This window comes from Corvus cornix, chromosome 1 (genome assembly GCF_000738735.6).
Source record: "Corvus cornix cornix isolate S_Up_H32 chromosome 1, ASM73873v5, whole genome shotgun sequence".
NCBI lineage: Eukaryota > Metazoa > Chordata > Aves > Passeriformes > Corvidae > Corvus > Corvus cornix.
Window position 1 is genome coordinate 19,683,146 of NC_046332.1, and position 72,089 is coordinate 19,755,234.

A 72,089-nucleotide genomic window follows, 5' to 3' on the forward strand; every position below is an offset into this window, starting at 1 on the left:
ACATGATGTTTAATTTTGTTTAGTTTATTTAGGCCTTGTTAGCCTATCTTAAAAATGCATCATTTTCTAAGCAAAATTGTCTATGTTCCCTTTCTTTCCTTGGCTTGTAGTAGTTTCTGATCTCAGTATGAATGCATCTATTGCTTAGGTCAGGACAAAAAGAACTACCAGAAAATAACCTCAATACAACCACTGATTTAGTCGTGACTGCTCCCATCAAAGTTTCATGCAACAGGCATCTGTTGGGATAAGTTCAGGAGGGGTACAGTGCTAAGCACACTGCTGACAGCATCATGACCTTAGTATTATTTTCTGAGATATTACACTACAGCTTTGATTCAACTGCTAGTTTTTGTTTGGTTTTTTTTGTTTGTTTGTTTTGTTTTCCCAAACAGTTTGCAAAACTCTTTCCCTTTTTTGGAAAAAAGCCCAGGTAATCAGATGTATAGGCAGCCTAGACCAAATACTAGATATGATTGAGAAGTACATAAAGTGAAAACTTCAACAGCCACACTCACTGGTCTCATTCTTGTCTATCACAGAATCATTATACAAATGCTGAAAAAAAGAAATCACAAATATGCTAGCTAGAAATAAGGGTAAAACAACAGGCCAAGAAAGATATTCTAGTTTTCATTGGTAAGGCACACCCATGGTTCTCCTGAGCAGATAGACCTGTTCCTAAACATTGTGTTGGAAAGCATGACGATTTCCATTAATATATTCAGATTAATGAGAGACAATAGAAAAGAAGATTTTCCAGTCAAGGAAGGACTCAGTGCTGTTTATTAGAATTTGTCTGTTTCTTGTTGCTAAGTTTTAAATTGACTACTTGCACTAGGGCATGAAGCATATTTTGTGGATATTTCTGCAGTGTGTATGACAACTTGCTATTCAGAAATTCTGGGTGTACAGGGGGATTTTTTCATTATAGAAAGACACATTAGAAAACTTCCTGAGCCACAGAACAGGACATTTTTTTCTACAACCGTATTATGGTCTCTAACTCCTACCTGAATAACTGTTCTAGTTTCTGCGATTTTTAAGCCTCGTTGTTCATTGCATTACTTTAGCACAAGTTGCCTTGACAAATGCAGAGTGGGAATTATTCTGAGAAGGTGTTAGCAGAACCATCCAAGTGTGGAAAATATATTAAATAAAAGCTTTATTGAAATAAATATACAAGATGAAAAGCTACAATAGTACCTACCTCACTGACAGGTTAATACCTCAGTGTTTAAAGGCAGAAAAACAAGAGTGGGCGAGAACAGCTGATGGGTTGCAAGATGCCATGCTTGAACTTTTCTGTGCACTGGACTTGCATAACTCCTGGTTCCAGGCTGTACAAAGTGATGCATTGCCCTCTGGAGAAAGTGATTACTTTTCACTTACAACCTTGGCAGCCTAGGAACTCAAGCCTCTTATCTTGGGCATATAATGTTTTGAGTCCTATAGCCTGCCAAGTTTACAGGGTTTAGCCCTACCATCAAGCCATACCCTGAATTTACTCTGCTTAATTTTGGTCCCCATCATTCCAGAAGCTTCCTACATCACTGCTTGTAAACGGGTCCATGCATTTGTCTCCACAGTGTTGGTACTGGGGAAAAAACATCTAACTTGTTTTGTGTGCAGCTTTTGTGCCAGTTTGTATCTTGACCTCCCCCTAAGAAATATAGGGAAGGAGGCTGGTCTGAACACCAGCAAGGAACTGTTCTGGAAATAAGCCTGAGAGTATTTCCTGAGATGTGTAAGGTTTACTGATGCCCTTACTCAATACTGGCAAGAATTGACCTAAGTACAACCTATGCTGTAAAAGGGTTATGTAATAACACTAACATTTTAACTCATTTTTCTTCTTTTTTTTCCTCATTTTAGGGGTGACAGTATTGTCATTCATAGCACTCAAAGGGCTCTGTAAGAGACTCAGGTTCAAACTCTTAGTCTAGTGAGTTATGGTGTACAGGCAGAGCTCTAAAAAGAAGTCTAAATACTCACCTCAAAACGGGCAGTACACCTGAAAGCAGTAAGGATGGAAGAACTGTGCAGAATAAGAATTTCAACCTGAGTTCCTGACACTGCAGAACCCAGCTTCAATTGAATATTTTCTTTTAAGGTATCTAAAAGTTTTATGGGCAGGCAAAGCAATTTCTTGCCCAGACTAGGTAAAAGCTGACGCAGCTCTCAGGCTTAGAACATCTACTTGCAGGGGAACAAAAGAAACTGGAGGACTCCTCCTACCAGCAATGACCTTGAAATGACCTCTGCAGACGTGCAGGTCGATATGGTTCTATATCACAGTCTCTAATGGATTCTGTTGCTTCAAACCAAGAGCTGTAAAGCCATTTATTATTTGGCTGAGAGCCTCAGTGTCTGATGCTCCCAAAATGGCAAGTGGCAAAATTTGCTGGTCTGCATGAAACATCTCAAAGACATCCAAATAAAACCCAAATTTGGTGAGAAAGGAACATAATTTGATGTAAATATTGGTATTAGTAGCAGCAATAGTATTAAAAAAAAAAGAAACAGCCAAAAAACCAAAAAGCCCAAATCCAAGCAAATTAAAAGACTAGACATGGGGAAAAAATACCAGACCTTATATTGCTAGAGATGGCATTGATTCTATAAAATTAATTAATTATTTGAACAGAGGAAAACTGAATATTAAGACATACAGACAGACTGTGAGGGGACTAAAAGAGAGAGACTGAGCTGGGTATTTCACCATTGAACTTCTTTCCCAATAATAACAGCAGAAAAAAATGTAGGTTTCCAGAGCACCAACCATATTGCTAATTAGCAGCATAATTTATTCTGCCTTTACTGATGGCTTATTCTGCTCTGGCTGACAGGAGAAGAAAACAGGAAGGGCATTTGGAAACCTTATGAAAAATAATCACAGTTTCAGGGCATTTGTACTTGAAAAATGTACAACTGCTGATGGATTAAAACACACACACACAACTTCTATAAACATTTGAAGAATAATAGATGGAAGCAAAATAGGTAATAAAAGAGTGAAAGCTTTTGTTTATAGACTTGACTGGTTGACTAGGGTATAATTATAGGACCTGCTTCCAATCCATCCTATGTAGAATAATTGGTGTGTACAGGAGAGAGATTTTCCCATAATAAATGGATCTCATGATGTAGCAGAATGATATCGGTGTGAATACACCAGAATGACAGCATAATTTAGCAGCAGTGGCACTGGAGGATGGACTTATTAGCTTCAGCATTTCTGAATGTTGTACTCGCAGGCACATCTTACTTTCACACAGAGGGTGCACAAGGTAAAAGGAGTGGCAGTCTTATAGATCAGAGGCTTTAAGAGAGTTAATTAGATTGCACTAATCTTTCAGCTGTACTGCTGCCAAGCTGTTCTAGGTGCTGCAGAAAGAAATGCATCCAGCAAAACTGTTCATGTTTGTTTGGAGAATATCCTTAAATTTGGGGAATGCCCTTGCTGCTCTCCCCCCAGAGCTGAGGCAATCAAGGCAGTTGAGAATAACAGAGAGAGCAAACACCCCTCATGTTGTTCTGCTCCACCACCTTGGGTGAGTGTGTCCCCTGTCTGTCAGCCTCAAGCTGGTGTTTGTGGAGCATGCTTGATGACTTTGGTATTCCAAACAGAATTAGAGCGGTACTGATATGCTCTGAATTAGTAGTAACTGAGCATTTACCTTTATATGTTGAGAATATTCTCATGGGCTGGCTTTGTGAAAAGCTTTCCCCACTGACCCCACCCACACTCCTACAAATCTCTCTTGGGGACTGAGGACCTGGAGGTGGTTCTTCCAGCTGAGGAGAGTGATGTATTGGCAGATCAGATTTCCAGTACTGCCATCACTACTATGCATTTTTTCTTCATGGAAACAGTGAGTAAGGCTGTTGAAAATTGAATCAGACTGTTAGATCTGTGCAGTCCAACTGTGAGCAGAACCGTAGACTAGGAGCTAGGACTCCTAGGTTGTACAGCATACTGCGTAGCCCTCTTGCCTTTTGGCTTCTTGCTGTATGACAGAGTCAATTTTGCCTCTTTTTCTTAGGTGTTGCAGCCCAAAAGAAGTAGGTTCCGTCATTATTACATTCACTGAGAAGTTAGCAGACACAACGACTAAAAGAAATCCGAAAGTTCACTGTTCTGCAGTGTGCAATAAATAGTACTACTATAACGACTACTGACAATTAGTTGCTGAGCTGAGAGTTGCAAAGACTTACTTCAGGATAATATATTGTCATCTATACCTATGAGCAGTGGAAACAAATAGCAGGAAAACTCCATTGAAAAATATATGCTGTACAGAAGAAAATGTGGGGAATTATTTATGTGACACACTAAAGACATAAAAATGCTCAGACACAATTTATTTATTTTTGTTAAATGTCTGTTAATTTCATTTTAGAGGTCTTCGTCCCCTACTTCCAACGCTAGGTTGACAAATCCTCTGATGGCTGGCAGAGATCAAAGCTATAACTTATATTTTATTTAAGTATTTCAAGATACTTGCTCCAATTTAAATTTATTAAGAATAATTAAGAGTGTATGTCAAAAGCTAGAGGACATAAAACACACCCCAGCTCAGTCAAAAGCCTTGCCAAAAGTTAAATAAAAACATTCTCTTCCACCAGCTTTCCAAGGAATAGGAGCCAAATCTATCTCTGGAGCAACTCCACTGAAGTCAATAGGGTGGCACAGGGAATACATTTGGCCAACAACACCTGGCATATGGCCTTCTAGGAAGCATTCTGATTTATTAACAGTTTGGCCACATTACTGTCTTCAGTCTCTCAAGTGCACCACTTCTATTCTGTAGGATACCTTTCTCCACTGTCCTATCCCACTCACAACAGCAGAAAACCAGCAAGGCATTATGGACCACAAAGCACTACAGAAGGCAAAGCAAGTAAGATTTTAGTCTGGCATTCTTCTCTTTTCCCTACATCCCACTGGTTTTATTTCCTTGTTCAAAAAAACCCCAAATTTATATTGACACGAGTGGTAGCTTCAGGCAAACTCTGGGCTCTGGTCTATAAGAAGGGCAGGTATGTGGGTTGTCATGTCACTTTGCAGCCCAATCTTTGCTGCACAGATGCCAGAACTGCTCATGGAACAGCCCCTGAACCACAGTGTGCCATATTAAGACAACACAGAATCGGTAATCATTTACTGCACCGACAAGTGACAATGATAGCTGAAGCAGCATACAGTGTAACAAAGGAGATTCCCAAGACAGCACTTCATTTTTTTAGCACAGTGCTTGCTGCCTTTTTAACCTTAAACATCACCTCCTCCCTGAAGGGAAACACCCAGATCTTTTCCTTTCATGTATTTGTCTCTTACTCTGGATAGTGCTCTGTGATCGGCCGCAGGGGGTACGTGCCACCACATGGCTTTGAGGAATGGCTGCAAACAAGGGTGCTCCACCTCATGCTCATGCACACATTGGCTGTAGGCAGCCAAGCCACAAAAGCTTTTGTAGCCATGAGCAGCAGGCAAGCCCAGTCTCAAGGAAAGTCTCAGTGCTACTCATAACATACTGGCTACCCACCAAAAGTCACTCTGAAGCTTACTATTTTTTTTAGAAACAGGTGAATTAGGAAAGTATTTTACAAACTCAGGTCAACAAAATGGGTCAGAAATAGATTTGCAGGTAGACTAAGGTGGATTTTATCTGGCTGATGCTTAAGCATATTATGGCCTACTTCTTAACTTTCCACAAGAAACAAATTCCTTACTTGAAGTTTCTCCTTTTCACTGTAGACTGTATTTCCAAAGTAGATAAACGTCCGTAACACGAGTAAACTCTTAGTTACATGAAAACTGTTTTTAGCTGTCTTTGAGTCACATGAATGTGGGTGAGAGAGAAAAGGACTTATGTTCTGAAAAGCCTCACCAAGAAATATTCTTGATTCAAAAGCCTACATATTAGCTTTTCACGAGAAAGAATAAATATCAAGTTCAATCTAATGAAAAGTAGGTAGACACCTAAAAATTAAAGATGAAGTAAGTTAAAACTGTAAAAAATAACATACTGAACTATTTTTGTATAGGTTATTCTCTTCCTTGCCTCAATATCTTCTGTACCAGATCTTGGAGTAATCTGCAACATTGGCAAACTTTGCCAGTGTTGTTTACAGTGAGGACGCCCACAGATTGCCTCTGAAAAACTGTGTATAGGGATGTTGTCACTGGTACCTGTTCTCATTTCTTTCTTCCCACACCACCTCTAATACCAGAAATAAACTGAAAAGAGTTATGGAAAAAAAAGAGAAACCTAAAGCAACACATAAATACAAGAGGAAATGCAAAAAGAGATAGCAGCTGTCTCTCCACTGCTTCAAAATCTATATAGTCATTTAGAACTATGCAACAAGATCTGAAAATCCAGCTGTGCTCTTTCAATTACACTGTCATCAATAATAAAAAATCTGCATTCAGGATTTATCTTGTAGTTTTGTTACCAATACATGAAACAGCAATGTACAGATTGTTTTGCCCTTCTATCAAGCATTCATAATATGCAAAATCTGAAGCACAGGCTCAAAGAAGAAATATTTTTCAAATAAAAACAGCCTTTTTAAACAACTTTTTTAAACTGAAAGTTGTTTGTTTTTTGTCCTTTTTGTGTTTCAGTTGTTTAGATAAGCTAAAAAGACAACAGGCTATAACAATCATTATAAGTACTACTGGTAAAGAAAGTCCATTGGTGTTGCTGTACCTACAAAAACAACCACAGCAGTGGGGGGCATGGTTACTGCTCATGAAAGCTTTTGATCAACTCTGGGGCAGATTTCCAAATACATATTATCAGAGCTCTGCAGAATAAATGCACAAACATCATGGCTCAGACAAAGGGCTAACAGGAATGCACCAGCAGGTGGGAATACAGAAGAGACCACTGCCTGTAAATATGCCAAAGTGCAGAGAGTGACTCAGGAAAGAAATGACCCTGTAGCATGATTCAGATAAAAGGGGCTGAATATAACAGAAGTTGCCTAGAAAAGAAACATCTACTAGAAGCTACAGAAAGAGGAGTTATTTGCACAGCCAAGTGAATAGGTTAAGCAAATACCAGTTGTGTCAAGTGCCATCAAGCAAAGACCCAAGAGAGGATGGCAGGGTCAACTTCTGCTGATAAAGGGCAGGAAGATGGGGACTGGGGCAAGTAACCACAGTGGGCATGAGTCAGCTACATTAACCTACCATTGGTGTATCTCCATGACCCAGAATCATAGGTTTCAACTGCAGGATGAGCATTGTAGGAAGGTGCAAACTCAGTGATAACCAGGGAGAGCTGATAATATTTATCCCCAGACCCTCTGTCAGGCCACTCCAGGGCACATCCTACTCCCTCAAATTGCATGCTGAGTAACAAAGGGGAGCCTCACTGTGATATGAGCTTGGGTGGTCCACAAGACTCCCATGCAATATTGCAGTTTCTCTCCAGCTTTGGTTTGAGGAAGCAATATCCTCCAGCTATAAATACCTTCTTCTCTTCACTGTTGAAGGAATTGCCTTAATAATGTACTAGCTTCTCTTGGTTATGAAAGTTCTTGTAGTGCTTTGTGACCATGCTTAGTCATTAACTACCAGGTCAGACAGATCCCACTTCAGTGAAGTACTTCTTGCCCCTCTAAGTTCCCTCTGCAGTTGCAGGAATATGCTGCAAATCTCGAGTTCCACCTGCAAGTTCCCTGCATGCAGTTGGCATGCTCTATGTTTGTATTCTTCCACTGGTGAGTAGAATGACATTTAAGAGTCAGTTATTATTAATAAAAACTGCTATTAGGCATCCCTTATCAAAGACAGTCACAGTAAATCACCTGATGATCATAAGGGCTTAAGAGAGATTTGCACGGAGAGACTCAATAGACTTGCAAAGAATTGAAGAGAAAGGGAAAAGCTGAAATAATCAAAATGATATTTGTTTGGAATAAAGTACCATTTCAATCACAGTGATTGAACAGTGGATTTCAAGGGAATTATCTTGTGCATGTTAGTCAGCCTTGTAATATTCCACTTAGCTTATATTATTTGATGTTATAACAGCATCCGGAAATTTTCAATTTACAAAGTTGTTGGGAAGCCCACATACTAGCTGAAATGCTAAATATAAATATATTATAAACCAATGAATGGAAATAAACTTTAAAATCCATTTAGTAGCTCTTTTTTGAGCACTATAAATATCCTGTCGTTCTCAGTTGGGGGTTTGAAAAACAGCTGATCCACAATTTACAGAATTTTACCTTCAATTTCTCACAAGGAAACTCCATTGCTTGCAAGAGACACAAATTCATTTAAAGTTTCTTTTCAAAATAAACCTGTCTGCCCATAGAAGTTAACAGGGTGGGAACCTTATAAACAGATAAAGGAGTTTACTGGAATTACAGATTATGTGTGCTTCAAGATTAAGTACAAAACTATCTCTGTTTAAGATAACACTAGATTTTTAAACAGAATATAGAGAAAATGGAGATGATGCCTTTAAAAATATCAGGGCTTTATCAGTCTTTGTCTTCTGTGAAAATTCAGGAAGTTGCCAGGGTCCTCCATGAAAGGGATATGCTAACCCTTGCTTTTTCTCTTGTGTTATTTCTGAGATACTTCAGAAATGCAGCTTCCTCAGTATAGCTTAATAACTAGAGAACAGCAAAGAAGTACAGAAAGTTCCGGATGATTTTGGCATTACAGATCATACAAGCAAGGCAGAATGCTCCCTGGGTAGTTTGTTTTTTTAGATTTAGAAATTCAACTTCTAGGCAAGTTTTAAAGATATAAGTAGTAAGTAAAATAAGCATTTTAAAAGAACATAAGTCTTACTACTGTTCTTGAAAACTACTAATCAAAGGGCAAAAAAGGTGCCGGATTTTCCTCCTCAGTGAGTTCCTCCTCATATCCTGCACTGTTTTCAGAACCATCTCCTCTTATGCCTACAGGTTCCCATCCCTGTTGGGTGTCTTACAAACACTTCAGGTTGCTTGTACGACACTATTTTGCCTGAATCCTCAGCACTGCAGGAATGCATGCAACTTCCTACTCTTCCTCCTCCCCAAATCCTGGGGATCCTTGAAAGCACAGAGTACTCAGCACTGCATTACCAATGATACATTCTTGTGAGAGAAAAATGTTTTCCTCTCCATCCCTGCTTTTTGTTCCTTAAGTCTTTAAATCTCTCTGTTCAGTGGAGCCTGCACTGTGGTACTGTAAGGCAGAGCCTGAGCCTCAGGCTGAACCATGAAGTCCAATATAACACTGGTCAGCATGGAAATTGAAGCTTTGGTGTTCCCCCCTCACCTGCACTGCTGGGTTGCTGCATCACCCAGGGCAAGCTCAGCTCTCTGCATGTATGAAATGATGCAGTCAACAACGCGTATCCATCTCACAGGGGTGCCGCACAGGCTGATTAATTAATGAGCACTTGTAAAGCATTTTGGGAAGCTTGCATGTAGCCTGATCTTTAAAACAAAATAGAGAGATGTGTTATTTTGCTTTCCAGACTATTTCAGTTTAAGTTTCATTTCCCTTCACTCTCACATGGAGCTGTACCTAAAATACGAGCACAGAGAAAGGGAAGAGTCAGTTCAGCAGCCCCTTCTACAGAATTCCTTATGACACATGGCTTCTCTCTGCTCAACAAGTAGGAGTATATTTTATAACTTCATCACACACTCACACTTTTTTTATTGTTTTCTGGTAGGTTTTTTTTAATATATTGAGAATTAATGAAGGTAAAAAAATAAACGAGTTATCAACTACTTACTTATAAATCTTACAGGCAAGGAAACGCTTTTAGAAACCTAGGCAAAATACACTGTTACAGATAAGAAAATTTAGGTGTATCTGCAAAGATGTAATTAAAAGAAAATGAAAAGGAAAGCCTCAAGAAACTTCAATCTCAATCCCTCTCACAGAATATCCTACTGAACAATCACTGCAACTCCCTCATGCACAGGTAAGAAAGGGGACCTTTGAGTAAGGTACATTGTCCATGAACTCTTCAAAGACAATCAGTAAAAGTTATTTAGCACAGATGTTGCTGTAATTGTGAGATACTGGGAAAATCAATGTTTCATGGCAAGCTCCCAACTCCACCCTGGCAATGCTCTTGAGTTAACATCACCAGGCTAGAATTTAAAACATGTAGAACAAAATTGGCTGAGATAAGTCCTTTAAAGTTGTTATCATCACTCAAAATATCCCATGTTATTTTGATCTCCAAGTCACCCAAAGATAAATAGATTGTGATTTATATCCATGTACTTCTAACCTTTGCTATCCACTGCAACTTTAGGGATGATGATCTTGTGAAATGCTGTGCCTATATATAACATTATTCTTCCTACTGGGTAGGAAATATCGTTTTGTTGTGTTCGTACACTACGTATCACAATTCATGTTTTTTCAATATGAGGAATTATCCTAAATGTTAAGAACCTCAGACAGCCATTATTAATGAAACACATAATCATAATGCTTCTGCAAAAGGCAAGTACAGAAGCAAACACGGAGAAATAAGTGTAAAGGTGTAAAATCTGCTAAAACATTGCCAGTGTAGCATTCTACTCATATCAGTTCTGGATAGAGGATGATGATGTTTGTAACAGGTGACATTGTTCATTCTTTGTTGTATTTAATCATAAATGAGACAACACCCTCAATGCAATTCAAGTGAATTTGTTTCACCTCTTACTCATACAGGGTCTCACTCTTGTTCTCTTAAACAATACACATGTAGAAGAGATATATGCAGGAAACAGAATTTTATAACCTTAGTGACATTCCTACACGGCGTAGAGGATTCTTACAAAAAATTCACAGATGTACACACCACACAAAGGGGAAAAATATAATTTGTAGGGATGATTGGCTGATCTGCACCCATCTGTATTCTCAACCCAGGATAAGAACTCCATCTGCTGCAGATGCTAGCTACAGGGGTTTGCAGTATCAGCTTTTGAGCTGGGGAGGCATCTAGAGTGCACCTAAAGGGCAGGCTGAGAGAGAGAGTTACAAGGGTAGTTGAGTTGCTCCGCAGGGCTTTAAGTGGCTCAGCCATCCAGCTGCAGAACTGTATGACATATTCCATCTGAATTAACAACACTTAAAACCTGCATAATCAGTGAAAGCACTGAGAGAAAACATCCTCTGCAAAGGTTCACTCTTTGGTGTTCACATTCAGAAAAATTCTGTTTATTATAGAGGGACTAGGATCCTGATCTCTCCGCTCCTTTATCCCCTCCTGTTCCCTGTATAGGAGGGTTAGTATGTGTGACCAGTCTCTCTGACCTTAATTCTGCTGAATCCCTCTCCTTTTTGTTCCCTGTGCCCAGTGAATTAAAGAGCATGCTGGCAAAAATGCTGGTGCTTTTGACCAGGATTTCTATCTTTCTTGAAAGCTTGTGGCTTTGCCTATTGCAGGAAAGGTGGTCTCTGCTGTCACATGTACACAGAGGTAGCCAGAGCAAAAAGGAGAGAAGACAGACAGACCTGAAAAAGTGCCTCAGCTATCAAATCAGCAGCTGCAGTACTGAACCTCATGGGCCCCCAGTCTACAGAGTGCACCACAATGTTTTCACAACCTAGAACTTGAGTACCTTCCAACGCACTACAGCACAAAGTGACTAATGTCTGCCGGGTGCTTTGCATTTTCTCTCTCACACCCATGCCCACGCACACATGCACAGACTGCGTGACTTCAGAAAAAACCAAACCTGTCAATGCAGGATGTCTAAAAGCTGAGTAAAAAAGAACTTGGGCACATCTCAATTGGTGACCAGAATTTATGGGTTAACAAAGAATTAACTGTGACTGTATAGACACATAACATGTTTTTCACACTTCCTTTTGGGGTCTAAGATATTTCTAAAGGTAAGACAAAACTCCAGACTGTTACTGGCACAGAGAAGGCTGCGCTACTCAGTAGACAAGAGTCACTGGTATAAAATACAATAAAAAGACATATAAGGAAAATATGTCAGTAATACAATGCTTTGCATGTGGACCATATTCCCACAATTAGTGTCTTATTCCAAAAGGTACCTTTCTGACCTTTGGGGAGTGTTCAAGAACTAAGAACTAAGTGGGCACAGTTTTGTTACAATCTGGATGTTACAGAAATAGCTGGGTAAATTAGGGCAACATAGCAATTAGGAAATTGCCATTTGCTGATCTCTTCCCTTATGGAACTATTTATATGGATAGGTATAACCTTTTGACCATTTTCAGAATAACTGATTAACCAGTGATGCTCTTTCAAAAATTCATCCAATCTTACCAGAATTTCTCCTCTAACAAATAAGCTGCTCACGATCATCAAAAGCTCTGGAAGAAAACACATATTTTTGAACAGTAATTTTCCTTTGTCACAACTAGACCTTAGTGGAATGGGTTCACGCAAAGTTCTTCAAATGTTTTAGGGTGCCCAAATTCAGTAGGATTCAAAAGAAAGGGATAAAATTATTTCTGAAGCAGTGAAAAGTAAAAAAACTTCAGATCTTTTAGCTGCTCTCACACACTGAGCAGTGCCTTAGCAGCTGCCAGGATGAAAGCTTAGAGCAAGTTCCTAGAGGAGCAAGCAGCTACACAGTGTGACTGCTGATTACACCTTCCCTAGACAGCCTCCAAATGGAAAACTTATTAAAACAGGATTATGTTGAGGCTGCGTTCCCCATGTCTCCATTGGGCTGAGTTTATGCAGTAAAAGTGGTAGTTAATGGCAGGAGTAAACCATAGACTGAGCTACACACTGTGTAGCCTCCACCCTGACCTTTAATCAGAAAAATTCCAGCCAGAAAGTTTAGTTTGGAAACATGGATGCATACCACCAGATGCCCATTGGTATATTGTACTATTTACTTTATTTCTGCAGTTGACTTGTCTAAGTTGGATGCATGCTGCTCAACAAGTGTATCCATCACAGTGACTGAAGGAACAGGACAGTGAGGATTGACACCACTCACACTAGTGGCCCCACTGGTATCAGGGGCCTTGCAGGACCTGCAGGGCAGCAAAAGCACCCATGCCACAGCATGAGCAAGTGAAGAGACCCCATACAGCTCTGTCCTGACGGAAATACACTGAACCTGTTCATAATTAGGCTTTCACTTCTGGTGTTCCAGGAATGTCTCCAGTAAAACTCTCCTTGCTTTTAGGTTAAAAGTGAATCCGTGGCAATGGGGCAGTTTTACAAAGTTTCCAGTTTCTCAGAGAGACCCATTAAGTTAAAATACAACCCTTGCAAGGAAAAAAGCAACCCCACACAACTGGAATTTCCCTGCTTCTAGTATACCCATGTGTATTGTAGGGAACAATAAGATTTTACAAAATGTTTTCTTCCCTTCTGTCCCAAATGAAACAAAAAGATTGAGGGAGAAAAAAGTAGAAGAGAAAAAAAGTCCTTTCCCCCCCCCCCCCCCCAAATTCAGGAAGTGTTCTTTCTTTGGGAGGGAGAAGAAAAAAATGACAATGCCAAATCCCATGACATTAGTGGACACTATTATCTTACTCGAGATGGTGGGTAGGACTGTGATGGTGCTTCTGTCCTCTACTATTAATGAGTGTTTTGGGAAGCTGCTTCTACCTCCTGCTTCTGAAGAAGGAGCCCTATATTGCCCTGTAGTGGTTTGATCTAAAATACTCATTACTGTTTATCTTCTGTGAGATAAGAATTAGGAGAAATGCAAAGCAGGCACCAAACTTGAAAGAATATAAAGAAGTTTATTAACAGACCTAAAAGAAGGGAAAAAAAAAAATTACACCACCTTCAGAACTCTCCTCCTCCCCCCACCTTCCTCCCTTCTCCCACTGACAATGTGAAAAGACAACCCTTAAGATGTTCAGTCTGTTTACCACTTCCATAATAACCTTGTTCAGTCCATTTAGAAAGAGAAGTCTCTTCTTGCTCATGCTATGAAAACATTATCACAATGAGACAGCCGCCCACTTCCAAATATTGTTCAGTCTGTTTAGGAAGAGGAGTCTCTCTGCCTGCGTGTGAGTCCTTTCCCCCGACTTGCAGCTTTTCCCGCAACTGCTCTCAAGGGTCCACTCTTGAAGTTTTTTGGGGTACAATTTTAAGGTTGAGCCGTTCAGAAACAAAAACAGAGGCCCTTCTCCTTCCCTGGGAGCAAAGGGTCTTCCTCATCTTGATCTCTAGGACTATCTCTGGGAGCATCTCTAGGAACTGAGGTTTCTCCTTTCCTGTTTGGAGCAAAAGTCCTCATCTGGTCCATCTCTCCCTGTTCAAACTTCTCATGAAATTACAGCTGTGTCAGCATCTGCCTATCTCAGCACAGGTGCTTTTGCTCACGAGTTGAACACTCCACCCCCCATATCTTCATGAAATTACAACGGGATACTCTGATATATCATAGCTTCACAACAGAATTTCAGCTTTAAGCATCCCCTCTCTCTCTTCCCTCAGGTTTTCAGCTCTTCACAGCACTCAAAGGGTTAATCTCACCTCGGCCTTGCAGCTGTGTGTCTTATCGCTGTTGGGCACCCGACCTCTGCCGGACAGCGGTGCCGCTTTGCTGAAATCTTGGCCGCAGTGAGGGGTTGGTTCCGAGCCGCTCTGGTTGCCCACAGCCCTGCTGGGGGGGTCATCCTGGAGCCGTGGCCCGGCCCGGCCTGGCCCAAGCAGGGCCTGGCCGGGCCCGCTGGCCCCCACACGGGGCCCGCAGCCACCTGTCCCAGCGCCGGAAATGAGAGAGAGCTTGGAGGGGGAGTTTGTCTATTCTTAAATGTGGATCACAGAGGTGGTCACAACTTTAAGTGGCTTAGAGAATTGTCCATATTCAAACTGGCCAGCTGATAGGTTCTATCAGGTCCCAGAGGAAACTGTAAGCACCCCTTAGCAAGGACATCCCTTCCGGGACTATGCTTGCTAACCTGTGACATGCCCACAGGACTCCAAAATTTTATTAAATGTCTTCGATTTGCATCCAAGTTGGGGCAAGGTTCAAATGCACTTATCTTTCAGAACCTGATAGGAATGTATCCTGAAGTTCACAAAAAAATACATAATCTCTGTATGTGAAAAAGATCTAATATATTTTCCTTTTCTGCAGAAGTATGCCATATGTTTAATTCTTCTCAAGTTTCTTCTTGAATATTTCAAAGGATAAAGTTTTACTACATCCCTTGGGATATTATTAGACTCATAAATCTCAATGTCAGGAAGTTTTTCCAAGACATAACATCTAAACCTCCACTTGAGTTCACTCCATCCCTCCCTCTACTATGCTAAGAAATTCTTTAAATCATGGATACACTCTGATATTTGTAGACTTCCCCACCTTCAAGTCTGCCATTGCCTAAGCAAATTGCAGCTACTTACCCAAACTTTACATTATAGACTAATCCCTCCAGTTGCCTCAATCTTCTCACTGATTTATTTTTTAATAGTTTTTTTGGGAGTAGTTTGCAGTGAGGCTATATTTCCTTCAGCTGTTGTCCTTTTGAAGAGAATACCAGTCCCTACAACTACAGCACAGTGTTTCAGAGTTTTAACTCTTTTCCAAAAATAAACAAACATATTTTTTCCCTTCTGCATGTTAAATATAATAGCACTTGCATCTGTTAGTGCGAAGCCAGATTGACAAATTATTATTATTTTTATTATTATTATTATTATTATTATGCACTGCCTATTTGCAGGCACAAATTATTTCAGTAACTTTTGTACTGTGAAATAGAGAACTCCTCACTGCTGATGTGACTGAGCTCAGACCAAAAGGTTCAAAATGTCATTTCTAACCACTGCAGACTTCTCTGATGTTCCCTGTGCCGAGGGGCAAAGCAACCATTGCAATTTCATGCCTGCTCTGTGCGCTCTTCCGATAGGAACAAACTCTGCTTCCTGACCGGTAACAGAAGTAATATCAAAACCACATCCCAACCAGACACACGGATATGTTCACTTTGGAGTTTGATCCTTAAAAAGAAAAAGTCCAGTCTGAACTGAACAGTTGCTTTGCCCAAAACCCATGGACTTTCTACTTTACATTTCTGAAACAATGCTAGAAATACCTTCCCACTGTTAACCTAATGCTTGCTAACAGCACGGTTGCCTATGCTCTACAAGAGTGCAAATACTGCAAAATTTAGCAAGTCCACTTACAAAATACAGGATATCACTAAATGCATGAAGATGCTCCAGTTAAAAGGTGATTTTTCTACCTGAGTTACAATACTTCTGATTAAATAAACCACAGCATCTTTGAACATTTTAAAATATTACAAGAATCCTACGAGGAAAATGGAAGCACCTGATTGAATACAATTACACCAGTTAAAACATGTAACTTCACAGAAACTTGAAAACTCAAGGAAAGAATGGAAAGTTCAGTAAAATGCTCAATTCATTCAAGAATTGGTCTAGAAGCAAGCTAGAGGTATCCATATGTACATTCCTATAGAAAACATCCCCATATCTTTGGTCTGCTTTTCTTATCATGTATTCTCTCTTGGAAAGGCCCCACTATCAGACCACCTCTTCCCAAACCAGTCACAGTATCAAAAAAATAATTTCATAATAAGATGCAATTTCCTCTTTGCCAAAGGCCTACATGACATTTTGAAGATGTTGCTGAGTAGGGTTAGTCTGGGACGTAAAAGATACCATTAACAACCATGTGTGATGCTGTAAAGAGGGAGAAGGGAAAATGGTCTACAGGAAAAATAGACATCAAAAGCACTTGCCTGAATTTCAGCAGCACATCCCATCCCATTCCATCCCATCCCATCCCATCCCATCCCATCCCATCCCATCCCATCCCATCCCATCCCCTGGTCAGGTCCAATGAATCTATCCTTGAAACCCTATGTCATACATCACTATGAATTAGTTATTTATCAATTCTTTTTATTTGAAATTGCCCTGCAAACACCCTGCAGATTCACATTTATTTAGATAATCTTTGAAACACAAATCCAGAAGTACCTTTGAACACCCTCCCCCCATACATCTGCTGTGTCCAGCTTTCTGGTACTGACGTAATATTTGTCTTGACACAGTAAGGATTTCAGAAGGTATAAGCCTAAATGAGTTCAAACTCTAACAATATACATTTTAATCCTCCTCCAGGAACATGCTTGGATACTTTCTGTTATCAAATCTAACCATCTCCCTGGAATATTTTTTTAATGACCATAGCCTTAGCATCAAGAGATTAATCAGTCAACTGTAAACAACTCCAGACTGTCCCCAAGAGTTTAAATTTTATCAGAGAAACTAACTATAATGAACAAAATAGAATTGTTTAGGTTTTATTCTAAAGAGCTCAGAATAAAAAAAAATGTTTTAGAGGGGGAAAATATCTAATCCCAAATGTAACCAACTATGTTTGTTTTGTCACTTCAGCATCTCATTTAGCTTATACTTCTGATAGACTGGTACGTCACTCATTATTTCTTGTCTTCTCATCCAAATACCAAGATGGCTAATTTACTTTAGAAGAGCTTTTATTTATGACTCTCTCCCACCCTGCTTTAATTTCAGGGGGTGGGACTGGTAATGTTTTTTTAATGGGTTTGTTTTAATGGGCTACAGGATATTGTTGTAAGGTCACTGACCACACTGGCAGGAGAGAAAAGGCCATGAATCTGTATTATTTTCAGGTCACTGATTGACTAGGAGAGAATGGGCTGTGACTGGGAAGTGCCAGCTTTCATTATTCTGCATTGGTCTGCATGACCTTTCGTTTCCACTGTCCTTTCCTACCTCTCCTGTAACAGCCTCCTCTATTTTCAGTTTTTCTCTGTAGTATCCCTTTTCAGCTGTAAATTCCTCATTCCAATGCAGAACGCTGTCAGGAGTCAGAAGCAGTTGGTTCAGGGCTGGTTCTGTGGCAGGCTTCTCCCCAGTTAGGTTCCCAAGCCCATCTCTCTAATTGTCATGTATAATTTATCCAGCAGGGCTGTGACAGGCTGCAGTTCCAGCCCGTGGCAAACATCCATACGGCTCAGGCTAACCCTGGGTGAGCAACAACAGCTCACACAGTTGCCTCCAAGTGCTGTATTCACTAACCCATAAAAGTAAAACCTATTTTTCAGATAATATGACACTCAGCTATTGTGAAGTTTGTTTCTTAATATAACGGTTGTGCCCATAAGTGCTCTGCCTAAAATAGAGAATGACCTAGCAGCAGCAACACAAAACAGAGTGGTCTGGGATGAGGAGACAGTGATACACAAGAGATGATGTCGTGCCTCTGGGCTTACAGAAAATGCCCTACTCCGATTTTTTATCCATCACTACAGTTCTGCTGAGCAGCTGCTTTTCTGTCATACTGCTGGTCTCCAGTCTGCACAGGGCAGGTGTTGCAAAGCATGTAAACTCCAATTTCACTTGACAAATAACCAAAAAAAGAAAAAGAAAGTTTAGACATGAAAGAATTAAATAAATGAAAGAAGGATGGCATTTGAAGCAGGATGAGGATCACAGAAAAAGAAATTGGGGGACTGAAAAGGAGGAGAGAAGAATGAATATTGCTTAAAAATGTTCTTGCAAAAATACTTCAATCTTTACTCTTCATTTATTCAAAGTACTCTTCCTTTATCTCCAGTACCAATGATTCTTTCTGCCCAAGCCGGAGTTATGTCAGAAGAAAATGCAATGATATTTCTAACTCCTAATTCATAGAATTCTGAAACATTATGAAGGCAGAAGACAGTCAGGACCCCATACATAGGACCCCCTACATTTGGGGTAGGCAGGAGCATATGAAAGCAAATATAAGCAATATCAACAAATAATTGAACACAGATCTTTTGCCTCCTTCCTTGGAAACACTGGAGAGTGTCACAGAAACGATAATGGATAAGAGGCATCACATGTCCAAGTCTTTTAGTGTTTGTTTGGGTTTTTTAAAAAAAAACAACCTACAAATAACAGCTCCAAAGACATGGATTGAGAACTGTTTGCTGGAAAAATCAACATCAAGGCTTCCAAACGGTTCTCAAGCAAGAGACTGTTCTCAGGCCTCAGCACTACTTGCAGTTTACTGTCCACCTCATCATCAATCCATTCAGAGATAAAAGCAGCATTGCTCTGGGCACCATTTAGCAAGTTCCTGAAAAATCTGAAAACCTGTTCTTACCCTGAAACATGTTAACTGCTCCTACTAACTTGTGTCTTCAGAGAGTAAGAGGGGTATTTAGTAGGTGAAAATTTGGCTTTTCCTAAGGATGAGATGACATGATAATTATGACGACAGCTGCCAAGTATAAATACTCTGGTCTGGCATGCATAGGGCTTACAGCAGCAGAAGAAAGATCAGCAGGCCCAAGGCTTTTGGGTGACAGGTAAGACAGGGTAATTATGCAGGGGCTGAGTCAATAGACAATATAAGGGCTCACATCACAAAGTTTTATTGTTGCAAATCATTGGTTGCTTACACACGATGCCATTTACTTTAATTCCATGCGTTCATCACCACATCTGTCATTGGTGAATTGTTTCATGTTTTTAAGATGCTCACATATTACATTATAGCCACTCCATTTCACACTAACAGCAATTCTACATAATTCATCACTGTCACTTCAGGCAATGTTCTGTAGCTGACTTGACCTGCAAAAAGAAAGGCAATAAAGATGTACAGCAATGTGGCTCTTTGAAATCTAGTGTGTCAAGCCCTGTGGCAACATGCTTTTAGTTCTGAATTTCTATAGGAAACTCCAGCTGAAGATGATTCCTCAGTGAAAGGCAGAGGTAAAGAAGAGGTTTCTGTCCCTGTTGCCAATGATTAAAGTCACCAGTCTGTTAGTGACTGTTACACAGATGGACAGGCAATTCCTCCATGGAGGGCTCCATGTAGGAATTGAAGCATTTTAGAAATTCTGCACAGCTCAGACACATGACCTTCAGCATCTACCAGTCAGAGTCTGTTTTAAAGGAGGCACATATTTGCCTGAGCATACTGAAATTGCTCCAGACTAAGCATCAGACACCCATATGTACACTCAGGGTCTGACAGCCTGCAACACAATCACATTTTCAAGTGCAACTATTGCATTCTAAAATATCATAATTTCAACCCAGTCACTGCAGCAGTTCAGAGTGTTATACAACTCTTCATTTCTATGATTCTATATAAAGTCAGTCAGACTTGGCATGGATCAGTGTAAACCCATGAAAAGAAAACAACAAAAGGAAACTGTAGGCAAGAAAATACTTTTGTGTTTCAAACAGCAATACCCAGAATAAAGTAAATTCTCAAGTATGTGAAAGAGATATCTAGAGTAGTTGTGCCTATTTCCTTCTTCGCTGCTTTATGAGACTGCTCATTTCTTCCAGATGTAAAAGTGTACCTATTTCAAAGCTCAATGCAGCCACAAAAAGATCTCACCAGAATACATTAAAGATGCTTTTTCGTCTCTTGCATGACAGTTGATATTAATATTGAAGCAATAAGGAACCAGTGAAGTGGAAAAAGTGCCTACAGGTCTAACATAAACCCACCCACATTTTAGGCAAACCATGTTAACCAAAATAATGCCCATTGAGGCTTTTAGGTTTAAATTCAAGACAGGAGGCAGTTATTTCTGTCTTTCACTTTACCTAGCAAGGAAAAAAAAAAGGCAAAACCTAAGCTTCTGATGAATCTAGCTAAAACTATCCCAGCAAGCCAAGAGCATGACTCACAGAGAAAATGAAAATAATTCACTATTGGAAGATACAAAGCAAAGCACCAGCTGAAGTCATGTCCTGCTAAGATATAAACCCTCTGTCCTGGATGTTAGAATGAAAAATTTACAAGTCCAGCCCAGGAAATGAAAAATTGGTCAGGAAAGGCTCAGGTCAGAGGACCCACCCAGACAGGATTTGCTTTCACAGCCTGACATGCAAAAAGGGGAATCACTGCCTCTTAGAATGAGACATCTGCCCAGGAACAGCAGTTTGAGAATGTTTCCCTGCTACAGGTAAGTAACACCTACTGCCTGGAGTTCAATATTGTAGCAGAGCAGGGTTTGGTAATTTTCAAACAAGTTTGGAGACTTAATGACATGTAAAAATAACACGTTTTATTACTCTTGCCTTAACTTCAAAATTTTTCAGTATTTGGTCAGTTAGAGAATCAAGACTGCAGAAAGAAAAATAAGGTTTCCATGGGAAGAGAAATATTATGATCCCTCACTCCTGTCAGTTAGAGAACCCAAAAATCACAATTAACTGCCTGGTTCTAACCTTAAAAACCATCACATTCCCTTGGGTGTTATTCAGTACCTCAATTCCTCATGCTGGAAAGAGTAAGCAGCTAATTTAGTTCCCATCACAACTTCATTTCCAACACTGCATGCCTGATGAGGACATCACCCAGACTAAGTGAATGGGTAAATAATTGTTCAGACTTGAATTTCCGTCAGTATTAAAAAGGAGGATTACTTGGAAGAATGAGCAAGTTGCTCTGCAATGTTGTTACCTCCCTCTTAGCCACCTGGCAGAGACTTGTGTGCCTACCAGTGGAGATACTGAACCTTCAAACTGGAAGTGATACACCTTCCCAGAGCCCTGCAAACCTACCTGTGCTGAAGACTTGACTCTTTTCTAGGTACAGAAGTCTGACCTGGGAAGAGGGTGGGGAGATAGCTGGGCATGAGATTTAATTCTGTACAGTCTGTGAGGACAGTGACACTAAGTACACCTCCAAAATGGAGTAAAAGTCTTTCAGGGTTGAGGCATTCAAGAACTGAGTTCTCTGTTGGCTCCGAGTCTTTTTGTGGTTCAAAGACTTCTGTGGCCAAAATCAAAACCTTTCTGAGGTGGAGAAGTATCTCATTGAAGAGATTCTGCTCATCATATCTGATAGAAGATAAAGAAAAAAAAAAAAACGACAAAACAACCCATGGTTGTTTTTGCCATCTCCAAAGTACACATAAGTAGAAATAAGAAAGGGGAAAAAAAAGCACAACAGAAAGTAGTATGAGGCAGTGAAGCACCTTTCACAGTGCTTCTCTTCTGACTCCTCCTTCTCCACACCCCCTCTTCTGGGAGAGCAAACACTGCTGGTTATAACTGTGAGTTTAATTTGCAGAAAAAGTCACAGCCCAGGACCCTGATGTTGAATTCACCAGTACAATATAGAAGTCTGTGAGTGCTGAAAGAAAGCCACTTCCAAAAACAAAATGAAAAGGGCCACAGGAATCTGATTAAATAAAAACTGAGTATCAACACAGTCCCAAAGTGGTATCTTAAAAAAAAAAAATTAAAATTCTTCAGTAAAAAGATGGAGTGAAGAAGATAAAAGTTTTCTTTTCCTCCCCTTTTTTTCCCAAATGAGTTCGTTTCCTTTGCATAAAAATAACTTCATTGGAGAAAAGTGAATTGTGGGCAAAGTTCTCTACTAGCAAAAGTAGTTTGATTCAATTTTATTTCTGATGCTCAAATTCCATTCCTTCTCTGGCCCTCATATCCAGTCACCATGGCAACAAAAGTGCAGAAAAATCCTTTGCCCATTTGATAATCATTTAATCATTTAACAACAAAACAGATTTGGAATGGAAAAGTAGAGTAATGGGAAACGCCAAAAGGAAAATAAACTCTGATATCAAAAAAAGTCATATTCCCAAACAAAAAACCCTAAAAAAGAAAGGAGAAGGAGCAGAAGTAAAGAGAAATGCCCTACAGGATCTGTGTGTCCTCACTGAGAGTAGATTTATTGCTCTCCTTCACACACCATAGTGTCTTTTATTTTCTCCCCATGGGAGTCTGCATGCTGTCTGAAGTATCCATCCAGTAGCTGAAAAAAAACCCAGAGAAAAATTCAGATCTGTTATGAGTTCAGAAGATGAGCAAAAATGTTCCTAACCAATCGAAGCCACGCTCTGGAGTTTGTCTTATTTCTTCCTTTTTGTTGAAAAGGAGGGCTTGAGTCACAAGTGTATTTCAGTAGGATATCTCTGAAATGCCAGTACAATCCACTGGGAGGATGCCCTGGCAAAGGTCTCTGTCACCTTTAAGCAGCAGGGCTTATGCTCCCCTGATGATGGCAGCAGAGTTGTTGAGCAGCTGGTAGCTGGGATTAGATTCCCCCAGAAGAATAACACCAGTACAGGCAATTACCCATCAGGGTGGAAACTCTCTTTCCCAGCAGACAGAAATTTCTTGCAACGTGTCCTTGCCCCTGACACGTGCATAAGACAAAGTCCAGTTCAGCTTGGAACACAGGGGCAGTCACGTCTTTGTCCCTGCTAAATCTGACTGTGGGGTAGAGCTGCAGGATGGATGACACATGAAAGTGTGGGCATCAAATGCGGTTGTAGGCAACTAGACAGATACATTTCACTGGCAAAGCTCCAGTGGCCAAACAGCTACAGGAGAATGCCACAATGTTGGATCTCATTCCCAGCACAAGCCCTTAAAATCCACACACAGGACCTGTTGCTCTTACCAATACCCCAAATGTGAATTAAATGATTACTTCTTTTTTTTATTTATTTTATTTTAACATAATAACCCTATCCCCCTCCTCCCCCCTCCCCCCCCCAATCAAAAACCCCAACAAACTAATTCAGCAGGCAGCCCATTTATCAGGAAATCCAGGTCAGCTTTCTGCCCATCAGCCTAGATATGAGCATGGAAGCTAGCAAGGTAAGTGATTTACCTTATTCTTTTCCCTCATGCTGAGATGCAAAACTGTATCTATGCTGACAGCATTTCGTTAAGCAATTTGTTATCTGCTCAAGTTAACTCCAGGGGAAGAGAAATTATTGTTAAATCTTTGTACTAAAAGTCAACAGCTCCTGTGTCACTTGTGGCACATTTGATATGGGAAACTGCAAATGATCAAATGTTCTTGATGTACCCTTGGCAAAATGTTGCATCCCAAAGAAGGTGGTGAGAAGAGGGAAGAAATTTGTGTGACAATCTTGGTTACTCATGCCTGCCCTAGAAGAGCAGCCCTGCTCTTCAGTGGATATTATTGCAAATACCTTATGAAAAATATCTTGTATGCCTGTAACAGAGAAATTTTTACAAGGCACTGAACTGATAAGCCCTAATATTTTTAAAATAATTGCTATTTCTCAGTTAGGGATAATGTGTCTTCAGGCATTTTAAATTATTTGTCATGATGTCTCTGAGGTGACACATCAATGTGGCATCTCGGCAATTATCCAAACATAATAGGTAGAAAAAGCTACATTATTCCCACTGCAGAGAAAGGGAACTGCACACTACAGATTTGTCCTTCAAAACCAACATATGTGAAGGTCACTAATACTAGGAATAAAGGCTTGAGTCTTGCTTATGTTTTGCAGTGCTTTCACCAAAAAAGTACCCACCCCTCTTCTTTGTTTCATGAGTGAGCACTCATCCTCCTCAGATCTTATCCCAAAAGAGGTGTCTTTTAATACATGCTTTCTCTTTCAGTCACGGAACTTTGAATGCAGGTAAATGAATATAGATAACTTTAACAACCCATTGCCCAACAAACATAAACATCAAATAGGAAAACTCCAGAATTTAGGATATTTGGATTTATCTCCCAGCCTCAAGTAAACAACCAGAGAAGACGTTTGTTTTTGTAGCTGCCTTTAGATTTGGCTTGCTTCACACTCACTCTTCTTTTTCTCTGCAACCCAAGGATGTGGCGCATCTAAATTCCTGTCACACATATTGAGGTGAGGGCAATGGCAGATAGTGATCCATGGGAATTTTTGACCTGACCTGCAGTTCTTACTCATATTTATGTAACATTGCTGTGCATAAGGGCTCCTAACACTGCTTATTTCAATACCTATTCCTGGCCTGAGGCAGAGAGCTACAACAGAAGCTTAGATAGAGGAGTTGTGTTGGACCTGAAATAAAAATAACTATTCAAGTATCTTTCACCTACAAGTCCCCACGTTTCACACTTCCAAAGCTCTTCCAAGAATTTAAACTAAAAATTGTCTCAATTGTTCCACAACCCCAGGATACTACCACCAGGACATTAATAATCAGATTTATGCCAGTCTGGACCAAAACTTAATTGATAACTTCCCAAGGTAATCAAGCTACAGTGCAACTTGAAGTTTGAAAATTCCTGTTGAAGCCTGCTGTGCGTCTGCCTTAGTGACAGCCAGCCAAAAAATGCTCCAAATAAAACAGCAAGGTGGGAGGCACTGGCACTGAGCACTGACATTTTCATACACCATCGCAGAGTGGCAATTCAGGCTGGGGCCACTAGTGTCAGCAAGAGAACACGTGCGTTACATTGTGAAATACAGACATTCCCTGCCTTTCCTTGCGTATGTACTGGTATCTTTTTAGCCATTAGAATCTCTCCTCCAATTTTCTTTCTTAGATGATTGTGTCCTGTGCTCTCAGGCATCCTAATTTAAGTCCTCACAAATTCAGGAATTTAACAGTTAGCACACTGAAACATCTTTATTACTGAAAAGAAGCTGGCTGTATTGTAACACAGCTGCTTACCATTTCAGTGGGATAAAACAAAATAATTGAGAGCAAAAGATTCCTGATATTTAACTAGCGATGTTTTTAAATAGCTCACTATTGCTATTTTATAGTAAGACAATTGCCTACTAAAATATAATCAGTCATTTCAAGTATAGAGTATTATTCCTACCTATAGTTAAAAATGACTCTTCAACATTTAAACCCTACCTTTATTTAAGACCCCTTGGCATGAAAACAATTTTGATACAGAGAACTACCCCCTCAGAAGTGCAACCACTTTTATGAGTGATCCACTCCACAATGGGTTAGACTATGGAACAGGCAGCCTGAGAGAAGATATGAAGCAAATGAAAAACCTAATAGCAATTTAATTAATAATTTGCCTTTTATATAACATCACACTAATCACACATCAGGTTGGTTCACATAGGTGGGGAACAAAGCGCTAGTATTTATAGTCACATAATTTTTTCAGAGGAAATTTTATTTAAAAAGTTGCAACAAAATTGGCAGTATTTGATCTCTTACTGTAGAAAGAAATCCAACACCTGTATATGTTAATATGTCAGAGACATTTAGAAATAAAAGATAAAGGTAAAAAATGCACTTTGTTCTCATTCCTTTTCAGTTAGGCAGGTTTTCAGAGAAAACTGTTCTGGTTTTATGGATCATGGCTGTGACAGATGAAATGTCTGTGCAGAATTTATTTTTCTTGCAGAAATAACTTTCTACCAGTTGTGCCAGGAGATGGCGAGTTTTATGGGCTTATTTCAACTGAAAACATCTGCACTAGATAATATATGCCGCTGGGTCACATGTTAAATAACACTATTATATGTGACTGCATATAACGGCTGTTTTGCATCTTCTTTATAATGGTTTGTAACTAAGCATAATTGTCTTGGATCATTAATTGAAGTTGCTGTAACATTAACCCTTACTGCTTTTATACTTCACAGTTTTTCAGTTAAATAGGGTCTGATTCAGTTACATACTTGATATGAGCCATTTCCAACAATATACTCAGGAGTTACCTCCATTATAACTCAAGTTCAAAAGGCACACTCAAAGCACCTGCTGGCCTCCTAAAATCACAGATGCCCACAGAGTTTTTTTTTATATTATAATTTCCAACCGATCCAGTTTTATGTTTCTAAACACATCAGTCCTAAAGGGCTCCTTGCCAAAACTATGTGCACCTTCCTTGAACTAATAATGTCTGGAGGGTTGTCTGAACCAGTTTTGAAAACCAGAGTTGCCAAAGCAGCCTGGTTGTTGGATGAAGTCTGCAAAAATTGGTGGAGGATTGATAGAAGGAAAGCCCACTCACACCACCATCAGCATCACAGTTTGCATCTTTCCAGTTAGGCATGTGCTTGAGCACCTTATTGGAGCCTGGGTAACTGTGGATATCCGGCCAGGTTTTTTAACTATTGGCTTAAAATCTGACATGCCTGAAAAATCTCAGTATTTGGTCTTAATTTGAAGCTAGTCCATGGTGGAATTCTAATGAAATATTAGCATGAGCTTTGTCCCATTAAGACCCCCTAGGTTTGAGTAAGTTACACAGAAAGAAAGTATGTAATAGGAGAGGATGTTTCATACCCCATTTGTCCTCAGACTTCTAAAATTTCACAATTCTAGTTATACCGATTAGAGGGCTGTTCAAAAATGAATCTTTCTGGCTTCCCAATCCTCCCTCATTTATGAACTAAATCTGGAAGTGCTTTTCTAGTTAAGAGTTACATCAATATAAGACTGGTGCATTTGACTCTCTTGCCAAGTATTTATAACATTGGAATCCAACACATTCCATTGCATGATAACAGGTTATTGGGCTAGAAAAAAATGAAAACATCTTAGAAGGCAATGTGCCTCCTATACACACTTGGCCACAAATTGTGGGAACAGGTTTAAAAAACGTGGATGCAATCTTCTTCAACACACACTGTTAACCAGGAATCTTCTCATCACAATGTATGCACAGCTGGTTTTCTTCTGCTAAATGAAAGCATCGATGATTCAGTCCGCAATGATTTGCTCTCTGAGAAGTCTCTCCTGGAGCTGATAAAGGCTAATGATTGGGAGTTATTTCAAATAGGCCTATGCAATGTCCCTGCCAGGCTCCAGGGGTAAAGATATTGGATTGATTTATCCTTCATCAGTCTTGATTGGTCCATTCTAACAATTACAGGAACAAAAGGTGCTGAACAATGAAACAAGGTATATTATTGTACCACAGAGTTCATTTTAGAACAATTCAAATACAGGTCTAGAATTAGAGGCAGCTTCAGTATTCACTAAATGCATTTTCAGACTGTTCAAATAGTTTCAGTCCAGTTTCCTTACTTTGATTGGAACTGCAGAATTGGCACATTTTTATGTTTTAGTTGCTTTCAGGATTTAATCTCATTTGTTTAACAGCATTATAACTTTCACTGGCAAGAGTTTATTCATTTATTTTGACATTTATATGGGCTACAGTTCCATTTGTTTCACTATTCCAATATCTATCACAATGGAACTCAGCAAGATTTTCTCTTAGCAATCTCACTTTTTAATTAGAGGTATTATATCCAATCTTCTACTCAAATTGGCAGAAATACAGTGGTTACATGTAAATAATTTATTGTGCCTTTCCGAGCTACCAACTTGTGAAGCCCAAATCCAACAGGTATTTTAACAAGTATTTTAATTCAGTAAACTACTTCTAGAAACTTCATGGTATCGATTTCAATTCTGAGTAAAAAAAATGGTTTTGTTTAGGACCCACAACACGGTTCTTCATTTCCTTCCTCCTCCCAAGTCACTGTGTGTGTGCCTTTATATTCAACATGATACTATAACACAACCTGTCATACAATGGGATGGGAAATACTGAAAAATAAATTCATGAATTTATTTTCTTTCATTTTGGGTACTTGCTGCTATTGAGCTCTATCCTAATTCCAAGTTTGGGCAGAACATATAAACAATTCCAGCTTCTTCAGGATAGCCCTCCTCGAAACAGACAGACCATCCCCAAAGTCATATCCCCATACTATTTCTAAGCCATGTGTTGCTGGGATTTTTTGCTTAATGCATTCTTTGTGGTGAAAGAATGTGCACGCATTATGTTTTCTTTCTCCTGTTCTTTTTCTTCTTATCAGTTGATTCAATAAGAAATATGAGTGTCCCTGTAAACTGGGCAGTAAAACAATGTTCTGTATTAATGCTAGTTGGGAATGAGATTTCCTGTAATATTTGTATGCTCCCTGAGATGAACCAAATATGCAAAGAATTGCAGGCCAAGCCCAGAGACAAGGGCAATTAACCTGATTTAACAAGTATGATTACAGAGAGGGAGAGGTCTCTCTGATAATGGCACAAAGAGGTTCTGTGTGTTTTTAACACAGCTGCCATCTAAATTCGAAAATGCCATGGAATAACTAGGGATGAGAAAAAGGTTGATATATGTGTCTGAGAGGGACAAACAAGCTGTCATAACAAAGCATGAAGTCAGCAAAGATGTTGTCTGAACCATCACAGGCTAGACCATGACAAGGAAAGGACAACACAATTTATTGGGAATCAAATGCAATTCTACTAACAACATTTTGGCACCGAGTATGGACCTTTTACCACATCACACTGACTTAAGGGGAATAAATTGCACCACCTAATTAAAAAGAAGAGAGATAATACAAAAGGACAGAGGCAGGGTTAAAGCTGACATTGGAGAGCTGTAATTTGCAACAAAAATCTGGAAATCAACATCCTGCTGGCAAGATATCCACTGAAATGAATGAGGTGGCAAATCCATGCGTTGTCAAGGGGGCGCCTGTACATCAGCTTGTGTTAGAGTCTACTATTTTATTGAAACAAGTTTCCAGGATTAGCTGCAAAGTCAGAGAGTTCAATAAACTTTTTGTTGGCTCATCAAAACTGAAACTGCTTGCAAGAAAAGGATCCAGTTTCTACAAGGATCCTCACTTCTAAAAGCTGTTTCTTTATTATTATTTTGCCATTGACCTATTCTAGTTCAAAAGGACTGCTTTGAAACACTGAAACACTTGGAGGCTTGATGTGCAAAAGATACTGTGCTCCGACTTCCTAGGAAATTAAGACAAAATTCTGCTGACCCAGTCCTTTCCCCTGCCTAAGTTAGTAATTTAGAAACATTTTTGAGAACTTCAGCATTACATTCTTGTTCAGAATATGAACTAGTCTGAAACTTTTCAGGATAGGAAGCCCACTTTTGTTTTGTTTTACTAAGGATCTTCCACTGTTGCCAGAAAGTCTGTTTTCACGCACAATTGTTTGCCTTCGCAGTCTGCAAGTGAGTAAACACTGAACATCTCTGTCAGAACTGGTTTTGAAACAGGACCATCTGAACAGAGCTGCTGTTAGCACTTCAGAGCAGCATAGAAACTAGTTCTCTTGTCCAAATTTAGGGGTTCTTCCTTTTTTTTTTTTTAAATAGAAAACAAAGCACAAACAGATCAAGGATATAGCCAGGACCTTTAAAAATTTCTCATGAGAAAATGAAGCAAACGGAGAAAATGTTCTTGCTCAGGAGCAGCAAGCTCAGGGCAGCAAGAGTGGATGAGAAGTCAGATTCAGATAAGGAACAGATTTTGCCCCTCCTACCTCTGTTGAATCTCCTTTCCAACATTTATGTTCAAGCCAAAAAGATCCATGGAAGGCTTTTCTGTAGTAAGCATGAAATCAGTGAACACAAGTCTGGAAGGGACCCAAACAGGTTATCTGGTAAACTCCCTCTCTCCTGGTCTCTCACCAGACCAGGTGGACTGCATGCTCCACCTGCATGGTCCTCCTGGCAGCTGCTCCAATGTGCAGCAGCTAAGCAACCCATTTCCTTCAGTATGTTCCAATTAATGTTTTTCTTCACTTTTCCCTAGATTATCTTCTCCTGATCCAAATCTCTGGTGAACCACAATACCCAGGATTAAACTGAATAGTTCAGCTATTGCTTTATCACTTCTGGAGAGGATGGCAGAATTACACCATATATATTGCAAATATGACCCTTGCTTACATCTTTAATATAGTGTTCATTTTTTTTACCAAAGCATGAAACTGTCATGTTTATTGTGCCATTAACTACAGCCTTTTATTTCTTTTCCCTTGTAACAGGACAGTGATAACAGGTACAACTAGGAGACAGAATCTGATCCCCCAAAACTTCTATTGACTCTACCTGTGAGAAAAAAAGGTGAAAGGACAGATTAATTTTCAGGTGAGAAGGTATAGCACCAATGTAATCTTCCCTTGAAAGGGAACAAGTTAACTACAAAGTCACTGAGTTGCTGAAAAATGGGAATCCCCAAGACATAATTTTTTTTGTAAATCACTTTTCAGAGACTAACAGTGAAACAAAAGAATTTATAGGTCTAGTAATTTTGTCCTTGATAGTGTAATTGCCATTACTATTCTGATTCCTAAAGGATCTGATTTTACAGAGGTGCTGAGCAGCTGCAGTTTTCATTGATTTCTGGTGGAACTGTAAATGATCAGGACTTTTATAAAATCCATACCCACTGCAATTCAATCCTTACCAAAAAAATGCAACCCTTTTTCATATAATTTGAAAGTTATTTTATTTCCCACAATAGATATTTCCAATACAATTCTCCAATAAATAATAAATCACAGAAAGAACATCCTTCAAAACATTTTCTAAACATCTGATATCTAGCAAATGCTTTTCATGTCTAGAAAGTGCCTAGGTTTTTTTTTAATCTTTTGGAGAGTTGTTTTCTAGTGTCAACAGTCAAAGATTTTTTCTTGGATACAATCTCTCTCTGTGTATGTATCTTGGTAGAGATTGGTAGATAATAGCATGCAGTCTGAACCTGTTAGAGCACTCAGAGTTTTTAAAAATCACTGGGTCACATCTCAGGAGGCTGTGCAATACCCTGAAGCAGACACCATATGCAACAGATTTCAACACTAGAACTATTTATGAACTTGTAAGTGAGATTTGCGGATTTTTTGTAATGGTTTCAACATTTGAAATCAGCTAACAGGAAATAATCCCAACCTCTTCTCTGCTGGGCAGATTACTTCTGAAGTCACATTATTTCCTGTATTTCAGAAATTAAAGTTTGGATCTAAGCAGCTGCTGCTTTTGTTTTGCATTTGGAGGGATAGGATGAGGTCAGGGAAGTGGCATTGGGACGCCGGAGAATTAAACATGCCTAACTTCTTCATTGGCAAAACTGTCATGGTGCTATTAACTATAAAGGAAGAAAGTAAAGCAGAAAGGAAAGCAATAGGACATCATTTGAATAATGCACATTTGAATGAATAATTAGGCACAAATCAACAGGAGCAAGCAAATGTAAACACCAAAGGGGACCTCAGTGGAGTCTTAACACCATCATACAAACGAGGGTGCATGAATACAATTATAACAACGCATTTACATATTTTACATGATCCCATTAAATAAAATTTACCATGATAAATGATTTATAACAATTTTTTCGATCAATAAGCTGAGATTTTGTTTGTGGCAAAGTTACCAATTGCTCACAGAAAATGTTCTGAGACCAGATGCTCACTCTGTTCTCCATTCTGTAAATAAGTCTATTGGACTGAAGCATTTTACCAGATTCAATTTTTTGGTGTCTGGTTTGTTTTTTTTTTTGTTTTGTTTTTTTTTTTTTTTTTTTTGTTGGGGGAAGGTTGTGTTTGTTTTTTCCATAATTAAAATATGCTGGTCTTTCAGACAATTTGCTTAAACGGTGTCATATTTCTCATAGTTCAACATCAATAATAAATAATCTCAAGGCAAATAGTCCTCAAAAACACTCTTAAGGTGTAAGTTATTCATTGAAAACATTCAGAAACTACTGACAAATAAAAATGGCATTCACAGAAATCAGGACCAATTCATGAATGATTCAAAAGCAGAAGAAACAGCCGAATTCATAATTAATATTCTTTACTTCGATAGTTCAACCACAAAAAAAAATAACCCTAAATGAATGAAAAGTAGTGATCTGAGTTGCCTACCAAATAGCCACAGGACACTATATAATAGGCCACAGTATCTTAGGAAAAATAAGGCTAAGGATATGACCAGATATATTGAAAATTGTAACCTATCAAGTTGATTGATATGCTTTTTCTCCACACTACATTATTCTACATTTGCATTCTGTGCATTGTTTTCTGTTGGAACCTTAAAAACATGCTTTTTAAAATAAGGTTTGGAACAGAATTAAAGACTGACTAGATCTCTGGGAATATAAAGAAACACCTTTTGAACAAGAACTAGTTCAAAATGTTCCAAAATGCACCCTACCACTGATCTTTCCTAAAACTGAAAAAACCCCAAAACAATGGGACTTTAATGTTAATTTTACATTTAAATTATTCATGATAAGGAAGGTAATTAAAAAAAAAATATTCAGAATGGTTTCCTTAACAAAATATTCAAAAATCTGTCACATTGATCAGGTTAAAAGAAAAAAAATTGAAATCTTAGAATTTTCTTCAGAATAGAGCTATTCTTACCAAATCCACTTCTAAGAACAACGGAGTAGATAGAAATGTCATATGATTTGTGTTGCAGTTGAAAATAGAATTTTTAAATTCCTCTCCATTTTAAATTTAGTTGAAATCTTAAAAAAAAAAAGTGGAAAATGTGGAAAAAAGAGAGATAAATAAAAGAAAAAAAGGAATGTTTTCCTTCAGGAAACAGATACTAAAGATGTTAATTTATTTCAAAACTCACATTTCCTCTTTCCTAACTAATTCTAATGGGACTTTTCCTTTTGCCATCTCTTCCACCATCACCACTATTCTTTGGTGTGATATTATAACATAGTGTACTGGTTTTGTCTGGGGCAGGGTTAATTTTCTTCCCAGTGGCTGGTGCAGGGCTGTATTTTGGATTTGTGCTGAACACAGGGCTGGTAACACAGAGATGTTTTGTTTATTGCTGAGCAGGGCTTGCACAGAGCCAAGGCCTTTTCTGCTTTTTGTACTGCCACACTGGCGAGAGGGCTGGGGGTGAATGGGAATTTGGGAGGAGACACAGCCAGGACAGGTGACCCCAGCTGACCACAGGGATATTCCAGACCATGTGACGTCATGCTCCGTATAAAAAGTGGGGTGAAGAAGGAGAAGGGGGGGCGGCTTGGAGTGATGGTGTTTGTCTTTCCAAGTAACCACTACACGTGATGGGACCCTGCTCTCCTGGAGATGGCTGAGCACCTGCCTGCCATGGAAGCAGGGAATTAATTCCTTGCTTCTCTTTGCTTGTGTCTGTGTTTTGTGCTTTCCCTATTAAACTACCTTTATCTCTACCCATGAGTTTTCTCAGTTTTACTTCCAGTTCTCTCCCCAGTCCCATGGGTGGGGAATGAGCAAGTGGCTGTGTGAGGCTTGGTTGTCATAACACAGTAATGCTACAATTTTTTCTTCTCTCTCTCTCTTCATCTTTCCATTATCTATCATCTGAGTCTCTACACTTTACATTTTTAGTACCAGTCTCTACTTCCAGAAGAGCTTTGTGAAAACCCAATAACACTTAGTGTTCTGTGTTCCCTAAAACCCAATAAACCCTGCCTTAACACCTGGGGAGACTGCCAAGCCTGCAGGTGCCTACAATATTTTCAAGGAAAATGAATGAAGGCATTTTAAATGAAATTGTTTGAATTTTCAGTTGGAGTAGAAATGGTTAGTACTGAAAGCTGAGTGCTCTGTTCCAAGGGAAATACTGAAAGGCAGATGAGACAAGGTATTTCAGAATTTTGGTTCTTATGTGATCTGCTTATTGCAGCTCAGGATTCAAAGATCACCTATTTCTTCAGCTTTTATACATCTTAATATAGAATCAGAATCCCTTCCATCCAGAAAAGCTGTTTTTTAATAAAGAAAAAGCATAACCACAGTAGACCTAGTATTGCATTGAGCTCCAGTCTTCTATGACGAAGTTTCAAAAATGAACCTGAAAAGAGAAACTGGGCAAAATTCGGAGTCAAACCTCTGCAAAGCTTGGATTCATTCTGATGCTGATGCCTTAGGTTTTAACTTTTCTATTTTTCAAATCCTGTACTGCCTGGTGTGTAACTCTGAAGTTCCTTGTGGCCTGTTAGCTGCTGTTCTCTCATGCTGGTCGGACATAACAAGACTCTCTAGGTTTCCACCTCAAGGACACCAGGCCCTAAAACGTGTAAACTAAAAGCCTCTAAAGAGGGGAACCCACTTGGGGTAATTACATAATGAACTGAAGTTATAATTGGAGAATTAACCCTGAGATTCAAATAGACCAAACTTATAAAAGTGTGAAGAACCCGTGACCCAGAGTCCATCTTCGGTGTAGCTTTTGGCCTGCCCAGGGTGTACCTTTGAAGGCCTTCAAATAAATACCTCCTTTTATTCTCTTATTTTTGTCTAGTCTCTCTTTTTAGGTGGCCATCTCAGACATCAATGCAGAATAAGAACATTGAACAAACTCCAAGAAATGAAATGCTGTCAGAAATGTCAAGAGGTCCCATTTTGACACATGCAGTTAAAACATCTGAATTTCTTAGAAATAAGGGATTTGGTTACTCAGTTGTATTTCAGCATTAAATTTCATCTTATTCTCTCAATCCAGTTTTGCCTTCTGTCTCCATAGCAGGCTGACAGACAGGCATTAGGACCAAAATAAAGCCATCAACAGCACACATTGGCTAAGGTGAGTCATATGATTCCAAAAAATGCATTAGTGAATATGTGTTTGACCAAAAACTCAGCTTATAAAAGAATGCAATTCTATAAAGGTAAAATTTATCTATGGCAAAATGCTATTTTATATTATATTTATTTAATATTGATCTGAAGGAAAATAGTTTAGATCACTGTCAAAACAAAATCAATACTCATATTCAGGTCAACTAACATAAAATAAAATAGCAATTTTAATTTTAATTTCCCATCAGAAAAGTATGACACCTAAAAAATGCTATCCTGCTTTTTTTCCTGCCTTGGAAATTACACTTCACAGTGGAACATCATTTCAGTGAAAAGTTCCCAACTACATCTTGCCAAAAATCCATGTTCAGGTATTTGAATATGTTTCTTGATTTTTACAAAGGCAGAATTCTCTGTGCTTCCACCAGAATAGATTTGTACATAGTATTGGTAGAAGGGACACTCCTATTCATTAGCCTGATGTCCTGTATAGCCCAGCTAATAGAGATTCCCTGAATTATGTTAGATCTGGATTAAAAAATAAATTGCAGAGATGAAAAATTCACCACACTTTTTTGGCAAGAGTAAGTTCTTCCAAAGGTTAAATAACCTCACCGCTAAATATTTATACCTGATTCCTAGTCTAAATATATCCCATTTCCAGATGTCAACTCTCCTTATGCATTCATGTGCAAAGCTGATGAGCTCTTTATTATGACATTGCTGTTGCCCATGTAGTTAGTTACAAACTGTGATTAAGTCCCCCTGTAGCCCTGTCTTTGTTAGGATAAACAGATTGTGCCCACTGGAGTCTGACCGTAACTCATGTTTTTGAGTGCTTTAGTCATTCTTGTGGCTATTCTATGATGAGAGCATACTGCTGTTAGCAGACTGAATGCACTGAGTCCATAATTTGGTCACAATTTTGAACACAAGGCCTGCTACAGTGCCCCTGGAGCTTAATAGAAAGCTTCCACTCGGATGCAAGGAGTTTTGATTGGCAGCATACAGTCCATGCTCTTTTGAGGGGCAGAGTGCCAGCCGGGATCCTGCCTGCTCACCTGCCTGGCTTCCACCTCATTTCTCTCCCACTCCCACCTCAGAGGTTCTCCGCATCCATTTAGGCAGCTCGTATCCTACCGAGACTTTGCCCTTAACTGCATTCCCACTAAGTCAAAATAAAAGCAATACAAAATGTATCAACTAAGTCATCTCCCATGTGCAGTCTGTGAATGCTCTTTTTATTGCTGTGATTTAAATGGAAGGATTTGAAATTAGGAATTGAGAGTCTCTCTCCGCATATTCCTTTATGGGGGAATCTTTGAGTGTCCATTATCTAAATGCTTTTGGCAATCAAAAGTTCAACATTACTTTGCTGGTAGAACAGAAGTATTCAATGGTTATTTAAAGATCTTTAACATGGCTATGCAGTTCCTGAGACAGATAACAAAAGATTCAGTTAAAAAAAAAAGTCTTATGATTTTTGGCACAAACATTTCAGCTCAAAGTAAGTTTTGTAGTTTCAGTGACTGGTTCCTTGAAATACAGTCAAAGTTCATTCATGTAATTTTCATTCAAGAAGCTGTCAGCTGCACTGCTGTTTTCTTTCTGGATTTCATAGTGCCTTCTCTAAAACAGACTTCAAAGAAATGGAATTATTAGCCTGCTTGTGTCTGACAAGGACTTATTTGTTACCAGTCAGGAGACACTCTCACTGGCCAAATGGTAACAGCCTAAGACAGACTCTGTCAAAAATCCTCATGTCAGGGAACAATCCATTGGATAGAGAGGAACATTTCAGATATTTTTTGGTTGGTGGGACAGCCAGCTTCCTGAATAAATAAAATTATATAAAGTTTCTCACCAAATATGCCATTTTAACCCAAAATCTGGATGTCTCCTCATCACAGGGAAAGAAACTACAGTAATTTCTCTTCCAAGTTTTGAGAATTTTTTTCTTTGAAAAAACCTTGCTGCAGTTTTCACACCAAGTGTCATGAGACATACGTGTGCTGATCTGCCTGGAGTCAACAAAACAGCTGAGCAATCTGATTCCCTTGAGCCCTGCTCTCTGTAGGAAGCTTTGTACAACTCTGTGTCTTTTCCACAAGTCACAGATTTTCCATCAGCATTTTTTTCTGCTGTTTGCTGAAACATGCTTTTTGAAGTCAAATGAGTCTTTGAATCCTGTTCTGTTGTCTGGAAGCTCTGCAGTAGCTGAGCTGTTCATCATGAAGCAATATGAGGTAACTTCACCTGTATTTGTAGTCCAGTATGTTAACATAATCCGTTCATCTCTTAAGGGCTAAGTGTAACTGCCAGTCAAACACTTAATTGAGTCTAATGATCTCACAGGCATTAAGAGTTTTCATTAAGTCAACCCTGAGGGTTTTTATTTTACATTCATTTCTCAATACAACAAAATAAAAATTGTTTTTCCATAAAGCAATACATTCTCACCACTTCATGTTTGGATGTCCTTATTGACTGTGCTTTTATTTCAAATAAACAGCACCGTCCAATCTCTTTGAAGTACTCTTTGTGGCCAGGTTACCTTGGCAATAGAGCTATGTGGAGAAAGGAAGTATTCTCCCTCAAAGAATTTTCATATTTTGAAATCTCTTTGCTCTCAGAAGCAAGCCCCATCTGCAAAAAGATACAGAGCCCTGACTTTCTACCAGTAAGTGAAATAACCTGCTGGTGTTTCAACGGCCCTGAGATCGCCAATGAAACGGCAATTAGGTGGGGTTTTTTGGCAGTCTGTCGATGAGGAGAGAGAGAAACTGGCAAGAAAATACTCTTTGCTGCAACAAAACCTTATGTGTGATAAATTTTAGCTTCAGAAAGTGAGGCAATTCTGACACAAGTTGTTTAGTCATGGTTTTGCCAGCTAGCTCCACTTGGCAACTGATCAAGTTGAAAGAACTTAATGAATACTTTGATTGTTTTAATTTTCTCTGTAGCATTTTAGATTTTAGTCAGCATCTTTACTTGTCATACTCTACAACAAATAGCACAAATATAAAACCATATCTGGAAGAAGCACATTAACAATAAGAACTACAATTCACAATGTAGAGCAGGAATGAAGAAGCCAAACCATGACATTCCTTTTTAGGTTTAAAAAACTCCCCAAACTTGATGCTTAGCTTAAGCACATGTAAGAACTAAGGTTCTTTTGTGAAATTGCAGAACTGATACTTGTTCTTTCATAAAAATTTAAAATATAGCCATTTGGCTAAAGACTACAATTCAAAATTCTACTTACATTCAACATTCTAAGTGTGCTGGCTCAGCCTGTGAAAATTTTAGCATGTCCTCCCCAGTTCTGTTCTATCTCTGTTGTATGGTGTAGACAGAGCATGCTGCCAGAAGTTGATTTAACTGGGTTATTCAGGGCAATGCTCCAGCAACCCAGTCAGATGGAGCTACTCAGTCAAGACACTGTCTTGCACAAGAAAATTTGTCCTATACAATCAATAGAGGAGGTTTTCCTAATAAAGCAAGAAAGGCCTAAGTTGTGTTATATTTATGCATATCTAAATGTAACCCTCAGGGTCAATAAATTCTATTAAATTCTCTGGCCCAAAAAAAAAACCAAAACAAAACCCACTTAAAATCTTCATGTCTGGGAGTACAGGGGACAGAGAAGGATCTGCACTCAGCTGTAGGGCCCCCAACATAAGAAGGGCATAGAACTGTTGGGTTGAGTCTGCAGGAGGTCACAAAGATGATCTGGAGCTGGAGCACCTCTCCTGTGAAGACAGGCTGAGACAGTTGGGGTTCCTCAGCCTAGAGAAGAGAAGGCTTCAGGGAGACTGTAAGGGCGCTACAGGAGAGCTGGAGAGGGACTTTTTACAAGGACATGGAGTGATAGGACAAGAGGAAATGGCTTCAAACTGAAAGAGGGTAGGTTTAGATTAGATATAAGGAAGAAATTCTTTACTGTGAGGGTGGTGGATGTCCCTGTGGTGTGCGTCCCTGCCCACAGTGAGCGGGGGTGGAATTAGATGATCTTTAAAGTCCCTTCCAACTCAAAGCATCGTAGGATCTATGATCTATAGTCAATTCAGATGAAAATGCCTTTAGACATGCTTACATGTGATGATCCAGCTGTCAAATAAGTATCCTACATAAAAGTTTCCTTCTCACACTCTAGCCTGGGTGGCCAAAACACGAATTCAAATTCTTCAGTCAAATGCTGAAACTCAGCAGGAGGTGCAGACATTGATTTACACCTATAAGCCTGATGTAAATTGCTTAAACCTTGCTAATACAAAACCAGACTGAACACACCTGATGGCTTTTCTTCAGCCAGCTGGAAATTTTTTTTAGTAAAAGCTGTTCTGCTAAACCATTCCAGAAAATTTGAAGGATCTGAGATGGTTCTAATGAGTCCAAACAGCCTAGAGTTGCAACCATGGCTTTTATACTACCTTCGTAATGTTCAGCTTGTTTTGAGAAATATCCACGGTTCTGCTCCAGAGATGCAAGACATGATCGAGCATTGTGGAAATAACAATATTCTTTTGTGTATGCAGCTACAGAATAGTTACTTCAGCAATCATCAGCACAAGGGAGCCTTACCTTATGATGTGGACTGATGGCAAGTACAAAGACAACAAATTTATTTGAAATGTCAGTAAACATGATGAATACATTTAAAATGAGAATTTATTTCTCAGTTAACATTCAAAGGAAGAAAAATTAATCTACTGAAGAAGAGAGGAACAAAAGTAATGGAGTATGTTGTAGTCTGTGGAAAAAACTTTCTGGGTACCTAATCCAGGAAGAAAATTTTGTATCTCAGCTGAGCCAGGGTTTATATAGAACAGTCAAACATTGAGGACTAGAAAAAATATGAGAAAACACCCTCTTGTTAATGTTGCAGAACAGATGTATTTGCACTATTCCAAACAGCAAGGAGTGACACCAAAAAGTAAATCAATCATAATATGTTCTTAATTTAATTTTCTTGGTAGTCAAGACATACAAACACAGATAGCATGATGATGAATGCCAGCTGGGAATGAGAGCTTCAGACCTGTACTACTGCTCAGATGAGTATCACTGTTCACAGAAACTCCTGAGGAAAAAAAGGTGGTTAAAGATATTCTTCTTTAAAAGTTAACTGGGTTTAGATTGATGGGGTTTCTGTGGCTGGGTAAACAGTTTCTCATTAGTGAATTAAGCCAGTTTGACATGAGGGCAGAAATCAGCATTCTGCTGATTTCTCTCTTTGGCTTTGAAGTTACTTCCTGTGGTTAAGAATTATACATGTGACATCACCACACTGGGGTGTAAGGAAATGTTTAAGTAGCATAGCAACACAACATGAAATCTTAACATCACTTGTCCAAAGTCATGTAGAAAATCTGAGACAGAACTGAGAAATAAGGCCAAGTATTTTAATCCTAATTTACTCTCTAATAGATCTTGCCATCTGAAAATTCTATAACCAGTACTAGTTATCCATTAAATACTTCTTTTCGCACCCAGAAGTGACTCTGTATGCATTTTTGGTTCCAAATGTATTGTTACCAACACCAGTTTTGTTATTAAAATGAACTGCCTTTGCTGTTTTGTGAAAATGAGATGAAACTGGTACATTCCCATTAGATACTACATCTAATAGGAACACATAAATTAAGGCTTGTTAAATCCTATTGTTTGAATATATATCTGATGAAATAAATCATGAAATAACTAATTATGTAATTAAACCAGATCCATACATAATATGACAATGTCTGAATAAAGTCTCAGACATTTTAGCATTATTAAGTGAGTAAATGGCTTGATGTTATTGCTACCTGCTCAGTCAGCACATCTTCCTAATTTATTCATTGTGTTTTACAAGTAACCAAATACCTCACAAAAGATACTTTCTATGAGAAAACTCATAGAAACTGCTTATACAGTGTCCAAGCATGATGTTCAGGCAAGGTAGAAACCTAGCATAGCTGGACTATATGAGCAACTCACAGCCTGTAATGTATTCATCAGTGAATCATTATCCCCATTTTAAAGCCAGGAAACTAAAGCCACAGAGAACATGATGGTTTCAAGGTATCCATTGCGTCGCTGGCTTTGTCTCCTTACTTGCTGTCTTTACAGCTGGTGTAGGAAACTGGAGACTTCTCCTGAGTAGTAGCATTGCAACAGTATGTAGAAAGTCTGGAGCAGAGAAAGGGAATCTAAGTTCTTAAAGAACTAAACTGATGCTGTACTTAACGCCAGATGCAAGCTCTCATGCAGGATGAACATTTACCTACGGATGCAGTTAGCGTCTGGTTGTATGTATGCATCAGAAGACCAGAAATAGGCAGAAAAAAGCACGTTTGCATTTGTGACATAACTTAAAGCACATGTAATGCTCAAGGGCTTACCTTCCCTGCTTTTTCCTTCTCCCTCTGCTTGCAAATCATCTTTTGTAGTCATACAAACAAGAAATGGGGCTAGATCCAAGATATTCTCATTCCTAGGGAAAGTTTAGTGTCGCTAGGCTGGGTAGCTGAAGATGCTGATTCTCCCAGTAAAGTCACAGTTATATCAAGCAATGTGAAACTCCAGAAAGAAAGTTTGAGGGCCCCTTCATTTCACAACACATGTGTAGGCAGAGTTAGGCTATTGTCCTTCTAGGAATGAAATATGTTCTTGAACACTGGACCAGGAAACAAAGGAACGACACAGGCATGGAGCCACAGAGCTGTTGGATAACTGAAGAAATCACAGAGGATGAGGACAGTGCTTTCTCATATTTGGAAGAAAGTTCAAATCTTCCTCAGATTTAGCCTGGCACATGCTATGCTTATGAAATGATTTTATGCAGTCATGTTTTTGCTTGTCAATTTACCTCTTCTTAACTGCTTGACCATGGCCAATTTCTGCCAAATTTGACAGGCTAACAGTGGTTTCAAATGTAATGAGTTCCTACACGTTCCACGCATACGAGCAACAGAGCTGAAGCACATTTGCCCTTCTTGCTGAGGGAGGAGCAGCAGGTTGAGCTCTCTCTTGTGGGACACCCATACAGAGAGAGAGAGAGAGAGGGTACCAAAGACCCTGCTGTGAGAAAAGTCACAAAGGAGTTTGCTCAAGCCTAGGGAAGCAAGCTGCCAGCATTGAGCCTTCTGAAACTGTTTCATGAAAAGTCTTTTGTGCTCAGCTCTCATCTGGGTCCCAGAGCTGGGATCTCCAGGTAGAGTCAGGGAGCTTCTGGCAGGCAGAGCAATGCCCTGCAGTCTCAGAGAAGAGAGAGGTTTGACATACTGCTCTTCAGGAACAGTTTTGTTATCTTTGCTTTAGAGGCAGGTGGCAAGACAGTAAAGGTAGAAGGAAAAAAGGGAAGCCGATAAGCAAATTACCTCCAGAAAAATAGTGATGTAATCCCCACTGGACAGACTATCATAATATGTCATTAAAAACCACTGGGAGGTTTAAGAAAATTAATTAGTTTAGAGTTTATAGAAATATATTCTTGAGTGGCAGGTGTTCTGGCATCCATATGCAAAGCTGACTGCCCAAATACAATTGCAAAACCACCCGCCAGGAAAAAAAATCATGTTTATCCACTGAGAAAATAGATATTTTGCACCAATCTGTTCTCCTCAGAGTAGCATGCATGGCAAACCTCTTAACTCTGTCATGTCCATGTAATTACAGTGAAATGTGGAAATAGGAAGAGCTAGTACTCCTGCACAGAGCCTGAGAATGCACTTTCTTCCCCCCGACACTCTTGGTATTGATTTTTTCTATCTAAAAAAAGCGATAAATAATTTACTTGTTTATCATAAGACACTGAAGAACAGATTCCACCCTCTACAGTTACTTCAGTTTTTCACTGATGTGAGTGTGAAGTGATTCAGCTCCCTTCTCAAATATTTGCAAGTCCTTCTGAGCGAAGTCTATAGTTCTTTATAGCTGTATATTCTTTTGACTTGGACTCAGTATCCAAATTTAAATTAAGCTACAGTTCAAAATTCTAGCCTTTAGCATTTAGGCCAAATACCAACAATTAATTTGCCATTCAAAAGCCTGCATTCCCTTGCACTAAGAAATGATATGTTTACTTGATTACAGAACCACAGAACAGCTGAGGTTGGATGAGGCCTTTGTAGATCATCCTGTCCAGAACCCCCTGCTCATGCAGCATCAGTCAGAGCTGGTTGCTCAGGGGTTTTGAACATCTCCAAGGAGGGAAGCTCCCCAACTTCTCTGGGCACCACTTCCACTGTTCAGTGAAAACATTTTGATTTTTATTTTTCCAAATATTTATCTACTTGGAGTAAAAAAGAAGTGTTCTTTTGCTATAAGAATATTAATTATCAGCAACAAGAACTATAGACTACTTTCTGCAAACTGTATCTAAAGTCTGCTCAGCTGGATAGCTGAAATCACAGAGTGATTGCACTGCTTTCCACCTTGCAAATAATTTGTTAATAATCCAGTAACAAATTTTGGGAAGGACAAGGACGATATCTATGCATACACATTACACAAGATGTAACAAGAACTTTCCAACCATCTGACCAAGAGGTGAACTGCAGAAAGTACCAAATGTTTGCAGAGTGGTGATCTTCACCAAAGTCAGTAGCTTTCAATTTTTATCACTTGTCTTAATCACTACTGCAGCATTCTCTGCTGCCATCTTGACTTTTTGTATGTAGTTGAATACATACAGCAGGCAGTGCAAGGAAGCTGGACCAGTACTGAACAGTGGTAATGCTCGTAATAAACAACACCTATTGGTTCTGTTTAAAGAAAAAGTAATTTTCCATAGAAAGTAAGACAAGGTATGACTGCACTGGGGTGTCATTGTCCCTGGCTTCACGTGGTTTGGTTTTCTTAGCTTCCCACAGGGCAGGGCTGCAAGATAAGATGAACCACCACCTGAGTCACAGGAATCCAACCCTGGGCCCATGTCTTTTGATAAACATAAATCCAGACAGCTCTGTGTAAAAGATCTCTCTGTGACACTCCAATGAGAGCCTCTTTCTTATTTGCAGAGGAAAGGGACCCAGCTCTGACAAATGTTGCCCATGCAATAGACTGTCTCAACATGTTGCTCTCTCTGCATCATGCTGCTTTCTTTCCATCCATACTGAGCTAACCCTGTTCTGAACATGGTGCTTGGAGCCCACCTTCCAGAGGAAACACCCTACTAGGAGGCAGCATGCATTACAGGGCTTCCTTCACAACATATGAAACCCATTTCTCTGATGACAGCTGATGTGACCTTTTGTGGGGGTTGAAGGAAATCATAGATAATTAAGATTAAGCTAGGCTGAGGTAATATCAGTTTATCACCCTAGAGAAATCAAAATGCATATTTAATGAAAGAGTATTTGCCTTGATGCTGAGATCATAGAAAAACAGACCTTGGAAATCTGTGGAAATGTGTCTTTAACTCTCTTTGGCTTGTACCTGTGATTTTGTAGCTAAGAGGCAGCCTTGACCAGTTGCATCACTTCCCTTGCCATTAACATAGGTCCTGCAGTGTCTACAAAATTTATTTATAATTAAAATAACAAAAATACTTATCTGTGGCTCCAGGCTTCTATAGCACCTTCGAAGACTGTTCTGTTTTGGGCTCCTCTCAACAAGAAAGAAATGGAAGTGCTGGAGTGTGTCCAGAGAAGGGCAATGGAGCTGGTGAAAGGTCTGGAGCACAAGTCTTATGAGGACCAGTTGAGGGAGCTGGGGGTGTTTAGCCTGGAGGAGAAAAAAAGGCTCAGGGAGACCTTATCTCTCTCTACAACTCCCTGAAAGGAGGTGGTAGCCTGGTGAGGGTTGGTCTCTTCTCCCAGGTAATAAGTGACAGGGTAAGAAAAAGCTTCAGGTTGTGCCAGGGTATGTTTAGATTTGATATTAGTACAGCTTTCTTCACCAAAAGAGCTGTCAGGCACTGGAACAGGCTGCTGGGGAAGCATTTGTGTCACCATTGCTGGGTGTCTCTAAAAGCTGCATAGGTATGGCACAAGGGGACAGGGTGTAGTGGTGGGCTTGGCAGTGGTACATTTACAGTTGGACTTAATGATCTCAAGGGCCTTTTCCAACCTAAAGAATTCCATGATTCTATGAATTTATTCAATAAAACAAAATCCAGCACCATTCATCTAATTATTTCTGTGGGAATGCAGCTATGTACAGATGCTACTTCCTGTCCCATAACTCCTGTGAGAAGTTTGTTCTCAGCTTTCTCTAAATATTGTCCAAAGAGCTGGCTTCTAAATCAGCCTGAAAATTCACCACAGAAAGGCAACTTTTCATCCCAGGACAGGCAGCAGTTTCAGTTTGCTCTTGCACAATGAGAAAGCCCCAGTTTAAGGATTGCAGCTTCTATAGCATGGCCCAGAAGAGAAATTTTCCTATGTACCAAGTCTCATTTCAGAGCCAGCAACTTCAAGTTCAGCTCAAAATGCCTACAGTTACCTGTGTGCTGGGACCACATTTGCCCATGCAAAATATTTCCCATAATAAATAGCTGCATTCCTCATTAGCTGCAATTTCCAAATGATCTAAAGTAATAGCCCTTTTGTGAAGGACAGTGCAAATATTTAACATTAAAATGACAGAAGCAGAGGTAAGCGCACTAAGGGCCAAATCCAAAAGGAAAGGTTGCAGTCTTCTAGGCAGCTGATGATGATAGGGTGGCAGGAACAACAGGAGAATAGAAATGGCAGTATGTACTGCTTGCACTGCAGGAACATTACTGCAAACTATTTCCACTGAGTACAAGCAATTGATGGAAAATCACTACTCTTTTAAATAGATATTAGGTGAAAGGGTTGGAGGACAACCTTCTTCTCCTTTTTGTTGGGGGAAGATTAACCTTTACAAGGCCAAATATTATGCAAAGTCCTAAGCAGAATAAGCACTCTCATTTCCATCAGAATCTAGGCAATTTTTCATTCTCATGACTTCCCCTACTGCCCTTCAGGAACGGCATTCAGAAGTCCCAAGGTAGCTTTTAGAATCCACTGCCCAGGAATTTAAACTTGCAAAATGTATGTTTTTGCAGCATGCAAAAAGCCCAGACTCTCCTGAATATTTACATGTAAAGATCCCACCCAAGTATGCTCAGATGGGACAAAAACAGCCTTTGAAGTCCCTTTATCTTACCAGAGCACAAGCTAGACTGACAGTTGGTTTCTACAGTATTATTAATTTATATTTATTAGCACAGAGTTCAAAACCATTAATATTTTATAGCAGAGAGGCAGAAATATCCCTTCTCATTATACCCTGACCACACTGATACTGTCATTGTTATTACTGCAAATTTAAGAAAAACAACAGCAACAAAAAACTTCAGCACTGTAACCATGTTTTTCTGATGTTGTAGATTATTCTCTCTGTTGCCAATAACATGACAGGGCCTTAGAGAATAGGCTCAGGAAACTTGCTTACAGGCAATTTCCACACATCTTTTCACTTCCCTCTCACATTCCCTTCCAGGTAGAAAACAGAGGCAAGGGTAAAAGGATTCAAGTGGTTTCTTTCTGTCCTCAGGGTGTATCCTTTCTTTACCATTCCCCTCTTTCTTACTTTACATCTCTTTCCAGCTCTTACTGTGCACTAGTAAGAGTCTGTGACAGGTAACTTCCCAAACAGAAGTCCTTCTGTGCAGAGATAGAGCCTTTCCCAGAGCCATGGGCACACCAAATACAGAGGAAACCTTTTTTGATTAACTGCAAGTCTCATGGCAAACAATATATGATAGCTGCTGAAGGACAAAGCAACCTGAATTTGTAGGAGTGATAAAAGCCAGTATGTCCCTTTTGATAATTTTTTTTTCTACTTATTCTTCTATTATTTCTCACTTGAGCTCAGCCATGACTTCTGCAATAAAGTTATGAAGGCTTATTCCTTTTCTGTGTAGTGATCTTAGGCTGTCTAGACAAATAAATGTGGGGGAAAAGACATATAATTTTTACATTTATAGGAGGACTAAATTTATTCTCTGCATGTGGTAATTAGTGGTGCAAATGGTCAGTAAGCAATACTTCCATACCCTAATAAAATGAAATCTTTGGTTAATTAGAAGATTAAAACACATAATGAATATGTGAACTCTGCCAAGTGTTCTAATAGAGGCCGTCAGCTCATTTATATTGTTAATGGAACAATTAGTATTGCTGAATTGTAAACCCACAGGAGACAGGAGTGGAGAACATGTTCCTGAGACACTGCATTACTCTGCTGGCACCAAAAATATGTGACCACAGGAGACCCAGTTGCCCTCCAGAGGCTTTCAACAACACAGGTGGATTTCAACTATTAGGGAGAGAAATTTAAGTGCATAAGTGTTTGCATTTTGGTGAGACTGATTACAGCGCACTTCCCCAGCACATGAAGACTGACAGGTAAGCAAACACAGGAAAAAATGATGGAATGGTCAAGAGGAATAATGTACCATGTCCAGAACTGCCAGGCATCAAAGCCATCCTCATCCATCCCTTCTTTTCAGATGGTGGAAAATAACACTGTTCCTGAGGCTACTCCAATTTTTGTGCATTTATTTATATATATACATATATATATACAAATTATATATATATATTTATATATATTATGTAATTTATATGCCTATGACTATTTCGTGTACAGATTTTAAGCAACTTGCTGAAACTCAATGCTTCTGAACTTGCTGCTTACTGCAGAAAGAAAAATAATAAAAATGCATAAAGAAGAAGAAGCAGATTTAGAACAGCTGCTGACTGATGGCACACAAGAGGGACTCTGCAGGGGAGAAGTTTCTACTGGGTTTCTATCAGCCTAGAATAATGCATGTGTTGGACTGAAGAGATTCATTTATAAATAGGATCAGTCTTTCTTCTGCATTGATCAGCAGACATAGACATAACCAAGGAATTTAAGGCGGATGATGCATCCAGCAACAACAGAAAGAGAATGTTTTTTTTCTAAACTAATAGAGTGGAGATATTGCTCAGGAACAAGTAACTCATGGGAAAGAGTTATTGCTAAAATGTTGCAAACATCAGTACCTGCATTGAACTTTTAATCTGTCACTCACAGTTCATGTTGGGCACAAAGATTAAAGTCACCCAGGAGCTAATTGAACTAGTTTTTTACTCCATTCTTGCTGTTATACATCAGGAATGCCAGTATGATCTGAAAAATAATATATTGTTTTGGTGCTCTGTCAATAAGGCATCACCACACTGATGGAGAACCTTGAATGGAGATGTGTTTCCTTCTTAACATGGAGGCAAAAAAAGAAGGAAGAGAGAGAGGGAGCAACACAGTCTCTCTTGTCTTGTGACATGGACCTTGGGACTAGCTGTTCAGTGCTTCAGTTTCAGTGACTTAGTAAAGCCACCACTGAGAGTCTTCACCTGAGCCAAAAAGTGAGTTAATTATGTCCTCTTCAGAGGATGGTGTCTGATAACATTAGACAAGTCTGCAATCTCTGTTTCACTGCACAACTGCATCCATGTTGAGAATCCAATGTTGCCTGAGCATCATTTTCCTGAAAAGCATAATAATATTTTATTTTCAGTGCTGTGCATTTCTCATGTTATACCTATTACTGTGATGAAACATGGCAGCTGCTTAACAGAACACAGTTATAGATGAGTTCAGGAAATTAAAATTATACTGGGGCAAACTGGGATTCTGTTACACCTATGAAACCACACAGTGGTTATTCTGGACTGAGACAAATTTAAACAAAGGAGTCTTCAAACCACTGCACGAAAAGTTGCAAAACAAACTGTAAGCAGGTGGAACACAATTATCCATGTAAGAAAGTGCTCTGTCTGCTTCTTCCTCAAAGCATTGATAATGTTTTCATATATCTGCCTCTGGGAGATGTCACATAAAACTTCTTGAGTACTTTACGCAGGTAACTGAAGGCTAAATGGGACTTGCTCAGAAATAATTTCTGTGCTTTAACGTAAAAAATATTAAATGATTTTTCAGTGGCAGGGTGTGTGAAATCAGAAGTTTTTAACTAATTGGCACACCATGCTTAAGTTCAGGGAAGCAAACCCCCAACAGAACTATTTATCCATGGAGAATACACATCATTTTCACAGGATATTGTGCATGCTAAAAAAAGTTCGCATGGTTTCCAAACAGCAGCTAGACAAATTCATGGAACAAAAATCCAACAAGTGCTATTCAATACTGAAGTAAATACCTCCTCACAGTAAATACCTCTGCCTGGCCTAGAGATAGCTGTTAACTGTGAATGTATACCAGGGAGTTACTACAACAGGTTTGTGCCGGTTTTCAATTTATTCCTAGACATCCAATTAATTGCTGACTGTGACAGCATCCTGGGCTGGACAGAACTTTGATCTGGCTCACACAGTCACTCTTCCGTTCTTCCAGGAGAATTCTGCACGTACTGTTAATAGACATAGGACATTTACTGTGTACAGCTGACACAAGCTATGCAAAACCTTGTAAAACCAGGCAACATAACTGAAAATACCCTAATCACTAAATCAATAATCACCTCTACAGTAGTTAAATTTGTCACTGTATTTTAAGGGGAAAAAAATTTTGCAATCTAGAGCAGCAAGTGCTGATTACTGTATTTTTAATGATGCACACCGTATTACTACAGTTGTTACTACCTTGCTGCAGCTAACTGAAGCCATCCTTTAGAAAAACTTCAACATATTTATTTCTTTTCATCTCTCCTATGGTTTATTGAAAAATTCTAGAGCAATATAAGAATTAAAACCAATGTCTTAGCACAGCGATAGATACTGCACTGGGACTTCAAATCTTTTCCCTCCCAACCTCCGACAGTAATGGGGTCAAAACAATCATAGTTTTGCTTCATTAATATCTTTACTGTCAGTACACACTGAAAATTTTACATGTCATGTGAATAGTTCCATTGTTCTCTTGTGAAAGAAGACCTAAACCCTAATCTCAAAGTAAAGCAATCATGCGTGTCTTTACTCATGCACACAGCTGTTATATGAGAATTATCTGCATTAGTATTAGCCAGTATGGATTTAAGTGTTGAGACAATCAGTGATTAAATCTACTGATTGTTACACAAAGGTAGCACTCAGTGTGTTACTCTTCCCCATACTGAGTAAATACTAGGAAAAAAATTACATGCACAAAAAAGTTAGAGTTCTTGGAACGCAGAAAAAAAATGTAAAGTATACCAGTCTTTTAGCTAGCCCTTTAAAAAAATCAATCTTTACGGCTTCTGAAAATTGATATGTATTAGTTATGAGTCTTATGTGGTTTCTTCAATTGCTTTTTGTAAAATTTGCCAAGGGTTTTTTTTTTTTTTTTTTTTTTTTTAATAACTGAAGCTGTGTATTTTACGTTAAAATTAGAAACTCTTCCTTTGTGGCCTTTTCAACTTAATTATACATCACAATTGTTTCTGATTTTAGAGCTATCACAGACTTAACCTCCAATCTCTCTTTATAACTAGCTAACTCTTTACTATCTAGCATAATAATGAAAATTCTAGATAGAGAAACAGCAGAGGCATCTCCAAAGTTTCCAGCTCAGAAGCATTATAGTGGCTCTTTTCTTCTAAAATTCATTGCTAGATTTGGCAGTATGTATCGGCTTTATTTGAAGATTGGGCTTTCAACATTGCACTGCCTTTTGAGTAAGAGTTGGACACAATCAGACACCCTTAGTTGCACCTAACCCTGGTATTACCTTCATTTATGTAAACCTGGACTAAATCCAGTAAAGTGGTTATTTAAAGTGGTTATATACAATAAAGGCAGTGTTAGATAAGAACAAATCCTACTCGGCCCTCCCCACCCGTGTTATACCTTTTAAAACTGACTTTGCCTTTTCCCCACTGTATGGTAGGCCACGATGTGCTTAACTGTGCTGGTGCTTCTTTCTGGTGTTTAGCTCACACATCTTCACCACGAGAGCCATGGCTACACCTGGGAGTCAAACAGTAAAGAAAGGAAGGGGGAATAGCATCTGAGGTCTACATTTCAATAACATAAATGAATGACAGATGGGAAGTTTACCAGCCAAATAAATTGCGAATAAATTACAGTTCAGCTACATCCGTTATACCTGCCAGAGAAGAAATCCCATTGACAGAACCGTTCTCAGGTGGCTGAAGCTGCTGGGGAGACACGAGTGCTGCTGTCCATGTGAGCCTTTATTTTGGCTAACAAAGGAAAAGCAGTATGTTACTGGAAAGTATTGAGAATGGCTACAGAGGAGTGATCTTCTTCCAACGGGCCAGAAATGCCCTTTACCGTGAACCAGCGACAAGCCCCCTCCTTCTGCCTGCCATGCTTATCACCTCATATCAAGGTTGTCTCCTGGCAAGCAGAACACAAGATTCAAACCACTGTAGCCTGGTACACCTGGTCAGTTTTCTGACTACCACTGAGTTACACAAAAGCCAGGTATACATTGTGATTTGCTTTTATTTATTTGCTACTTTTTGTTCTTAATTACTTGTTTTAGGAGAGGATGCATTTCCCGCATTTTGATTTCCATGAGTAATTTTATGGCATGTCTCCCAAGCAGCCAGGCACCACCAGGGTGCCTCTCTGCCTTCTCTCTCACCAGGAAGGGCTGACACCCCTCTGCTGAGTCTCTCCTGCTGTCACCGGGCAGCTGCTAAGAGGGACCTGCAGATCATTCATCTGACACCTCCAGCTGCAATGAACTGAGCCTCTTGACTTTGACCTTCTGATCTGCTTAGCTTAAGCACCTAAACCAGATATACATGCTACAGTCCTACAGTGCCTTGAGACTCCAGTTTTGTCTATATAATACTATTAAAATTCTTCCATCACCTGCCAGCAGTGTTCTCTGGAGCACTGCCTTGTCCCTTCTCAACCAGTAATTACAGCAGTTTTGTACTGCAAAATCTCAGCATGATAACAACTCTTAAAGAAATACTTTGCTCCAGCAAGCCCATCCATCAGGGGCACGACAACTGAAGTCTCCTTTCTTTTTCCAGGTAGGAAGGGATGACTGACAGGAAGTTCCCTGCAAGAAAGCACTCTAACGTGCTCTTCAAAATAGCCTGGATTTGATGAGTTTCTGAATGTGGTCCAAATAGTTGATATAATTAGCTAAACCAAATAAGCTTCCAGGTACTCCAGCCTTTCTCTAAGTCTGAAACAGAAATTATGGAAAATAATGAAATTTGCCTGCCTTCTGTGTAAGCCAGGTTTTGTTTCCTCTTTTTCCTCTTAATAGTACCTATTGGTGCACTAAAAGCTTATACTTCTCCTTACAAAGTTTGTCTCTGAACTAAGAGCAGTCTGAGGAGTCTCTACTGAAGACAGAGTGTGTGTACCTTAGATAATGAAGGCAAGAAGAGGCCAGCCGGACATCTAGAATGGATTTTAATATGACTGGCACAGAATTTCATTTTATTTGTTGCATGATTAATCCTACTGGCATATCTAAACCAATAAAGAGACGTCCTTATTTTTCAAATAAATAAATAAATCACATTATTACTGCAGTCTAAGACAAGTGAGGTTTAAAATCAGGTTATTCAAGGTTATCCAACAAGAATCTCCTTTCCATGCTATCTTTTTTGCAGATGCTTATAGCCAAGTAATGGTTGATGTTTGATGACCATTATCTACAAAGCCATTATTACTATTTTTCATCCATTTTTTACAGACAGCACTAATGAAATTGTGGAAAATCTGTTTGCTTAACATTTTGTAGCCTTTAGGTGGATTTACCTGTGATTCATTCAGTTCAGGAAGTCAGGGGGAGGACATCCTATTTTGGGAGAATGATCTTGCTACTAATGCTCTTCTGAGTACTTCTCAAGAAAATTTGAGGAAGACATATTTTCCTTACTGCCATATACTTCTGTGCACAATCATCAAGCATTTTATCTCAGCCTCAGTGACGAATGGTCCCAAGGCACTCTTCAAAACATCGCGGGTTTCCTCTACATGTCCTTGGGCAAATGGCAGATCAAATGTTTTCTCACTGAGGGTGGTGACATTTGGGGTTGTCTGGTTGCTAACTGCTGCCTGAAAACCAGCTGCCTTTCACTCGTGGCAGGCATAGAGAGATTCTGAGAAATATTGTCCTTTGAGATAGAAAAGCACTGAAGGAATATTGGATCAACTTTTTACAAAAAAAAAAACAGCTGAAGGAACACTCAGGCCATAATGTAGAGGGAAATACTCCTCAGCTTCATATTCTCTTCCTAGCCCAATGTCAAACAAGTCAAGTCTGGCTTGAAACAAACACTATGTGTCTGCTGAGATGCTCTGAAGAACTTCTCAGCAATAGAGATGTCTATCAGGAGCTCACACAAATTAGCTCACCCTCCCCCACCAACTTGCCATTAATCCTCCTTCTTTGCTGCTACTGCAGGACTTGTTGCAGCAAAACCATGATCCAATCCTCTTCTGGGAGCATGTCTGAGGCAGAGAGAAAAACAAAACCCAGGAATATTCCAGTCTGTCAGCATCGGGTAACTGAAATTCAAGTCCAATGCCTCTCAGGACTTCCACAAATAGATTTCAGTCCTCTGCCTACCCCTCTGGTTTCTAAAAGCCTCTGTTTCTCATAATCTCTCACACTTTTTTTTTCAAGGGAAGCAGACATCTACTATTACCTGTCTTGAACAAATGGGAATTGATGATGTGAGCAACTTGCTCAAAATCAAGCATCAGCATTGAGACAGAGGAAACAATTGAACTAATAGCCCCAGAATCACAAATTTTCATCCCAAATCTTAGACAATCATTCCTTCCCTTACATTAGGAATTCAGTGCAGATTTAATGGATACTTACTTCTTGAATAGGATGAAACTATGTAGCAGCACACCCTGCTCTCCTCCTGGTTCTCGCACAAACTTATTGGTAGTGAAAGGGTTCAATATGAAGACAGAAAGTTTTGAAAATAGGGGTTCCTGTCTGGATTTTGTGCCCTTCTCAGCATAAGTCCATATATCCCAGCTGCACTGACATCCAGAGCATAGTACATCACACCTGCAGTGAGCAGTGTTTTATTTTCCTTGCTTCTGTGCTGAAGAGGAGTGCATGACAGGAAAAGCAGTTCTTTCCCAAGATGCCAGTTAATTCTTACTTTCAGAAGTGTCCTTATTTTCTTTCTGTGCTTATTTGGGTAATCACATTTCACCCCTGGGGCATAGATTTGGAGTGTGCAATTCAAGCTGTGTTATGTTGTATTATGATGCAATGTAATACAGGATAAATGCTTGCTTCCTCTGGGATACTGCATTTTGCAGCACACTACTGCCAACACATACGTTTTGGAAACACAACTAATGACAAAATCATAAAATCAGGAGGTACTGATTCCAGCTTAGTAAAGGGTAAAAAGAAAAAAACCAAAAATGGAGTGAAGGACAGAGCAAAAGTTATAAATACTGTTGACAGTTTTAAATAGAAAGCTTTTTGACAGCTGTTTCTTGAACCTCCCTTGGATTTTAGTACAGCCAATTCTCAAGATAAAATACAGACTCTTTTCTCTGCCTGGCCTGCTATTTTGGCATAGTATCCAATTTCAGTATCTCGAACAAAAGCATAATTAGACTCACGATTACAGATGTGGGACATCTACTCCCACCACATTTTAAGTCGAAGCTTTAAGACCCATTTTTCCCAGCCGACTGCTACTACTTTTATTCTGCATAAAGCATTCTCCTTTGTTCAAAATCTTCAATTATTTATAAATGTTTAACTATAAGGCAATACAAAAAAGCTGGATATTAATCTACATAAAAAGGAAAGAGATAAAAAAAGAGCTACAAAAATTCTAACAAGAATTGATAACAGGAATAATTTAAAACCACCAAAACCTACACTTCCAGTTGGCTATTGGCAATTTAATCACTTTAAAACAGGTCTCATTACACAGGGATTCCTTGTGGGCCTTTTGTAAATTTCTTCCCTAGGTATTTATCGGTGGACAGAATCACTGTTGAGATGGATGGCATGTATTCACCAATACCCATGTACCCAAGCATACAGTGGCTAATTGGCTTCTGTCACATTACTACATTTTAGCTCCAAAAACCCATGTTGTCCTAATGGGAATAAATGAATGGCTGCTATTGAGGATAAACACTGCTCCTCGTTAAGAAAATTGCCCAAAATTGGACAAGCCTGAATCAACTAGACACTGAGCTTTAGTTTCACTAATTTCTCTGTATGGTTTTATATCAGGCTGTCACTTCCAGTACACTGAAAACATGGTACCTGTGGTTCTCACACAGGAAATTATCAATGGGTTCTGTCCCAGCCAGAGACCTGTCAATCTCCCAGCTTCTCACTGAAGACCTAGAGACTGAAAATACAGAGGGAAGGTAGGCATTTACTAATAAAGTTAGCAGAGGTAGGCTTAGCCCCATGATACTCGCCAGGCCTTCTGCTCTGACCCTTGCCAAAATTTCCCCGTTGATATGCTGCTTTGCCCATGGTGCATTGATACACCACTTTGTGTGAGTTCATCTCTTAGCCCACCACATATGATTTATTCCATAAAATAAAATTCAACAGAAAAGTAAAATATGGTTTTGGACCACTCTGTTTCCTACGGTGCGCAGTTTCTGAAGGAGTAATTTTCAGGTTACTATTTTTGCCAGCTTTAGTTGTACTGTCTGGATCACCTAGTTTACATCACATGGTGCAGGAAAATGATATATCCAGAAATTCATCAAAGGCTGAGGGCACACAAGAGTCATCTAAGCTCCTCTCCTGCCATTGCTCACGGACAGAGTAAAGAGATGTTTTGTGTTTGTCTGTGGCATCTGGCTTGCTTGGCAATTTGAATCAAATGCCTTGAATTTGCAAATCTGCAGCTTTTGAAACAAGTAAACACTGGATTTTAATGAGACAGATTGAGGAAGTGCTAAACTGTAGTCTTGGTCCTTGAAGGAGCCAAAGTGAATAGCAACAGGAGCACATGAGCGAGGTAAAAAATTACAGCACACTAACATCAAGCAATCCACCATGAAATAAATGGCTTCCTATCAAACAAAACCTGTGTGAGGTGCATCTCTCTGCTGGATGCAATGTCAAAATGTCTGCTTTTTCCATCCAAAGACTGACTGACATATGAAGGCAAATGCTGAGTTTCTCCAGCTGTATGGGCTACTAAGAAACAGAGGCAGCAGATACTTGGGCAAAGGATCACTTTTATTTATGATGTTAAAATTTCTAAACTTCCTGATATCTATCCCAAATCCAACTGGACTAAAATTGCTAAAATATCTCCTTATAACTATATGAACTTAATTTATATTACAAAACACAATCAAGAGTGAAGCCTCTTTGTATAAAATGAGTAGACATGAAAATATCTAGATTCCTATAAAGTAATTAGATATATGAATAGATATATGACTGGGTTGCTTTCTTTTCTCTTTCCATGTGGACAGCCAGGACCAGCTATTTAAGACAGATTAAACATTATGTTCTTTTTTCGGCAAATGACACAATTGCTCCAAAAAACTCCAAGCTTTTGACTGATTCACTTAATTGCTTTGTCTTATTTTTCTCCATCTGTTGAGTGAGAATATTGAAGTATGTACTGTAATTTACTCTTAGAAGTACTTAAAAAAACTAGCATTATATTCAATTCCTGACAAACCTATGCAACAGCCTTGAAATCAAAAGCTAGTTTCTCTTCTCCTTTTCACTACTTTTTCATGACAATGTTTTAGATGAGGATGTTCTTTTTAATTTGCTTGTTGTTTTCCATTCATAGGTAAATGGCAAACACATAGATCATATATATGTTAGCTATATTTTCATCAGCAATGATTCATTACCTCAGAAATTCAAAAGTGATCATGAACCTAAGATTAGAGAAACCCAGTTATTCTAGTGGAGCACTTCAAAGTATTTTAGGTGTCTTGAATTACTTGTGTTTCACGTATGTAGTCCTTTTGGGGAAGTTTATAGAATATGTTAGGTAACAAATCAAACAACCCAAAAAGTCATTGGCAGTGCTGCAGATACCACATGCAACTGAAAGAAGAATTAGCAGAATTTGGTTCAGTATTTATACAGCACTTGGAACTGAAGAGTGCTACATGGACACTTAACATTACCCATGGTAATAAGAAACCTTGACAGCCTCAGCTCAGCATATCTCTTAAGCATGTGCTTAAAGCTAGGCATGTTCTTTGGATGTGAGGGGTGATTATGGGTCCCAAGCAGTTGTGCAGTGCTGTATATGGATGGAGGGAAAATATCCTTCCTGACCCCCCGTGGGCAATCATCTCAGCTCCTGAAGCATGAAATTAGAGTGGCCTTATCTTTGCTTGCATACTGTAACGACAAATGTTATTAGTGATCATAAATTTAACAAGCTCTATTTTAAAATCCATCCACAGCATTATTGCATGACTTTTGAAGACAGTCCTTTTTGAGAACTTACTACTTTTTTCCTTACATCTTTTAATTTCATTTGGGTGAACTGGGGGAGGAAGGTCACTGTCAAACCTGCTGAAATGCAAATATTAACAGTAGTGCTTACCTCCATTTCTGCCACCTTAGAACAAACAGAAACTAGCGTTGTAGAAATAATAACATAAAAATAAATACCACCCTGTCCTTCCCTGGAGTCTCTGAAAAGTCTTTAGACCTTGGGCAAAAGAATCCTCAGATCCCAAACTTTGAAGCGTTCTGGTCTAGTTGAAGTTGCCACTTGGCCAACTTTGCATCACTTAAACCCATAACAACAGTTTGCTTCTCTATTTGTCTCCTCTTTTAATGAGGAAGCCCCACCACAGCTCAGCAGAAATGATTAACCACCAGAACAGAGAAATCACCAATACAGGCAAAGATAATCAGCTGTGTTTGGATGACAGCAGGAAGAGCAGTAGAGGTTATCTTTTCTGTTCAAAGACTCTTTGCAAGTATTTCTACTATTTGGAAGGAGAGAAAAGGTGAATGGCAGTGCTGCTTCCCACACATGGAAAACCCATCTTTTTTTGCCCAATGAGCAACACGTATTTTTCAGTCCAGATGACTTTGTATGTTAGCCTGAGGAAAAACAACAAAGTCACAGTGAAAACAAACCCTTCAAAACCTGGGGTGGGGCAGAGTATATTTCTCACTTGACCTTTCTTGAAACCCTTCCCCCAGCAGATGAGCTCCCACTGAGACTTAAACCATGAACAGCAGACAAACAGATGTTAATAGCGTCTTCACTGAAACACTGTGCTAGTCCAGAACTCCTGCTGAAAGTGCTACTGGGCTTTTTCCTCCTTCCTCTGGGTGTCTGTGCTAAAGGAGACGTTCTGAAAGGATTACAATTTTGCTGCCAGCTATGAAATAGAAAAACTAGAGCTTTGAGGGAGAAAGACCTTTACTGAACATCTCTCCAAATAAGCTTATTTAACAGTCAGATGGGAAAAGACTGGTCTATCTTTTCCTTCTTGCTTCCAAGCCTTTTCTACGGTGAATACCTTGTGATTTCCATTGTATTTGCACCTTCAGCACTGTTCACCCTCTTGGCAAGCCTCCTTCCATTCTGTTCCCAATCACCATGTCTTTGATTATATTGGTTAAAGTAAAACCAGTATATCAGAAACCTACTGAAGGAGCTGACTTCACTTCAATTACCTACAACAGCAAAAATAAACTTTGGTGCAAAGCACCTGCAGTCAACAGAAATAAAACTGAAGAAAAAAAAATAGAAGAATAAAGTATGGATAGGAGAAAGCATCAATAAAAATAAAGAAAAAGTCCAACTGAAAATTTTAATAATTTTATGGGATTTCTAATTCCTGTGGATTTGGTAAGGTGGTAAAGGTTGAAGAAAATGAGGACTTGCACCAAAATAACATTAAAATTAACTGTTATAGCAGAGAAAGCAGAAGAAGTAGAAAAGCAAATACAGAACCTCTCTGGTATTGCTGAACCAACCTCCTGGTCAAGCAATATGGAGCAGACATGAAAGCATCTAGTGGTTTTCTACGCCTTGGACTGCAAATAAAATATCTTTTAAAAATATAATGGGAAGGAAATGCAGGTGCAACAATGGCTCCCAAATGTGCCAAAATGAAGTCTCCAGTTGGTAAATGGACAATAGCTTCTCTTGTCTTATTTTACCTCTTTGCTGGACCTTCTGAACTTAATTCAAAAATTAATGCATTTCAAGTGTATGGTTGCACTTATGTGGAAAATGCTATTGCATCTCCTTTTTTTTTTTCTTTTGCTCTTCCTTGCTCCTAATATTACCAAATAATTTTGAGCTGCAAAGCTTTTACATTAATGGATGCCCCCATTCAGCTGAATTCAAAATCCTCTTTACTGTGAAAACTGAAGGACAACACACCCAACATTAAAACCACTTGGATCATCAAGCATCAGTTACATTAACATGTGGAAGACATTCGTGTGTTTAAACCCTCAAGAAAAGAAAGAAAGCTGGGGTCAAGCCAGAAGAGAGAGCTTCTGACTGAAAAGAAAAACAGAGAGGATGCCCACTGCTTTGTGTGAAACATGATGTCAACAGTAGAGACATCAGACTGGCGAATCTAAAAACTATACACCCTTTACAGTGGTTTCTAAGCTTCACAGAGCACCTCTCTGCAACTTTTCATGCCATATTAAGAGCCCTTTTGATGCTTTAGTAGTTTTGCATCACACCCTGAGGTGGCCTATATTGTTGTGATATTATATTACTACTTTTAATGTTAATAATGGGATTTGTCCTGTTATTACACAGAGGCCACAAGAGGAGAGGTCTCTCCCTCAAAGCCAAACAACTGCACCTGGAGGTGTGAAGAAATTACAAAAGCATGCTGTTTTGTCCCATGGGAGTTCATTTAGTTGGATACTGGGACTGACAATGCTAGTGCACAGCCTGGCAGGTGATGATGGGGCCCGTCTGTGGCTGGAAAACGGGACTGCTCGGATCAGACAGGCTGGTGGCCTGATGTCTGGTAGAAGTTCAAAGCCTAAATTAGGCCTCGAGGTAACACTTCTATCCTATGCTAGATCTAAACTATGAGATAGTGTGGAAGTAAATATGACTCTAATTTGGAGATGAAGCATGCAGGCTATGAAGGTGATAAATACTTGCATGCTGTTTTACACAGAGGTGGACAGAAAACCACCTTCAAAAAATTAATATGCTGAGAGATTTTTTTTTCCTTTTAAATCTTAAATCAACTGTATATCACTCAACAGTACAAAACCAAAAATATGACAAAATAAAAATGGAAAAAAAGACCAGATGAGGAATAGGAGTATTTCCTATTTTTTTCTCCCTATCTACAGAAAGGCCTCTGCAGGATAGAATGCACTGGATGTAGCTAGTGACTTGACCCATAAATATCCTACAAATACGAGCTTAAACGTGAAAGAAAGTATTCAGCACAAAGCAAAGTGACCTTTCTCTCCCTTTATACTTTGAAGAAGACATGATTCCCTGTGGAAGACTGTCTGCCTGAGCCTGGTGCTCCCACCAGTAACAGAAATTGGTCTGCTGCTGTTGCACAGAGCACTTCTGAGGTTGCCTTGATGAGTTTTCAAGACTGAGAATGAAATGGTTAAACTTCTTTGGCTTTCCAGCTGCTTGTCCTTCTCTCTCCTGCTGCAGACTAGCTGACCACTTTTCAAAGGTGAGCCCAGGAAGACAGAGCATGTGGAAGGGAAGGAGGAGGGGATTGGTCTCCAAGCATCCCCATGAGCTGCTTCTTTCCAAAAGCTTTCTTGTTGAGCATGGAACACAACAAATTCCCCCGCATATGCTTACAGAGCCACCTTGTTTTCAGCTTTTATTTCATTTGTTTGTTTGTTCAAAAAAACTGACATTATTATGGGAAAGAACATTGAGAGAACAAGTGAAATTTAAACAACATCCTGCTCTGAAACATTCTGGTTACGGGAGAGAGCATCTGTGCCCCTGTATTTTAAATAGGCATTTGGAAGAGAAGTAGCTTTGACAAGATGATAATTTAGTCCTTTTGACTCCCTCACTTCAAAGTGAATCTATCTGGGAATTCTCAGAGGAAACAAACTTTTGCTGAAAAATGCCAAATTCTTGACCCTGACCTATTTTGTTTGCAACAACAGGGGTGATACAAACTTCTGCCAGAGGAAAGCAGTGTTTCTAGGATGTCAAATAGATTCATCCCTGCTTCTGAGTCACCAGGAACCCTGCCTGGCAATTTCTGTCATCAGGTGAAGAATAAGGTAATTCTTAGTTTGCCTTGTTTTTAGTTGGCAAGAACTGTCTGAAAAACAAACAAAAACCCCAAATCCCACCAAATAAATAAACAAACCAACCTCAACCAGCCAAATAGCCAAAAATAAAACCCCTCACTTGCAAAGCAAAAAAAACAACCCCCTCACAAATATATAGGGAAAGTAAAACCTCCTTTTTGTGAGATGACCTTGATTTCTTTCTCTCCCAGTAAAGAAAATATGACTACACTGTCAATACTGAATGTTTCTGATCTGAGATCACTTGGGCTTTGTCTACACAGGGGATTTACACACATTTTCCCACTGAGCAGGAAGCAGCAACAAGAGAGGTTGCAGTGAATAAGTTCTGGAGGCACGACCTATATTTTGTCTCTCCAAATGGCTTATCAGCTTTTCAGGTGTAAGAATACATTTCTTGGGAAAGAGAATGGAGGACAAATCAGTGATATTTCTACCTCCACTAAATCCAGGCCAGTGTTTCACTTGGGAAAAATTGGTGGAAACACGCTGAAAGCAATGAATTAATGTTTATTCACAACCAACATGAGGATCTATATCTTCATACTTGAACACAAACCCACAGAGGGAGTAGGACCAGGCGACAACTTACACTAGATGGATTTTTTCATATCCTGAGTTTGGCAGTATGTTACACATCCCAGGAGTAGATTTGCCACTGGCCTAATACTTCCCTACATATACAATATTTCAGAGGATGCCGCTGAAGTCTTTGACTTTACTAATTTAAATATTTGCCCATTTCACAAATCTCAGCTCAGTTTCTCCTGCTTCATTGCCTCAGTACTCTATGGCACACAGTGCCTTACTGAAAATGAAAAATACCAATCCTGTGAACTGGCAGATGCAGAAAAGAGCTAGGTTAAATTATTTTTCTTAAAATTGAGTTAATCCAACCACTAATATTCATCAACTCAATTTTTTACAGCCCTTTCAATGGCAGCTATTCTCCCTGGCTAGTTTCCACTGTTTATCTGCAGAGTGTAAGTTTATTCTCTGATAGTACTTGTGCTATTCTGATAATTTCTGAGCAATCCTGGCTCTTGGATGCTGCACTGTTACAACACACTGCAAAACTAACAGTGAAATTAGCAGTCGTATTCTATGAGATCTGAAAGCTTCCTCACCTGAGTTGCTCAAAAGGAAAGACTTTTCTTTTCCGCTTGTAATGACATGAAAAAGAAACAAAATTGGCCACAGCTACTCAGTGCCTGATTAACAAAGTACACACTGCTCCAGAATGCTCAAACGCTAGTAATTCAATTTAAAGGTATACATTAGAAGCACATGTTACAGCTGATTCTGTGTGCTTTTAATTGGCTTAACTACCAGGTTTACAGAGGGGAGGTGGAACTCTTGCTGCGATGTTCTCTCAATACAGAACAACACGTTACGACAGATTCTCAGTTATCCAGAAGGAATCAGAGTTGTATAGTACCTTTTTTCCTCAGTGTTGTTTTCTAATCAAAAACATTCCCCTTGTTCTCATATCCATCCCACGAAAGTACTAATAGAAGCAAACTTATACCAGACGATTTCATAATGAGTCACAAAAGCTTAAACAAATAATTAAAAAGGACAAAACATTGCTCATTTCTGACATTTACCAAAACTTCTGTTCCAAAACTGCACTAATACTACCCTTTTAAGCAAAAATGTTATTAACTTTAATGTTTATCATAATTCAGTCATCAATAACAATATCACAGTTTTGCTTGTTATCTCATTAACCTGGTGCTCCTCATGCTTCTTCTCATAAACAGTGCAGGAGTGTTATTATAACCTTGCTGTTCATTTAATTGCTGTTAAAAATCGTGATGATCAGAGTGGTCTACATAATTTTTGGCAGCAGATTCCAAGCTTTCTAATAGACTGCTTTCCACCTGGTTTCACTTCAGGATTCAGAATTTCCCTGTGGCTGGCAACCTCCACTGTTGCAGCTGCATTTCTGTCAGGGTCACAAACACAGCTGGGGTACAGACATCTTACACAAGGAACTGTGATGACTTGGCCAGATCATTAAATCCAATTTTTTCCCCTCCCATTTCTTGTCTATCCAGGAAATTCAAAATAGCAGAAGAAGATGGGGGCTCTGCATTTTAAGTGACTTGCAAGATGTGTTTATTTTTTCTTTGAGTAAGAGATCTCCAGTTGTGGGAAGCTACAGAAGTTCCACCAGCCAAGACTTTCAGGATCAGCTGGAAGCAGAAGTGGAAAAATGTAGTATCTTCCATTATCTCCTCAGAACTCTAGAGTATGTGATTGAATTTTATCCATCTACATAAATCTGGAAACATCAGTAAATCTTGGTATCCAGTTTTCCGTGCATCAAGCTTAACATAATCGATAGATAAGAAAAAAAATTACATGCAAATAGGCTGTGTTGATTTAACAAAACCTGGTTTGTGGGAGCAGGAGAAAAGCTGCTCGAAACTTCCATGTCCAGCACAGAGCCAATCGCTGAAGGCTCTGACCATGGGCAGGTTACAAGCCCAGTTAGACAAGTTGGTAACGCCTCTGTGATGACATTTAAGAAAGGAAAAAACCACAGGAAGCTCTTTTCTTCTCCTGAGGGGTGGTGAGGTGGCCACCAGGTGGTTGCCAGGGAGGACCACATGGCCGGCAGAGAGAGACATGGCAAGCAATTCCCTGATGCAGAGCCCAGACAAGATCAACCTCTCAACTGCAACTTACAGCCAACAACTTTCTTCCAAGTCAGAGGAAAAGGAAAAGTGAGGACACGTGAGGAGAACCAACATGGCGGCACCGAGGTCAGTGAAAAGGAGGAGAGGGGAAAAAGTGCTCCAAGCACTGGAGCTGAGGTTCTCCTGCAAGCTGTGGTGAGGACTGTAATACAACAAACTGTTTCCCTGTAATTCATGAGGTGCATGGGGAGGGTGCAGAGATCCACGCACAGCCCCTGAAGAAGAGTACTCACACTGGAGTGTGTGGATGCTGAAAAGCTGTAATCTAGTGAGGAACTTGAACAGAGAGAGATGACCCTTGCTTTTAGAGAGAGAGAGCCTTCGCTTCCAAACTAGAACAGCTCATCCTTAAAAGACTAAACCCCATGAACTAAAATGACCCATGCTGGCAGCTGTGGGAAGACTGCTTGGCCCGTGGGAGGGATTTCACATTGCAGCAGGTTCGGGTGGGCTGTTGCTTGTGAAAGTTAAAACCAAAACCAATCACCCAGTGGATGATGATGATGATGCAGGGGAAGGACCCTCAAAGCCAGCAGAGGAAAATGAGTGAATAGTTTTTCTCGTGGGTGCCTGGCACTTAACCAGTGTCAAACTGTGACAAAGGCTTAACCTATTTCTAAATTGAACTTAAGATAATTGCACAGTTCATTTAGTCTTTAAATTTTACATGTGGAAGCAACACATATGGAACGTTACAGATGAATAGAAGTTTATCCAGCTCTACCACCATCTTGGACTCTGGAAAGTCTGAATATTTGCTCTGAACTTCTGTAGTATCCTTATGGCATGACCTCTAAACTCCGTGGTATATAGAGATCTGAATTTTAATTAATAAGACAGTATTGTACACAGCATTGTTAATTACTTTGAAATGTTCCAGATGCAAAAGCAAATCAGAGTTTGTGTTTTTCTCTGAATATATAAACATAATGACTTATATGGGAACGTGTAGCTGGCTGTGGAGTATAAATCAGAGAATCCTGAAATTTATAATTATGCTTCTGCAAACAAGGTTTGCTGGTGGATGCAGTAAAGAGATGTAGCTTTCTGAGATGTGGATGCAAGCCAGTTCCCCACATCTAAGTATCAAAGGTTAAGAGAACTCTGCAACCTCAGTATAAATATGTATCTGAATATATGTAACAGACACTGCAGTGGAACTCATCCAAATAACAGCACAAACACTCCTTTGAATGATAAGGAATCCAAAATCAAATAAAAACTTTCTAAGATGTTCTGTAAGAGAGCAGTTATTTCAAAGGAGGTTGAAGGTGTTCAATAGCCTTGAAAAATCACAGCCCAAATTGTACAGAGCACATAGCAGTACAGGTACTGGTATTATTACTCTTCTTCACAAGAGTTTTGAGAGAGACAATCCCCAGCATGGACTGTTTCCGATTCCAGCCAATATTTCAAGCTCCAGCCCATACAATCATACTAGTTACATAAGCCACTTTCCCAAAAATGCATTACTAGTTAATAATTTTGCACTTACAGATACACTTCTACTCTTTAAAAGCATTGTTAGTGGAATTGAGGGGGCTTCAAGGAGGAAACACAGCTTCCAGTATTTTACACATAAAAATATTAAAATAAACACTGAAGTTTGATGATGAACTTTGTCAATTCATTTGTTGCCATCATCTAAAAACTAGCATGAGCGCTTCTTCCAATCAAAGAATGGGCCTGAAGAGCTTTCTGATTTACCTGGAGCTTCTTAGTGTGTCACAACTTGCATCATCTGAACAACTACAATTGTTTGTAATGCCATTTCCTTATTTCTCAGTCCTCTCTGAGGTGACAGAAACAATTCCAAAGACTTTACTGCCATTAGAAGTGATGACTGTCAAGGACGCAGAACTGCTAAAAGTTAGAAAAGGAAGGAAGCAGAGGGAACAGCCCCCAGTAAGACGTTTCCCTCCCAAACGAGCATAAAAGCAAAAAATTCAAGCTTCGCATTAAAATCATTCTTTGTCTCGTCTGAATCTTTGAATAAGGCAAGCTCTTGTTAATGATCAAATTGAAAATAAGGGATAGAAGTCTCTTAACTCAGGTGTGCCAGCAAAGTGCCAATGGTCAAGGAAAATAAATACCCACCCACTGTGTATTTAATTTGTGTATTCTTTCTTTCTCTCCTACTACTTTAGTCTGCATGGGGGTTGCCACTCATGCCAATACTTTCCATGCGTTGCCATTAAGTGACATGTTGAATTTTGACTAAACTTTCCAGAAATGAGCTGCCATATATGAACACAGAATTAGGGTTTAAATGGAAATCATTTTACAGCTCTAATTACATGGCATGTTTGGCACAGCCATCAATAATGAATGCTTGCTTAGTTACCCATAGAATTATTATTCAAAAAGGTGGTTTCTGCTACCTCTGAAAAAGCTTTTAAAAATTAAATCCATCCCACCTGTTATTTTTTAACTCAGGAATTACCAGACCAAGCCATCAAATGTTTATATGATGTTTATATGTTTATATATATTTTTATCCTATGAAAAGAACAATAATCCAAACAGTTTAATGTATCATTCCATAAAAGTCAGAACTAAAGCACTGTTAAACCACATTAAAAGTTGGGTTGAAAATCACCTTCCTACCCCTATGTAATAAGAATGCCATAATTTAAAGTTATAACTTTTGTTCTTGCTCATTTAAAATCAGAAAACATATATTTATAGATATTTCTAACAAGCACAGTAGGCTGAATAGAATGCAAAATATGCTAAATAGTACAGCATCATAAAAATGCTTTACTGAATTCAAGACGTTTTAGGGCATGAATCTTGACCATCTTTTTGTTTTACATATGGACTCAACCCACCTCTTCCACATGATGTGATGCAAGTAGTCTTCTTGTGGTAAAAAAGTAGAAATATACTAACTTTGCTCTGCAACTTGAAAGATACTTTTCATTATGCAGATGTATATTTCCTTGCAGGCTTTAAAGTCCCAGCAAGGTTATCAGAGATCTTTAAACACATAAGTCCTTCATTCAGTGTTTTTTTTAATTTCTGGATTATTTCCTGATGCAGGAGTGGGCTACAGTAATTCAGGTACAAATGAAACTGCCAAGAGGCAGCTGCACTCCGTATGCTCAGCCAAATACACACTCTGACTCCAGTTTTTACTGTTATGATTTTGTTTCATAACATCTATAAGGCATTTCAGCTGTAATGGCCTTTAGGGATTATTACTGAACTCCTTGGGTGGTTATAGCTACCCAGCCTCTGGCTCTGTGACTCCTCACAGACTAAGCAGAATTCTGCAGCATTCTTTGTAGGTATTCATTTATGTGGATCACACCACATGTCGCTGGCTAAGGCAGACAGCCCATAAAAGCGAGTTTCTTCCTTGTGTCTTATCCCAAGAAGAGACTGAATGCATACATCTTGCCTTACAACCCCATGAAATCTCTTGCAATCCAGTATTCTCCCATCCCCCTGGGGCATCACAAGAGGGAATCAATTCATAAACTGTTGAAATCAGTCTCAAAGGAAAATTTTTTGCTTGCATTTAAAAATAGTCCTAGAGGGAAAGCAGGAAAGTGGACTGACTACTTTTAGAGTTTTCTGAATGTAGGTGTTGTAAAAAAAGAAAGCAGACAAATTTATTTCTTAGATAGGGTTTAAATGTCTAACTCTTAAAACAGATGCAAAGCTTGCTAAAGAAATTTCTGTGCTTAACTTTCCTTTGGACAGTGAGTACTGGATCATTCCAAACTGTACAATTTTTAATCCAAATTACTGAACGGCAGACAAAGTCCTTGTCTAAATGAAAGCTACGCAGAAATCATAGGCTTGTTCCCATACATCTCTCTTTTAAATGGCTTGAAGGTGAAAGCCATCTTAAAGGCACTCTGACCCATGCTCACAACAAGATGAAGCTATTGCTGTTTCCACAACTTTTGCATGTTTTATAAGGTTCACTTACAGGACTCCTCTTGACTGAAATGTGTTTAAACAGCCTATTGGATTTAAGTATCAGTAATAATTTACTAGAAGGGTTCTTCAATTGGTTCCTCATTCTCAGTGCACTTCCAGAAACTTTCTCACATTTGTGTAAATTAAATGTGTGTTGTCAAAAACTCAGCACTGACCATTTTAGCCGGATCACCTGGAAGTCATGAAGCAATAGGATAATATTAAAGGGTCATATATATGTCACTGACAGGAGCCTGTGGTTTTATAAAATGATTGCAAGCTCTGATTTATGCCACCTGCAGACAAGCCAGGCTAATTTTCTCCCTTTCTGAGCTTGGTTCTGCCGACGAGAGAGAATCTCTATCTTGCATTCTCTTATCTTCAGATAAATAAGATGAGGTATTCCTCAGGCAGAAAAAATTAGAATTAGATCTCTGCAACGTGACATACTGCTGCAGCCAGGTTGAGCCTGAGCCTTTTCAAAAATTCCTCGTGAAAATTCCCTGTTTACTTCGGAGTCTCTGTCCTACCTTTGTGCTTTGTTTTGTCTACAGTCTTCTGGGATATTTTTGTTGCTATTGTTATGGAAGTGTGATAACTTGAGTGAGCACATCTCCCTTTTCCTCACCAAAAAGTGTTGCTGTAAATTTCCAAGACTCCAAATATAACAGAAATTAACCTGCTTGTGACAAGACACAGTTTGTATTTTCCATCTTCCCACAGTTTCACAGTTTTCACATACACTTGTCAACAGGCCAATATAGATAGGCCTATCTATAGGTAGATACCACAGATAATATAAATTAGGTAACCTCTAGCATTGGCTTTTATATGCTTACCACACATAAAATAAAATGGAGAAAGAGCATTCTTTTGAAAGACATCAGTTCAGCATTAGTACTATCTGTCTGTGGTTTGCAAATAGCTCAGTCAGAAAAAAATGAAAGTTTCAAGCACTTAATTTTCAGAAAAAAAGCTGAAAATAAAATGTGGCAAATCTTTCTGGGAAAATAGTTGCAGGCTCATGACTGAAAATACAGTAATTGGTTAATAATAATAACAATATTATAAAATTAACTTTTTTTTTTTTAACCTGTCTTGGAAAGATAGTTTCCATAGTTCTGTTGTATAAAACCAAATGGAAACAATCTGATAGAACTCTCATACTTCTAACTAGCAGAACATAGAGTGGGAAAATGTTGAAGCAAATTTTATTCTGAGTTTTCCCCTAAATAGGAGGAATTTCAGATCTGAGATTTCTCATTCTACTTCAGTTCTATCCTATGTAACTTCACTGGAAGAAATGCCCTCCAGTCAGATGTTTGAGACAAATCAAATGACACCATGCCAAAAGGTCACTGTACTCTGACCCTCAGGGCAGATACAACACACGGAGATTTTCTGCAAGAGAGAACAAGATATATCAGCCCAAGTGATAACCCAAAAGTCTAAGAGGGAAAATTGATACACACACTATAGATCTTTCCAGTTGAAATTCTGAAATAGCTCAGAGAAGAGCTTGTTGAACTTCCTCTATGCCATTGATATGTCATCCCCATCAACACATGACTCTGAGGCAGGACAGGAACAGTCTGTGCTCAGGATCAAGGCACTGAGTTGTGGCTCTACAATGACTCAGATCTAACTGCCCCAAGTTATGTTATAAAGCCAGGCTGCTGAGAAAAGAGGAGAAAGTAACCTACACCCTGGCCATGCACCTGGGCTGTTATAAATTTTACTGTTGCCCCCATTCCTTTCTCTTACACCAGCCAGGTATCTCCAAATCTTACTACTCCAGATTCACACCTCATAAAAATCTGCAGCAGAAAAGCTGATTATCACATTTTAAACAAACTTACCTTAAAGAAAAGTAGATTTTTTGAAAAGTTAAATCAAACAATTTTTATTAAACTGTTCTTATCTCAGCATACAAATAGTCTTTTGGAACTATTGGTTCAGATTATTTTGTTAAAGAATACAGACCAGTAAAGTAAGGAAAAACAGCAAGTATCTCAGCAACAAAGTTGGAGGAGTTTGCAATTAGAAGGACTACAGAAATTCAATTTTGCTTACTTCTTTGACATAAAAATGCATATGGTGGGAACAATCAGACTTTGGTATGGCAGGATTCCCTCCAATAAAATGTTAAAGACAGAAGCACACAAAATCAGTGCATTTTCTAGTGGCCTATCCTTGTGTTAGATAAGCACAAGGGACAACATAAGCCTCATATTCTAATTTGACATGAGCGTATCTGACTGGGCAGATTATACCAAGGGAATGAATGAATAACAGACATCCTCACCATCCTAAATCTGTACTTGTGCTATGGCTAGACTTGCAGTGAGCTTAAGTCAAATCTACAAATGTTCAGGACACATAAAAGAACAAATTAAAATGGAAGCCAGAAAACAATAGCATTGCAATAATCCTACCCAGCTATCTTCATTTTCTCTAGCTTTAGCTTCTGTCAGAGCCTCCTTAGGTGCTCTGCTGTGCTCATTTTTGTTAAGAACTTGTTTCAGAGTTGGGATTCCAGAAAATGAGAAAGATTATTCTTACACAGGTCTCACAGCCCTGCTGGGTGAAAGCTCTGACAGGAATGACTCTGTCCCTGAAGGACCCAATTCCAATCAGGCAGAGATCCAAGGCAGCAGGAGACCTAACAGAATGAGGGCACACCATAGTTATTCAAGAGGGCTTTGTTCCTGGAAAGGTAAAGCTGTGATAGTGCCCAGATTGCTCTAGGACAGCAGCCAGAGACTGCACCAGTAGGAACACCTGCAGGGTCATATAAGAATATTGAAATGGGAGGGGAAATAATAGTTGTGGATGTAGCTGGGGCTCTCTCTCCTACCTGGCATCTCTCTCTACCTCAGGAGACCCTTTTCAATGTAGGTGCTTGGAGGCAATTAGCAGCTATCAGTAAGGTGACAATGAAGAGGTGAGGGGCCTGGGAAGAGGCAGTCAGATCCCAAAGCTGGCAGATGCAGCTGCTGGAGCTGCAGTGACATTCTAAGACTCTTTGACACTTTTTCCCTAATCACCTGCCATCATGATCACCTGTTTGCTGCAACCTCTTCATCAGGCCACCTCTTTTGCCCCAGCTAGAGGCTTGTTCTCCTTGTTCAGCTAATTCTCTTCCTTTTTCTTACAAATGATCTTTTGGTTAGCAGCTACTTCAGCTGCTCCCTGGATCCTTCCTCTCCTTCCCTCCCTATGAAGCCTTTGCAAGTGCAGAACCATCCTCTTCCCTAAGCTGCTTCTCTTTAACGTTTAGCTGCTCCAAGGCACTGCACTTTCTCCAGATTCCTACAGCACCAACAAACCGAGGTGGACAGTGACCCCATGAAATCCCAGTGACGTCCTGGGTTTACAGCATGTCTGTCCTTGGTGATGTTACAAGACACCTTTTTTAGTATTTTTAGAATTGTGAAATATTAAACTCTTGCCTCCCACCACTGCTGCCCAGACTGCTGTTAATGTGCATTAGGAGAACACACATAAACACTAACAAGACTTTGTGAGTGAATGTGGGGGAAAAAAAGCTACTTAGTTTTGTGGAAAACATACTTCTGGCTATTTTATTAAACAAGCAAAAGCCTACCTTCTTCTTCACATACTAAGCTGCCCATGCACTACAGAACACTTATACAGCAATTTCACACTCTATTTTTAAATGTTATAAATAGTTCTCTTAAAATACCAATTGATGCAACCAAATGGCATGGCCTAATAATAATATGGAGAAAGATCAAGAGTAAAATGCCACATACAGAGGTACATAATCACACTCCTGTGTCATCTGAAACCATTCTAAATAGAACTTTATGATGATGTTTAGAGAGGTACTGATAAGAGATGGAGGAAAAGGGATGTGTAGATCACAGAAGGAAGTTCACAGCTTCTCTGCCAGAAATGCTGGAACAGTGAAGTGGGAGGTAGCATATACACACATACAACTAGGAAGGAGAAAAACTGCAACACCACAGGGATGTACAGTGAACTGTATTTAAGGCTTGAAAGCATCAGCACAAATTCAGTGTCAAACTGCCTCCATGCAGCCTGTCAGGGTACAGAATGGGGGCCAGGTACAAGATGGACAGCAAACATAACACATTCAGGCACCTTTTCATCCAGATGCCCACCAGCCAGAAACCCTCTGGCATCCACT